Source organism: Cornus florida, unplaced genomic scaffold (genome assembly GCF_030987335.1).
Source record: "Cornus florida cultivar Cherokee Brave unplaced genomic scaffold, ASM3098733v1 CherokeeBrave_3.0.0_Hap2_Chr11, whole genome shotgun sequence".
NCBI classification, from domain to species: domain Eukaryota; kingdom Viridiplantae; phylum Streptophyta; class Magnoliopsida; order Cornales; family Cornaceae; genus Cornus; species Cornus florida.
In genome coordinates, this window is record NW_026775581.1 from 123,820,973 (window position 1) to 123,881,920 (window position 60,948).

The following is a 60,948-nucleotide window of genomic DNA, read 5'->3' on the forward strand; positions in this document are numbered from 1 at the left end:
GCAAGGATGACCCCTTCCTTCAGGTTCTTCAATGCCTCAATAAAGAGGACTTTTGACAGCAAGGGCTGGAACTTGAAGAAGGGAACAACAAAAATTGTTTAAGCGTTCTTCAATTCCAAATTTTGGAATAAACGGAGGAGACAAAACAAATTATCCAAACGTCCATCTAAACCAAGAACAACTTATAAAAACAAAATTGAGGAAACACGAGATCCAAGCATCGACTTTATTTAATAAGAAGTAGTCTTATACAAAAGTACAAAAATAAGAGTTTTATTCTAACACTACTCCTATGGAAAAAGAGAAATACAAATAAATAAAGGCTGAATGAAATTGCAGAGAAATAAAATTACGCAAGTAAAAAAGTTGTTGAATGATCTTTGGATTCCTTACAAGGCTTCCTTCTTCTGCTATTTATAGTTGAGGCTCATCAGTTTATTTTGGCAGTTTCTTTTTAAATTCAAAAATTATATTTGAATTATAAAAACTTCTTTTTGCCTTTATCCACATGTATTAAAGCTTGCCTTTATCCACATGTCTTAAAGCTTTATCCAAACACTTGTGTTTTGAAACACAAAGTGACGTGACTTTAGATTCCAAAATAAGAGTCATATACATTACCACATTATATTTCAATTGCACCAACAATCTTTTAACACTATGCCATGTGACAAAATTCTGATTTTGGGGCAAACAATCCGCACATCCCATGTGGCTGATTCTAAATTTTAATTTGTGGTGCAAACAATAATACACATTTTCTAAACAATGATTTTTTTTATTTTCTTTTTCTTTTTCTTTTTTTTTTTAGCAATAAAAAAAATAGCCATACACCATCTACAGAATACATCCATAAATGGCCGTACAGAGGCAACAAAGTCAAGCCAGAAAAAGACAAACAAATCATGAAGCAAAAAAAAAAAAAAAAAAAAATGAAGAACAGGCTCCAGATTTGTTGAGAAAGAGCCACCGCTCAACAACGGAAATCACCAAGGGAGAAGAACAGTAACGGGAGTGACCCAAAGGTAAAGACATTATTAAGGCAACAGTTTTAAGGTTATATCCACAAGACGCCTTCGACATGGGAAAAAATCACCCAAACCCCACATAAGATAAAATCAAGTCGAGAACAACAAAAACGGATATAGATCAGAGATCTAGTCAGAGAGAAAACAACATATCCACCCAGTCGAGGCAGAAACAATCCAAACAGGAGCAAATCTAGCAAAATAAAAATAAAAACAAAGTAAAAATCACTCACAAAACAAACTTATTGTTATACGTTGAGTTTATTTATTAGGTGGGAGGTTTCTGAACAATGATTAAACAACATTATTATTATTATTATTATTATTATGGATAGTTTCAACCTCTTCATTCTTATTCTTCTTTCCTTTCATCTCGTAGTACTCAAAATGCACAGAATGCGATGGAGCTATATGTGTGGGAAAAAGAGCAGCGTTTATAGGCAGAGATTAAAATAAACATTAGACATTACTTAGATTCATAATTCCACCATTCTTATCATTATATTTTTACTTTAATTCTCATTATTATATATATATATATATATATATATATATATATAGATAGATAGATAGATAGATAGATAGATAGATGTGGTCCTGGCCCATGATTTTATCAAAAGACAACAGAGAAAGGTTTAATTTGTTAAGAAAATGCAAGTCATCACTGTTCAATACAATACTCTTGATCCAATGAACCGCGAAGAAAAAAGGGAAATTGAATTTGTCTTGTCTCTTGGCTATTTCATCTACAGTAAAAATAAAATAAGTAAAATAAAACTAAGAATAAGTTATTTCTGTTAAATAAATTATTTTTTTTTTGATAGGACTAAAAAATTAATTAAAAAATCAAAGCAAATATTTATTTTTTGTTGAATAAATTATTTCGCTTTACATAATTAAAAAAAAGTTATATTTGTTTAAATTAAATTAATTATCTCTTTTGATAGGAAATAAAAAAAGATATACTATCATTATTTGTATAGAATTCAATATATTTATATATTTATTTATTTTTATTGAATAAATTATCTCTTTTGATTTTAGTTACTTGTTAGCAAGAATGTGGGTGTAAGTCAACAGGATCGATTGAGTTCAAATAAGAAATCAGAACGTGATTTTAAGATTATCACAACCAAACTTGATAAAGTGAATACTTGAATAAGTTTGAATAAAAGTTGGTGTATTATTATTATTTTTATTTAGTATGGTAGATTGTTTTGCTCATAATTAGAATTTTGTGGATCGTATTTGTTTAATAAATATTAACTGCACTTAAAAATTTAATCAAATCATAAAAATAAAAAATAAAAAATACAAAGTGAGCATACTCTATATATTTAACCATGCTTTAATTCGTGTAGAGGGCTACTTTCAAATGGAGAAATAACTATGCGCGTGAATATTCATACAAATTTAGTAAGATGAGTCAAATTGTGTATCATTATTCATTACTCTCCAACAAATTATCAAATTTGAAAATATATTGAATCTATAATTATTCCTGACTGGACCCAAATTTGAAATAAAGAGATTGATTGGTATAAAAAAGAATGATTGAACCACCGATTACCAAAACACATATATATATATATATATATAATTGCTATATATGTATAGTTTCAATATATATTTTCATATATTGACTCTCAATTTTGGGCATCGATCCAAGATGATGGAATTGGTTGACGATCCACTAGACACCGACAAGGCAGAATTCAGATTTCACATTGATTCGTGTTTGGAAATGATGAAAATGCAAGTTGAATGCTTTGTACCTAGCTCAGCTCAGCCCCTCGGTGACTACTGCTTGAGTAGATATCTTTATATTTTTTTTCGGATATATATGCATGCGTGTGTGTGTGTGTGTGTCTGCGCGCGCGTGTGCTTTTCATTGTTTCCTATGATTCAAATTCAAAACCATTTTATTTGCAAAAGGTGGGACCAAAACAACAGTGGGCGAGCCCGTGGCTAAGCCTTTTAGTAAACCTAAATGGACCCACTGCCCATGCTCCTGCACCTCCTTGAACCGGCAACGCGTGCTTCCAAGTCCTCTCTCTCTCTCTAGGTTTTTTCTACGTTGTCGTATTAGATTTCAAACAAATATAATATTGTATTTGTAAATAGATAGGATATATAGGTTGATTAACAATAATGGAGAAAATTAATCATGAGGATGCTCTTACGTGCGTGCAATCAAAGTCAGAAATTTGCTTTTAACGGGACCAATTTTGAACCATAATAAGAGATCAAAAATTAAACCTAAACAATAACTACATAAAACTATAAGAACTGTAGCAGTTAATAATTTTTTTAATTATTATTCAAATACAATTACAATTTTTCTTTACAAAATTTCATGATTAACCTCACTGCTTGAAGAGAGAGTGCACTTTGGGAAAAATGAGAAAAAAAACGAGAGAAGATAATTAAGAAACATATTATGTACATGTGAGTGATATTAAAAATGCATTATATATATATATATATACACACACTCTTACATGCTCTTAGCATTATTCATATGAATTGTGAGTTGTAACATCCTTTTTATGGTTAAATATATGAAGTTAATTAAATACTCCTTATATGGAAAGGAAAAATTAGAGACCTATTTTTCAAACTAAAATGAGACCTAAAATGTGGTTATTTCAAACCCATATAGATCCTCAATGACCTTGATTATTTTATTTTAAGAAATATACCTAATAAAGAAATCTAAATATTATTTTCCTGATAAATATAATCCTTACAGTTAAATATTTCTAGAAACGACTTCATCTCGTTCCACTTTCTCTTTTTCTTGTATTATATTATTCTCTATGTTCCAATATTTTTTAATTATATTGAAACAAATATATACAGCTCTATGCCATATTTATGGTCGTCTTAGATCTTCTTTTTTCGTATCTGTCTGTACAGCTAGATGATAAACAAAGACAAAACAAACTCAACTCTTCCCCAAAACAAATGGAGATCTATAACCCATATGCAACATATATATATACACACATTCGGTGCCCATATTCAAGTACATGCATACATCCTATATGAATTCAGTGTCATACTCTGGTTACTAGGTCTAATGATCTGGATCGTTCATATGTATTAAGAACGGTATCTACACACTATCAAGAATCAACTCACATGGTCAATTAATTAATGGCCATGATGTTTTCGTTGGGTATTTTTCAAATGGTTGGCAATTAAATCCAACCTATCAAGTGTCAACAAATTAACAAGACAATGTATCTATATTGTATACGGAACATATAAGAGGTACCACACATTGTTGTATATTAAGAATTTAAGACTGTATATTCCAATCCAAGATGTACCCGCGTAAACGTACGGTCAAGATTGATTTGTCGGCGGGGGCCACGATATGCCACCGTTTCACTCCTCCTCGATCATATTAATCTGTAAATTGTATTTTTTAGTGTACATACTATAAAGACAACTGTTGTGGGCTATATAGAATTCTGGGGTGCATGTGATTCACGACAAGCTGTAATTTTGATGATTATCTAGAGTATTGTAATGTCTTATTATCCACGACATAAGACACACACATTATATATATATATATATATATATATATATATATATATATATATGGAATTAATTTAATATAATGTGTACTGCTGGACTTGTCTTGGGGGCATCTCGATCTTTCACAAAACTTGAATGTGATTGGTTGAGGCAGTGGGATTTGTTTGGCATGCCTCAAAACCCAAAATGCAACCAACACTAGTTTGGTTTGTGTGTGGAAAGAGAATCTTAAATTCTTCTACACAATTATTATATTATATTTTATCTCTTTACGAGTGGGAATGATATAGTATTTGATAAGAATATGAGGATGAGGAAGGCCTCAAATTACAAAATAGATTTTTCTCTTCTTCATCTTATAGCTTCAAGAGAGAGACAATACAACAAACTTGTGTTCTCAGGTCCTCACACTCATGCAGGTTAGAAGATTCTTTTTTCTTTGTTTTTTTTTTTTTTGGATTTGTTTCTACCTTCGGTTTTATATATGATGGTGATGGACTGATGGTGATCAAGTTAGAAAAAAATAAATGAATGAAGTTCGTTCTGTTAGAATTGATTCGTTTAGTTTCGCTATGTGTGTGTGTGTGTGTAGTTGCTTTCTTGACTAACGCGCTATCCAAATCATGGTTATGAAGTTGTAGTGTGTGTTTATGTAATCTTTTGTTGATTATGATAATTAAGATGATATATATATGACAAGGAACCAAGTATATTGTTTATTTTTATGTCTCTATATATATACCAAATAGTTATTAGTATATATCATTTTAAATAACTAGTTCTTATTCTTGCATGCATACTTGTTTGAAATCGATACTAGGTTTTCTTCTACAGCCAGCAACTGAAATCTTAATCTCTATTTTTTTTTTTTTTTTTTTAATGTACTATACAACAATTTTATTATATAACTTATGCACGTCTTTCATATTTCATGTAACTATATATTTTCACCAGATCATTCAATTGATACAAAATATCCCTGACTCTCTCTCTTTCTATCTTTAGCGCATACAGAGATGCTACGAGGGGGGGAAAATGAATACGTTTGCTTTTAATTTTCCAAATATCCCCTTCTACCTTGGTCATTATTGCATTATATATAAGTCAAAAAAAAATTAAAAAAAAAAAATGGAAGAAGAGAATTAATGAGAGAAACAAAGTAGTAACCATAAAACAGTGTGAGATCAAGTTAGTTGGTACTTAAGATGTACTTGGTCAAACGTAAAGGACACATAGGTAAAATCACACATACACATACATTTAAATTACATGTGCAGAGCCATTATTGTGCCGCTGAAAATGATACCCCTGACTGGGGAGGGAGATATTTTCTAGAGAAATCTATTTGTTTGTGTGGATCAAATTAAAGGTAACGAATGAAAATGGTATCCAACAAAAACAAACCAACAAACCAACAAAATTATACCAAGAAACTGATTGACGTTATCAGTCTATCTGTAATAGTATTCAGAACTCTATTCAATATTGATTCTCTTGGTCTTAACTTTTCTCATTGTACTAGCTAATAGACAAACCATTCATCAATATATATGACTTTCTCAGTTTTTAAGTCTCTGCCACATTTCCTCACTTTTTACAGGTATAGAAGAAAAAATATACCATCAGAGCCTGCATATATATTCCATAAAGATTTGCTTTTCTTACAACTTCTTAACAAACAGACTTCATATATATATATAAATTTTGGGTTTCTGTTTGTTGAGACACAAAAAATACTTGTAGAAGAGCACACAAAGTGATTGAAGTTAATTTTCTATGGAGAAGTTTCTTAGTCCCCATGATAAGGAATGCATGAAGATGGCTATGTTAAAGCATGAAGAAACCTTCAAACACCAGGTACTTTTCTCCCTTCCCCCCTCTCTCTCAATTGTCCCTCTTAAGAATGAGGCATCTGTCCGACCATGTAACGGGGAGAGCCTCGTGCACTGGGCTAATTTTTTTTTTTTTATTGTCGTGATAGATACTTCAACCCTTAACCTCACTCTGTAATCTTGATATTTATAAACATTGCAGGTATGTGAGCTTCACCGTCTTTACAAAATTCAGAAGATTATGATGAAAGGCATAGCGAGCAGAAGGCAAAGAGAAGAGAAGCAAGAAAGATGGAAGTATTCAAAGAATGGAATTAGTTTTGATGATGATGATGATTGTCATGGTGCACAAACTGTACTTGACTTGGAACAGCTGCCTGATGATGATGTTAATGGAATGGTAGAGATTGAAGATGAGAGCGAGATCGTGTTGACACTAGGCCCAACCAGTTACAACCGGAGGGTCAAAAAAGGCGAGACGCCATTAACTTCAGAATCGGGGCCAAGTTTTTCATCATCTTCAACAGGGTCCAACTATATGATGATGAAGACTTCAGGGACCCAACGACAAAGAAGTACAGAAGATGAGTTAAGTGGACACAAATGGGGTCGAGTACTCATGGAGGTTCCAAAATCAGGTTTTCAATCCAGAATAGATGTCCAAGAACAACTAAGAGAAGATAGAATGAAACAGTCTCCTTGGCTTTTTCAGACTTTAAGTTTCAACATGACTTGAAATTAAACATATATATATATATATATATATTCAGTCTGGGTAACGAATTTTCTGGTCATTCGTGTTTGTGTGGAATTTTCTTCTTTTTCTTGTTAGGTTGTACTGTACTGGGTGATCTAGTCTTTGTGTGAAGATTTTTTACTAGCCTGTTTCCCTGGCTTTTGAAACCCATTACAGTATGAGTATGGTATGAACAAGGGACCTAATTTTTCCACTCAAGCTAAAGTCAAAATTTGTCTGCACTTAGCTTAAGAAAATATCTATAGGAATCTCTTTGATACCACGTTGTCCCACGTGAGAACTGCTTCAATCAACTATCTGTTTATATCTTGATTTCATCAAACCTTAATATAACAGTACCACTTTTATTTAACCTTAAGTATGAAATCTCAATTTTCTTCATATTTTTTTCGTGACCAACCTAAACCCACCCGAACCCAAACCCGAAATCAGCCTTATCTCAGGTCATTGCAAGTCAATCTGACCGCTTTATGGCAAAGTATTCCACGGTCCTTAGAGGTGACTTGGGTCTCTCTATGGACAAATATAAATTATTATTTTATTTTATAATTTTCATCTAGTTACTCTTTTCTCATTCTACCATTGACATTTGTCAGTAATTTCATAATTTGCCATTACAGATCAAAGTAGGTGGGAGGAACCTCAGATAGCATTAGGTTAATTTCCGTTCCAGAGATTATATATATAATCGATGTCTCAACCATATATTTTCTCTCTAATTAGTTTTCTTTCATTTTCCACTCACAATATTATAATACAAGAGCTTCCTTGTCTGCCTGTCGTTGCACGAACACTGGATTCCGTTTCAAATAAACAAGACCCCCCAGCAAAATATATATACACACAATCGGTCTAATAAATAATTTCTAATCTCCGAACTTAAAAATTATTATGGACATTCTCCGGTGACCTAATTAATAAAGAGTGGGGAGCGGGCGGATGTCTCTTCACCCAATTTATGTAACGTCTATCCATTTGAAAGCTTCCTCTTTTAGGTTATGTGATAATTGGATTTGGATATGGATAAGCACCAGTACAGTACTGCTAGGCTGTCCCCAGAGTTTTTCCTTACTTTTCTAGAAGCTATTTATCCAAAAGCAGGGATCCAATAATTCAAATACATGTGACCCTACGCACGTCTGTAGTTAGGCACTGCACTTTCGGCTTCTAAAAACCTCCCTTTCAACTTCAGTAACGACAAGGTTTGCTGCAATTTGAACCAGCAAGCTTATAATAAATTGTCACCATTACGATAATTTGAAAAAGAAGATTTCTAGGTCATCGGTTTAATAACAGCAGTCTTGGATCATTCTTTGAATAAGATCTTGCCTGTAAGATTGTTCCAATATGACTTGAAGCACGGTTTCGATTGAAATGGATACAACAGAAGTAAAACTGTATACATCTAACGCTCCGAGACCCACAGTGACGAGAGTCTCGTTCGCTTGGCTAGTCCGATCCTTTTGTTTAGTTTTGAATCATTCTTTTATCCTAAAGAGGAAAACTAATTGCAAATGAGAAATCATTACCTGCATACTCCTCAAGACATTGATTAAAAAAGCAAATGATGATCAGAGACAACTTCAACCCCCTTAGTTGTAAAGACTCTGACAATAGAACATGCGCTATACCCTTCACAAGCCTTTGATGTCTAAACACATATTTTCTATTCACCAACCTTTGAATTAACACGAAAAGTTTAATTGAAACATTATGACTATAATTTACATCAATTTCACACAAAAGAAGAGAAGAAGAGCATCAAAACACATAGCAGATAGTAGTCCTCTTCTGATCAAGCCTCAGAAACAATGAAACAAAGATAGCATACACTTAACAAAGTACAAAGAGGGATCAGAGACAAACCAATGCCTCAAGATATGGAATACCTCCTACCTTTGCTGGGCTTGGCCTGACCTTTCGCCGTACGAGGTGTTATTCCATCAGCACGCACAAAAGGATAGAGTCGGCCAAGTCTTTTCGACATTGAGCCTATAAATGATTTCCGAGGCAAAGGAGAAGTATTAGCAGGTGACGAAATATTGCTTACAGATGATTTATCTGTTGGCTTCTCGATTTCTTTCAATCTCATTTTCATTTTCACAAGCTCTAATTTGAGGTCCTGATTTTCCCTTTGTAAGCTTGTTATCCCATCTGAAGCTGGCAAGATGTCCATGGAGTAATTATTTACCTTGGAGGAGAAAACAGAGGATTCCCCGCCCGTGAGGCTGCCATTGACGACCTCCCGAAGTCGTTGTTGCTCGTAGTAAAGCACTTGAACCACAGTTTGGGTAGGAAGCCGGTCATTCTGCGCAGCATGAGCACAGGCCTCCCGGGATAGCTTCTGACAGTCCATCACGCTGCAAACTTTCTTCCTCTCCATGTCACTTATAGCAGGATGAGCCTATGAGTTACAGGATAGAGATGGATCAAACAGAGAATTTTCATGAAAAACTTTAGCTAAGACTGTATGTTAATGGTATTCATAGGGTGTGCCATTCCAATTTCATTGTTAGTTCCAATGTGGACAGTGTGGAATGAAAGCTTGACATTTTGCAATTTCTCTGACGGTTTTCATAAGTAGGACTAGATCAAGATCATCAAATTTTAGTACAATTAAACTTTTGAATTGTGTCTACATAATTATGAAATTAATGACACATTTCAAAATCCCAAGTTTAGATGTTCATTAAAATTGAAAACATTGATTGATAAATCAGCATATTAAGTGATTCATGATGAGGCCTGCAAAGTTGTTCAAGTAGATGAAGGAATTTGTCAAAAGCAATGCAAGGTGAGCAGATAACATCAATAGTTCAATCAAAGAGTATCAAAATTGATGAAAATTGGAATTCCATTCATCTCCTACAATAAGAAAAGATTTCATGAGTTTAACCATAAAGATAGTAAGAATTATAATGTGTGTGTGTGTGTATATATGAATGTAAATGTAAGCATTTATAAATTAAAACTGGAACTGAAGAGAAATGCACATAAGAAAGTGCACCTTCAAGTAAATATCTATGGCTTTGTACATTCCATCCTCTATAACCCTTGATTGTTCTGGTACAAGTTCAGCAAGACTAGTGAACCTTGAAACAGACAAGTTTCGGTCAGAGGCTATTTCAGCTAGGTAATTTTCTATTAGCCTCCCAACTTGTTCCATGTCAGTATGAGGAGGAGAAACATACTCTTCATTCACATTGTAGCCCAAACGATTCCCCCCCATTTCATATTCAAGGTAATACGTCATGATCCTCTTCACAGTGTCCACATCAAACAATGTGTCCCCAGTAAAGGAATATGAGGGAATCAGCAAATCATCCAATACAGCTTGCCCAAGTTGCAAGGCCATCCGCTTCTCCAAATCGAGCCTGCAAGAAACCGTTGTCTCAAGATATATTGTAGCTCGAAGCAGCATTGAGATAAAGCTAACTGACATGGCATTCTTCTCCCTTGGCAGAAAACTAACTATTGTTTCTAAAACCACCCTCTTCTCGTGCTCTTGTCTTGGCTCAATTTTCTTCCTCACCTTCCCTAATATTTCCTGCAATAAAAATATAAATAAGAATTTGAATATCTAATTATCTAAACCACATAATCAAAACAATTCAGTTAATTGAGGTGAGATCTCACCAAACCTCGAAGGGATTTCTGCGCATAGAGCATAAGTATTGGACCAAGTGCATATTTTTTAAACCCTCTTGCCATCATTGCAATTATAACCCGTTGGAATATATCAATTCTAAGAACAGTCAAATCTTCAGCCCACCAATCCACTATGGGTTTCAAGGGAGGCAGAGAGGAAGAATTAAAAACATCTGCCCTACCTGATGTACAAAATTGGATATCTTCACAGGCCATATATGCTATTGTGTCTATGCACCGGCTCACCAATTTAACTCTCTCTGCCATTGGAAGAAGGTTTTCTGACAGACGCAATAAGGAAATAGCTCCTGCAAGGCTTTTAAGTGCCACTTCATTTAAGTAGGCCTCAGCTCTTCCCACTAGGTTTCCAACTGCATAGTCCTCTGTCATCTCGAGATACTCAGCCACACAGCGGAGCTTTGCAATGTTTTCTGTAGTTATCTCAAAATTTATTCCATAACAGAACTTTGCTGCAAGTTCAAATGCTTCTGCCCCACCAGGAACATCAGTGATTTTAATCTCAGAAAGATCGGCATCACTACATTCTGATACCAATTTTCTTATGTATCCACACTTCGAGACTAATGGAAACTGCAATTGAAGTAAATAATGGATCAAATACATATATGTCAATATGACCTGTCACCTCATGGTTATAATCAAAAATCCAAACTTAGATTATTGTTGCTCCTTTATGTTTTTTAGGATTAAAATATACAATCAAAAGAAGGTAAGCTACAATATAACCTAGACAATAGTCTAACTATGGACAGTGGATAAGCTTTTAATAGGTCAACACTACTAACTGTTATTCCCATAGAGAAGTCACTAAGAATCAAAATGATTAACCAGAGCAGAGTCGATATTATACCTTGTGCAATGAAAAGGAAGCTTTACCGGCATGAACGGTGATATCACTTGGGATCTCTTGGGAGAAAATCCTGTTAGAACTCAAAGTAACATCTTCAGTATGTTCCATTTCTTAATGATTTCAAGTAACAGAACTTACAATATACTATAAAGAAGATTGGAATTTGTTCAAGAAAATCAAGAAACAAGAAATAGGAAGCAAACCATTCACTAGTCCTCTTCATGGCAGTGGAAAGATGCTCCTTCTTCTTGAAAGACATGTTAACAGTGGTGCGTGGTGCAGTTTCCTCCTGATCAAGGTCCACCACAGTAGTGGCAGTGGATGGAGAATCTTTGGTATGTCCATGTCTCCATCATATAATGGATGATGAGAGCAAAAGTAGACAAAAATTTACATGCAGTTTCTCTTCAAGGCAGTAGCGAAGCAAAACACCACCCCGCACATGTCACCTCATGCTCTCGTTTGTTTCTTTGTACCACATTTTTCTTTTTTTCAATAAAAACCATATTGAAACAACACTAGAGAGAGTACAGATTAAAATCATTATCCTTGGTGAATTACCCAATTAAATCTCCTCTTATGACAAAAGAGGGGTTGTCTCGGGGTGGGACTTTTGGACAGTATTTATAATGTAATGGGATAGGGAAATGGATGGCATTTTGGGTATAATAGGTTGAAACAGGGGTGAAGGGAATTGAATAAAGATGTACTAGTTGGTAGTGTGTGGCAATGAGATTTAGAATTGGACTACACGAGAGAATTATTTTCATCCACAATAATGACCATATCTGTTTCTTGAGGACTACCATTTTTGATATTTTGTTGCACTAACAAAAGACTAACATGCTAAGATACAAGTTATGATCATTGTGTTTAGACACAAGAAGGTTGGTTATTAGTACCAGTGAAGATTTTTGACAGTGAACTACATGCCCTGTGTAGTATCTAAGTCCGCCATATGATGGAATAATTATTTGGTGGGAAGTTCAGATAAAGCTGGAAGGATACAATGTCTAAAGATCCAGCCCTTATATGCAGGGAATGAATTTGTACATATAAACTTCACACATTTGTATATAAAATACACGTTTTTGTATACAAATAGACGTCATTCAGCATCATTGGGGCTCCTTTCTGGTATGTCCATTCAAATCACGGGCAACTTGAGGGTCCCTTTGGCTAATATTTTCATCGTGGGTGTCCCAATGTTGATTGATCATTAAACCAAAAAAAAATCATTTTTTAGATCCCAATCCAACTGTTTGATGATACATATCATCGATTGGTTGGGCCCCTAATTAAGTTGGTCCCGTACAATTGTCTTAACGAGCTTCCTCTGTCATATCAATCTACTTCCTGCATTGAAGCATTGGAAGGAACTTTGGTTGGCAATTAAATGCAAGTTAAAGAGAGAATTCTAAGTACGATAACTTATAACTAGTCATAATTGAAGACAATCAAATTATCTATGTATACAACATGAAACATTAAGTTTCCAAGAACGAGTTGAGGGAGAGCCAAACAAGACGGTTAAATCATATACAGAGAACAAGATTGATGGTGCAAAGCAAGAAAGAAAACTATATTCTGCAGGTGAAACATTCAAAATATATAAGAAAAAGTAGAGAGTGAAAGTTTAAAAAAATAAGAGATCAGCTGAGTTGAGCTGATCAATGAATCAAATAAAGTGAGCTACATGATTCATCTTACTATCTAGATGTGACATACATCAAAATTAAGGCCCACATGCAATTTAAGCGATAAATATTAGAGGTGGCTTAGGTTAAGATTCCTGCTAAGTTGGGATGTATACAAGATAAAAACCTCTATACGAAGGACAGGACCCTACCCCTCCAATAATCGTCCTTCGGACACCAGACTCTCCCCACTGCAGGCCAGCATGTGACTTCTTGGTTTCAAACTTTCAATAGATTCCTTTATAGATTTCAGACACAAACAACTCCCAAAAGAACCTAACATACCTACCAAGACAGCAACAAAACTCATAGTTCTTTGCAAGGGGTAACGTGTTTTTAATTTTACCATTCTTTAAGTTTGCAGAAGAGTAAACGCAGAACATTAATGAACAATTGAATAAGCAATATGACTATGGAGTGAAAAAATTAAGGTAAAATACACTAACCTCGTCTGAAGTTTAACTTGAACAAATTTGTGGCGTCCCACATTGTTTAAGGAGATTCAAAATCGTGAACAGCGAGAGCGTGCAAGGAGAAACAGTTTGGGTTTTGGTTAATGTTCTTATAAAATGTCCCTTATGCCGAAAAACATGTCAATTCAAAAATTAAAATCATATTTTATTCATTTTTTGTATCTCCCTCCACACCACTTTCCGGCTCCACCTCGTTCAATCGCCGCCACTACAACCACCTCTCTTCTCCACCCCCTACCACCGCCCTGCCACCAACTATTTTTATCTCAGCCACTATTGATAGTAAATGAAGAAATGGGAGATAGGAAGGCCGAGAGGATCTATTCTAATCCATCACCCAATTGGGAATTGGGATATTGCTACTTGAGCCTCCACAATTACCAAATCACAATCTTCTTCATCGGCAAACCCTCCATTCCATTCCTCAAATTCACACAGCGCCCAATCGATTTGGCACCCAAAGTTCCACGTCATATAAATATCATCAAAATTACCAATCACTGGTGAATATGAGACCCAAAAAAAAGTTGATTAGGTGGTCGGCTGTGATGGGGTACGCTGATGGTGGGAAGAATGATTTTAGGAGGCGGTGGTTGTCACATATACTGGCGGCCTGGAGATGGGTTGATTGATTTGGTGATAATGGTCGCCGTCGGTTTGAGACTTTGGGTTGTGACAGTTTAGGGCGCTGATCTGCGAGGTGAAAATGGTTGCTTTGAGGTTTTGGGTTGTGACAGTTTAGGGCGCTAATCTGCAATTACTTAGACATTAATAGAGATGATTTGATGGAAGAATAACATTAAGAAGATGAGATTAAACAGATATTATGTGTTCACTTTCTTCTACGGATGCAGCTTAGCGGTTCCAGTATAACTTGAGTCCAATTCACTGAATGAAATATTAAACTTAAGTCCAAGTTTAACCTTATTTTTAATCTTAACTGCTCAACTTAAGTCTGATTCATCATTCTACTTTTAAATTCGGATCTGTAACTCAAACTAAGAATCCCAATAAAAACTTCAATTTAATTCGAGTTACTCATAGACTAATCCTTACACCAAAAATTTAATATGATCTTGAATTAGTTTTAGATAAAATTAATCTTAAATAATAAACAGTTTAAAGACTTTTTATAGATTTATAATAAATTACTAACAAATTTTTAAAAAATTCATTCTTTTAAATGTTAACATACAATAAGTTAAAATTTAACAAAAGAAGTTGAAAAGAAAAAAAGTAATCATATATTAAATATTATATATAATGTATTTAAAAGTAAAAATATATATGAAAATAATATTAAAATTTGAGTTCGGATTGGCTCGAGTTGTTAACACTTCAACCCAAGCCCAAATTCAACCCTAATTAAATTCAGGTTGATATTTTTCAACCCAAATCCAACACTAATTGTAAAAATAATTGTCCAAACTGGTGAAAAATCGGATTGGGCTCGGGTTGGGTTGGGATTACCTAACCAAGTTGCACTCCTACTTCTATATTTTCCCATTATTCTTATTCTTTATAAATTTTTATCCTCAAATTATGGAGTAGAAAAGGAAAGACATAGTTATAATTCTATCTTAAATTATACTATTTTTAGAAAACAACACTCTATCAATCAAGAAAGATTGTATCCTGCAAATTAAGCTGCACAATAAAAATTTAAACACTTGCCTAAAAAAGTAAAAAAGGTTAACTTCAATTACATCCCATGTGATTTGTCCAATCTGATTACCCCTCGCATTTACAAAAATTTAGTCAAATCCCTATTTTTTCTGACACACACAGTCCCTCCTTTCGGTCAACGATCAAATTAGAAACACTTTTTGTTGACATTATACAAAAAGGTCAATAATAATGCCCAAATTGCCCTCCAATGACCATGTTTGGCTAAATTGTATATATTATATTTTATTTGGATATGAAATTGCACATCATTTGAAATAACACTATGCTTGTAACCAAACAGGGTTATCCTATATATATATACACACACACACACGCTGTCACCACCGCTTCTCCCTTGCTCGCCGTTCAATAGGGATTGGACGCCGTGGTCGGTGAAGAAGGTGGATGTATAACAATAGCGGTTATATATATTTATATTATATATATATACGGCACTTCCCCAATATATATATACAGCACTTTCCCAATATCTATATACAGAAGCATCAAATCATCACATCTGGTTCAGAATATACATACTCACATATTACATATGCAAACAAATATGTATGCGCAGAGAGACTAGAATGCAAATCAGAATGGGAAAGAGAGTGTGATGACTCTCATCACTGATATGAAGTATGAACTGTGTTTGTAATCAGGATTTCAGAGGAATTGAATTTTAAAGAGAATTTCAATTGTTTAAAGAGTCGTGGAATTTGAAAGGATTAAAAAAAAAAAAAAACAATTTATCACCGACAAATTCGAAGAAAATTGATAAGATTTTTATTCTTCTATTATAGAATTGTTTTCAGGTTTCGCATCCACTTTTACAATTAAATATACCAATTCTATTTTAATTAGCATTTAATTCCTTTTCCAGTTCTAATTTCAAATCTCAAAATAATTTGATTCGTTGAAACTTTCACTGATAAACAGACTTTGGCTACAGTGAAAGATGTACTGCGCCCGCTCGTCGGTGGTCTTCTTTGCCCAGTTTGGTTCGTCTGTCAGGAATGAGTAATAATCATTTTCCAAGATCCCTAATATCCTCAAAATCAGCTTTTCAGCAACAAGTTAAATCTTGCATGGCCTTCTCATTACACCAATTGTTAAAAGCAATGGGGATAGGGCGCCGTCGTCGGTGAAACGGCCCAGCGATGAACTATGTTCGAAGTTCAGCGATGAATTATGTTTGAAGTTACCGGCGGTGAAGAAGATGAACGCACCGGTGACACAAGGATACGGTTGTGATGGAGGTGCTCTGCGACGACGAGCTTTCCGGCGAGCCGAACCCAATTTTTTCGACAAGTTTCATTGACCCAAAACGGAATAGAGCTACATCAACCTAGACCCAACAGCGGGCTCAAAGAAACCACCCACGTTCGGAAAATCCCAACTTAGATCCGCAAGATCCGAACAACCACCCAAATCAGAAGATTGTTTCAATGGTGCAAGATCGCGAAACGGATCTCATTCTCACCGACCAACTACAGCTCGGCCACTCCCTCGCGCTTGCGGCGTTTGCCCAATTGCCGGATTCCTTGCTCACATTATCATAGTGTCGTCGTCATTTGGTCCGCCGGTAAGTTCAGTCCGGCCTTAGGCAACTGGGTACGCTTTCATACAGTATTGGAATTAGGGAAAAGAACAATTTCACTGTTTGGTTCAAGAGATAAGGGTAAATTTTGGTGGGAGTTTGGTGTTTGGTTAAGCTTATTGGGATAAGGACAGAAAGGGCAAATTAGTCATGCCACTCATTTATTTGGCTTTGTCACCCGACAATGTCTGACGATCTGATTGAATTTTTGCAAAGGTGCGGGTCACCTAAAAAATTGGACACTCCTTATGGGTGTAACTGAAGTTAACCCAAGTAAAAAATGAATTAAACCACTTTAAACGGGTTAACCCGGTCTTAATCTCTCTAAGTTTTTACACAGTTACGCTTCCAAAATCAAGAAACTCCATTTCAACCACAGTTCTCCACCTCTCCGTGATCCTCCATCACCCTTTCTATACTCTCTTCCTCTGCCATTCATCACCGCAACACCCACCAAACCATCTCACAGAAGTGAACAAACAATTAATCAACCCACAACGAAAATCCACCACAATGCATCTCTGCACTCCATAATCACCACCAAAAATCACTACGATTCTCTCTAGCTCCTACTCATGTCTTTCTCTCTCTACACCTCTGTCCTCTCTCTCTACTTCTTATCTCCTTTGTCTCATCCTCTTGTCGCCGTCGAATCGTCCCCAAAGGAGATGATAACGCTCGATGGCTACGATTCCAAGCACTGCCTGTTGTTACGGAGAAGATGGGAGTGAGAGAGAAAACTGATCTCTCAACTGGTGGTTGTGTAGATTTTTGGAATCTTTGTTTACGGAGGGGGTGGTGGAGTGAGGGTGGGACTGTTGGTGGTGGCAGCGGGAGATTTGGGCGTGCCGGCGGTTAGGGATTTGGAATGGAGATTTCAGAGAAGGGGATTTCTTTTACATGGGTATACCCAGATAAACTTCTTAAACGGGTCTAATTTATTTTTATAATTTTTAATATTATATTACTTCTTATCACACATATCAAATTTTTATTCAACCACTCAAGTAATGTTCATTTTTAAATTATAATATTTTATTTTATAAATAATAATATTTTACATAATGAGTATAATAATAAATATATATATTTTTTATTTTTTTTAATAAATTATGAATTTATTCTCTTATTTTTTATCAAGCAAAAAATGTATATGACATAATTTTTTTTCAGATATATCTCATTTACTTCTTTTTTTTCTTTCTTTCATTCAAAATTTTCTTTCCTACATAATGAAGCATGAGTTGAAACAGAATTGATCTCATTATTTTAGGTTTGTTTTGTGAATTTAGTGCTGGGAAAATGAGACTGCAAGGAAATCTCTCTATTTTTTTTTTTTCCCAAGATAGAAGAGAAAAATACAACTCAGTCAATCGATTGGACTACCACTTAGAATGAAATCCACTGTAAGGTAATGCTAAATTGGGTTGGGCAAAATATTTGATTGGGCTCTGGTTGTTCTACAACTCAACCCAACTCGCCGACCCAAACCAAAACATTGCCAATCCAAACCCAAAATTGTTTACTTCAAATCTAATCCAATATATGAAAAAAAAATTAAAAATAAATCCCATCTAATATGAGAAGATAATTAAGTGAATCTTGTTGACTTGGATAAGATTTAGTGTGAAATTAGAGAACTAGAAATGGGTCAAAATTATATTATATCTTATACTAAAAATAGAATTATAGAACTATTATTTGTTTAAGTGTGACCATGATGACAATTAAAAATGTCATGTTGGTAGAGATTGATTTTGAAGTTGGCTTGTCAACGGATCGGATCGATCAAATCCATATCCGATTTGTTAAGCAAACGGATTATCAAATTCGGATCACTAACGGATTCTAAGACTGAATGTTCAAATCCATATCCTATTTAGCTTGGACTCAGATCGGATCGAATTTGAATTCGGATTAAAATTATATTTACTAACATATATAATTATAAAGTTAGATGAAGCGGATAATTGCTAATATACATAATGATACATAACATAACTATGCAACCAAATGAATATAATGATAAATAATTGATATATATAAATTTAGTAATATATAACTAATATATATATATAACATTGATATATAGTGACGAGGAAATTTGATATAGAAGCTGAACAAGTTGATTATGGATAGGACAAGATAAGATAAGGTGATTAATATTGTTCGCGTTACAAATTCAAAAAGTAGTTTTGACGTGATAAGGTGAAATTGTGATTCTCGGCAAAGGGTCTCCTCAGAAATTACAACAAACTCCACGTCGGCAAATTACAAAAAAGAGGCGACCCACCAACCAGGGGGGTACGGGCAATATTGAACTCCACTTTATTAATTGCTTACTTTATTTCTTCAGGAAACTGACTTTGCCATCGGAGGTTGTTCGGCAGGCACCCCACCGGTGTCAAGATAAAACGTTGTCCTTCCGAATCATTACAGACCATTCATCATTAGTTAGCGCCGTCTGTGGGAACTTAGAATAGTTCTCTTTAAAAAGGATTATGGTCTTATACGATCCGGATTTGAGCGCGGTAAGGGAACATCGTTGCAGGCCTCTGGTGAGAAGGAAGTGCAGGGGGAACCCCCTCACATCCCCAATGACCTAGAGCGCGTCACAGCGTTGGAACAACAAATTCAAACCCTGAATCAGGGAATGAATGAGCTGATCCGGCAAAATGCGATGATCCTACAATGTTTTGTTCCCCTAGACCCACCTCAAGGGTAAGGTCATCACCATAACAAAATCCCACCTCAAGATCAGCCCAACCTAAATGTCGAGGAGGGAAATATTGAGGTACAAGGCAACGAGCCTTCCCATGAGGAAGTTCTTGCAGAGCATAACCAAATTGCTGATCTGCATAAGGTGGCAGGTCACCCATCTCCCCCACATAGCTCTAGGCCATTGACCTCAACCTACGTTAATGAACGGACTGAAGAGGTTACCCACATCGACCAACAGATCCAGAAGCTCAATGCCAAGATGGAAGATGTGATGCAAGCTATGAAGGGAAAAGGCTTCGCTACCACCATAGACGACCTTGTTCAAAAAACAAATTTGCCATTTAGCCCGACTATCATGAGATGTCCACTGCCTAGCAAGTTCAAGATGCCAACACTTGAAAGCTTTGATGAGACTCGTGATCCTCTTGATCACCAGGAGACTTTCCAGGCACTTATGCATCTCCAAGCTGTATCAGACCAGATAATGTGTCGGGCCTTTCCTACTACTCTCAAAAGGTCGACACGGGTCTGGTTTAATAAATTAAAATCAGGCTCGATCGAGACCTTTGCAGAGTTGAGCAAGGGATTTGTAAGTCATTTCATTGCAGGTTAAAGGCACAGGAGGCTGGCCACTCACCGTGAAATAACAGAAGAGAGAACCATTACGGGAGCATGTCAATCGGTTCAACACTGAAATGCTGCAGGTGGATGAAGCTAATGACAAGGTAGCACTTATCGCATTCATGGGAGGGCTGCATACATCTAGATTCCTTTTTTTCTTGTCAAAAGAACCTCCAACCAGTATGGCAGAATTACTGGTCAGAGCCAGGAAACACATGAATGCGGAGGATGCGATGAGTGCGTGAAAGGGGAAAGAATGAGAAGATAAAAAGGCAGATAAAAATAGACCACAGCCTGGTGCCAAGGACGAGAAGGAGACCAAATTCAAAAAGTCTTCAATCAATCAAAGTGAAAGGACATCTCGTTACAGGAGCTCAGATAAGTACTCCAACTACACCCCGCTCACTATGTATATAGATCAAGTTTTAATGCAGATTCAGGATGATCCCTCCCTGAAGTGGCCATCCAAGCTGAAATCTGATCCTTAAAGAAGGCCTCGAGACAAATATTGCAGGTTCCATAGAGATCATGGGCATATCACGGAGGATTGTATCGACTTAAAAGATCAGATTGAGAATTTGATTCAAAGGGGTCACCTGTGAAGGTTCATGGCGGGAGATGATAGACGAGGTACTAATCCCGTACAAGGGAGGCGGGACAATCATCCACCAGAACAACAAATAGTAGGTGAGATCAGAGTCATATCTGGAGGGTATGCAGGAGGAGGTGAAACAGCCACGGCCCGAAAAACTTACGCAAGAAGAACAAGAGCAGAGGTGAATGAGGTGGGAATGTTCAACTCTCTATCAAAAACACTAAGGTATGCTAATATTACCATTATGTTTTCCGAGGCTGATGCCAAAGGGATCCAGCAACCCCATGATGATCCTCTGGTTGTTTCCATGGTCATAGCTAACTACACCATAAGGCGTATACTTATTGATAATGTGAGATACCCCTCGGATCCGAGACACGGGTTGATCAGGCCCAGGCCCAAACCCGAGGGAATATCAAACAATTAATATTTTATAATGAACACGGAATACAAAATAAATTAAGAAATGAAATAAAAGTTGGAAGGAACTAAAAATAGAATCCGCAAAATATTATAATTATTAAAATCCATCAAACCCAAACTCCAAAACTCCATCAGTTTACAACTTGGGAATCCATCTCTAGTGGACCCCTATTAAACATCCAAACGGAAGATAGAACAACTGTAATAAACGTCCAGAAATAAAACTATAGAGAAAACCCTACATCGTCGGAAGAGTGAATAAAGACCTCTGCTCAGCACGAATACATCTAAGCCTGGAACTGTCGTGTACCTGAAAAATAGAAATGGGTCAGGCCCACGCGCAAGTTCTATACTACTACGATCCAAACAGAGGCCCGATACGTATGTACATCCTAAACAATTCAACAATAGCTAATAGTCCGTAAATATATATATATAGTCACACTAAAGGACTCTCACTGGACTACAGGCCGGTCTCAACCTGAATAGAGGTAAAATGCTAAAACGCACACGAAGTGGGCATATGTACCTATACCTAAACAGGGTACACCTCCAACCATCGTAGCCAGCTACACATCCCGATGCATATACGCTCTCTAGCCATCGGTCCTGAGGCTCAAGCTCATACCGAGGCACCATAACAGTACATATATAAAATCCATCCAAAATCCCTAGTATTGCCGCTCAACAAGTAGTTGCCATGACAATACAAATCCACGGGACTTAACTTTTAGTTAATCCCATCCTTATTCCAAGTAAATGGGTAATGGTATTGTTTTAAAAACCAAACCCATCCTTAGTATGCCACCGTCCCATACCGGTGCCTACTTTCCAATCCTCCAGTAGTTAATAATACCAATAAATCAAGTATATATCAACTAAATTCCAACATCCAACATTCAATGTTAGCAGTGATAAAATAAGCATTAATAAATAGGGTCACAACAACAACATATACATGCCCAATTTAAGTTGTTCCCTTTAATCTGATATAAAGACAGAATTAATTAAAACTTCCATTTAACACCTTACAAATGACATACAGATATGTAGGGTATGTATCACAAAATTCTAACCTCCACAGTTGATACTAACTGTGATAATGTAAGCATCAAAACAATATTCACAGTATGTATGTAGACATGCTTAAATTATAGTGTTCCATAAAACCGATCTAGTGTTAAACTCAAATCCTCCTAGTATTTAAGTTCCAACAGTTGCTATTACAGAAGTTAAGATAGCTATCATCTAGACCCATCCTTCCAATAATTTATACTAGCAGTGGTAAGGAAAAACGTGAACCACAAAACCACAATGCATCCACAAACATGCTTAGTCTAGGTTGAACAAGCATACAACACTACTGTAACTACCAGTTTCATAGCAAAATAGATATCATTTTAGTTTGGTTTAATCTTCATTAATCCTGAAATCATTTAAGAGTGCAAAGAGTATGAAGCCTAAGGGAAAGAGTAAGGATAGAATCTTGCCTCTGAAACTTTTGTTCAAAGTTTCAACGTCGTCTTCTTAAAAAATCCCGGCGAGTTCCAAAACTCAGTTATTGTTCACGGGTACGAAACACTATTCCCAAACTCAAAATCTGATCTCCACCGTTCAGATTGTGCAACACTGAGTCATGAACCTATCCTCCAAATTTCAGCTCGATCGGACCACGGACGAAGCGGGATCGGATGTTTGATGAAATCTGGGCAGAATGGAAGAAAAACCTGTGCCACCCGGTTACTGTTCACGAGTACGAATCACTGTTTCCGAGGTCAAACTCTAATCTCCACCGTTCAGATTGTGCGTCACTGAGTCATGAACCTCTCCTCCAAATTTCAGCTTGATCGGACCACGGACGAAGCGGGATCGGATGTTTGATGAAATCTGGGCAGAATGTGAAAAACTGCGTTTTTCCTTCTCCACTTCCACAAAACGTGTGCTTTGTTTAAAAAAACCCTACACAGACGTCTACCTTATACTTATAGAGTTTTCCTAAACCCTAGGTTCATTTAAGTCCTACTCACAATCCTAACCGGCCCATCCAATTAACATAAAAACCTACGACGGCTATAATATAAAACCCTAATTTATACTATAATTAAAACCCTAGTTAGATGTATTTACCTAATTACCCTACTTAACAAATAATCTAATTGAACAAAATAACAATTAGTAAACCCAATTAAACCAAATAAGAAAAAAAAAAAAAAACACACATAGAATAATTAAACCAATTACACTTAAACCATTAATGCCAATTAAATAATTAAAATACTAACAAGTAATTCCAATCAAATAACTAAACCAATTACACTTAAACCATTAATGCCAATTAAATAATTAAAACACTAACAAGTAATGTCAATCAAATAACTAAAAATAAATATCATTTAAATAAATTAAATCACCACAAAATAAAACAATTAAGCACCTAATAAAAAAAATAATGACACATAATCAAATAAAATGCACTTAAATAATAAATTAAATACCATTAAATACCAGGAATATCCTTTTTAAAATTAGGGGTATTACATAATGGGAGTTCAGCTGATATAATATTTTCCCATGTATTCGACCAAATAATGAAAGGTTACGACCCATGAATTCTCCTCTCGTGGGGTTTTCGGGAGATAAGGTGTATCCATTGAGAGCAGTTACCTTTCTAGTGACTGTAGGAACCAGCCCAAAGCAGGTCACTTTTATAGTTGATTTTGTAGTGGTGGATTGCCCTTCAACGTATAATGTTATTCTTGGGAGGACAGCCCTAAACTCTATTAGAGTCATTACTTCGACTTACCACCTCCTCACGCGTTTCCCGACAGAGCATGGGGTGGGTGAGTTGAGGGGTGACCAAGCCACCGCTCGTGAATGCTATCTCACTTCTCTTAGAGAAAAGATGTCACAGGAAACTATGATAATTAAAAGGTTAGAGGTAAGAGACCAGGAGGAGGTAGAAAAGCAGAAAGTTCGACGAGCCGAACCAATGGAAGACCTACTGGAGGTGAGCTTGGATGATGAGGCTAAGAAGAAAGTGAGCATAGAATCCTTGCTTCAATCTGGCATAAAGGGTGAACTCGTTCAATTTCTCAAGCAAAACCAGAATGTGTTCGCTTGGACTCTCGAGGACATGCTCGGCATAAGTCCGACCATAATACAACATTATTTGAATGTTCATCCCGGCTTTAAACCCATCAGACAGAAAAGAAGGACATTCGCCTCTGAACGAAACCAAGCTATATCGGAAGAGGTAGAGAAACTCTTGAGAGCTCACTTTATTCAAGTGGTACATTATCCTAACTGGTTGTCAAATGTGGTCCTCGTAAAGAAAGCCAATGGGAAGTGGAGATTATGCGTAGACTTTACAGACTTGAACAAGGCCTGCCCAAAAGATAGCTTTCTTATCCCACGTATTGATATGCTGGTGGAGGGAACTGCGAGACATGAACTGCTGAGCTTCATGGATGCATACTCCGGATATAACCAGATTCCAATGTACCAACCGGACATAGAAAAAACCTCATTTATTACTGATCGGGGTTTGTATTGTTACAGGGTCATGCCATTTGGGCTAAAAAATGCAGGGGCAACATACCAAAGGCTAGTCAACATGATGTTCAAACACCAAATCGGACGAAACATAGAAGTCTACGTAGATGACATGTTGGTGAAAATTTAGAAAGTTGAAGATCACCTGGCAGACCTCACCTGGATTAGGGGTGCAAACCCTCTCGTCGGGAAAAGGAAGTCGCAGGCGAACATTGTCTAGAATTAAGTATGATAGTTTAAAGCGTTCTAAACCGCGAAGAGAAAGTGAGCATTTTATGTCATGCACTCTTTGCGCAGGTTTTTTACGCAAAGGAAGCAAACCATACTTAGATTTAGAGCTTTGGTGGCTAGACTCACTATCCGTGTTGTCTTCATGAAAGGACATGGCAAAGTTGAGAGGATATGCTAGAGGGCTAAACAAATCAGCAACACCACTCACAATGCCGTATAAATGTCTGGCCTCACTGCTACCAATAAAGTTTTCGAATAAAGCCTCTGATGGACCAAAACAAGCAAAATAATAACAACGCTTGAAAAGAAAGGCAGAAAGGAAATTTGAAGAATCCAGTATAAAAGACAGAGATAGAGGAATATTATTCAATATAGAAAATAAGAAACTTAACGACTTTGTGCCAGTTGCTTTGAAGATGATGATTAATTTCTTCCTCCAAGTTGATTTATAAAGAAGCAATAACGTACGAAATTGAATCCTCATGATATGCTAAAAGTGGTTAAAACTCGAGGACAAGTAGAATTCAAATCGTGTAAGAATTCTAAAGGTACAAAAAATATATATAAAAAGATATAAAACTTTGTTCGTACACTTTATCTAGAAAGCACTGTTTTTATATAAAAATATATTGTTATATAAATATATAAAGCTCTGTTTGTGTGTCTTGTTGTACACTTTATCCAGAAAGGTAAGGTGTAGGGTAGGCGGGCAGGCGAGCAAAGCTTATCTAGAGAGCTGTGGTGATAGAAGGGCGAGAAAGCAGGTCAGTAATTTATTGTGCAACAGTTTTTTAAAGAAAAAGATGACTTGGATGATTGACTGTCAAATATTTGATGTCAAGAAACGTGTGGCGCTAGAAGAAGGGTAAAATAATACTATTGACAGATCGGCTCGCCCTTTAAGGGAAAATTTCAACTTCTTAAAATGCAATAAAAGTGTTGTTGGGAGACAATCATGTATAGCATTGTTATATGGATAATGACAGATCTATATTTAAAATGAAAATTAAATGCATGAAAGTCAAACTTATGACTTCAGGAAACAAGGTTGGCTCGTTGTACTATGAAAAGTAATCACTTTTTATATGGAAGTGCAGCAAGCTTTAAAAGTCTTAGTAGGAAACAATTACTTTTTATGTGGATAAAGACTTATCTATATATAAAGTAAAAAATTAAATACATTCATCTATAGTAATTGTATTCAAATAAAATTCTTTTTGATGTAGACTGATCTATATATATATAATTAAAATTAAATAGACGACTTGTAATGAATTGTGTATCATTCCCAATTCTCAACACTTAAGAATTCGAGAACGGGGGGCAACTGATGAGGAAATTTGATATAGAAGCTAAACAGGTTGATTATGGATAGGATAAGATAAGATAGGATAAGGTGATTAATATTGTTCGCGTTACAAATTCAAAAAGTAGTTTTGATATGATAAGATGAAATTGTGATTCTCGGCAAAGGGTCTCCTTAGAAATTGCAACAAACTCCACGTCGGCAAATTATAAAAAGGAGGCGACCCACCAACCAGGGGGGTACGGGCAATATTGAACTCCACTTCATTAATTGCTTCCTTTATTTCTTCAGGAAACTGACTTTGCCATCGGAGGTTGTTTGGCAGGCACCCCACCGGTGTCAAGATAAAACGTTGTCGTTCCGAATCATTACAGACCATTCATCATCATATAGTATATTGTAAATTATTTACTTTTTATTAATGAATAAAAAGTATGATATTATTAGTATGTATATTAAGAGATTTATTAGCATGTTGATGAAAACACCACACTATTGTATATATAACATTATGATTTTATTTATTTATTTATTTATTTTTTAATTTTTGGGTTACCTCTAATACAATTTTAATAGGAGTATTGATATATATATAATTTTAATTGGATCAGCTCAGATTATTAACGGATCTGATCAGCATAATCCATATCCAATTTGTTAAGCTAACGGATTATCGGATTCGAATCATAATCGGATTATCTGATTTTTTATTCAATCCATATCCGACTAATCGGATCGGATTCGAATGGGATCCAGATCAAGATCCGCTCCATTGACAGATCTACTTTGAAGCATGCGGTGTTGATAATAATGATAATGCTTTTAATGGAAGTAAAGTTATAAATGTATACACAAATTTCGTATCTGCAAATTAAATAACGAAATATTGAGTAAATAATAATTTATTAATTTATGAAAATTCGAGTACAATCCTCCGAGATATTTTTTACAAAATAAATAAAGTATTTTCTAATTCGATCTCCTTTGTAGTTGGATGTAATGATTGTTGGAGCTTGATCTTGAATCGGGTTGTTGATAATCCTCTTCAAATATTTGTAGTTGAGGAAGACCGCCAGTGATTTGACGAAGCTTGATATTGAATAGTGTTGTCTGGTGATTTTTCAAACTTGTTTAATTTGAGGAAGAACGAAGCTTGATATTGAATAGTGTTGTTTGGTGATTTTTCAAACTTGTTGAATTTAAGGAAGAACGACACGACTTTGGATGTGCCTGTTGTTCTCCGTCAATGATTTCTGATCTAAGGCTGACGAAGCTTAATCTCGAACAATGTTGTTTGATGATTCTTTGAACTTATTGAATTACATGAAAAGAACAGCATGGTTTTGATGTGTTTGTTGTTATTTGTTAAATATGAGGAATGTGTTTGTTGTTCTTTGTTGAATTTAAGGAGAACGTAATGACTTTGGATGTGCTTGTTGTTCTTCGTTTTCGGATAATTTGTGAAGAACAACACGACTTTGGTTATACTTGTTCTTTGTCTTCAAATAATTTTTGAAGAAAAGCAAGCAACCATTATCATAAATAATGAGCACCTCGCCATTGGGGGTTAAAGAAATAATCTTTCCTTTACCGCTGTGCTGGGAAGACCTTAAAAATGAGGGAGCTTCTCATGCCAATTGAAATGTGGTGAGTGTCTTTCATTTTTTTGCTTAATGTTCTCTTCTTTGCTGGACTTTGGATGTACTTGTTGTTCTTCTTTTTCAAGGTTTGGGTTTTAGGAATGAATGTCGGCGGAGCTTTTATATTTGGACCCTTTGAATTTATGGATTTTTGAATTTAGGGACCCTTTTTTTTTTTTTTTTTTTTTTTTTTCAGGGCCTTCCTATTTCATCTATGCCTTTATTTATAGACTTCCTGGATGAATAGGATGATGACACGTGTCATTTATTGATAAACACACAATTACAACTGGGGCGGGTAGGTTATATTGTGATAATTATCCATAAAAATAATTATTCTAAATATATTTTATTAAAAATAATTATTTTTTATTTAATCACCTGAGTTGAGCTAATTAAGACTGCATTTAGTAACGAGAAATGTTTCTTATTTTCTGTTGTCCACCCCTAAAAAGGCAAAATAAAAACAAAAATCGTGTTCAATAAAAAGTTTTTGTTTTTCTATAACAGAAAATGTTTTTAATTTTTGTGAAGAAAATAAGAAACATAAAAAAAAATATTTCTTATGTTTTCGGCACTATAGCGCATAAACGTTTTAACTATTATTACTTCACATGCACTATTCATTTAAAATAAAATTCATATTATTTGTGTTATATACTAAGTTGCATTTTAAATGTTAATAAAAAAAATATTTTTAATATAGAATATATTAAATATTTTTTATTATGTTTTATTTGATAAAAACATATTTTAATATATAATATATTAAATAAGAATGTAAATTAATTTTTGTGACAGAATAATTTTTTATATAGAATATAATGTTATTAAATTATTATGCAGTAGATATTTTATATTATTATATACTATATCCATATTATATCATACATAAATATTAAATTATAATTAATTTACAATATTATAACACATTTTATATTTGATTACATATAAGATATATTATTTAATATATATTTTTTCATAGTAAATTATCATATGCTTAATATATTATATATCACATAATAAATGTATACGTCATGCATGTATATGTATTTAAATATATAATTGGTGAGAGTGTTTTTGTCTTGGTATATCTAATTTGTACTTATGATGTATTGGGTATTATTAAGATTTGTAATTTTAAATTGGATTTTGTAGATTTATGACTTTTTCATACCAATGGAAGCAAGTATCGTGCTTGAGTGGTTAGGTTGCTCCTTATGTCCGAGAGTTAGTGTTCAAGTCATCTACCCTCCCCTTCCTTCTAATCACTAACTTATAAAATTCTTGCCATTAAAACAAATAAATAAAAATGAAAAAATGAAAAAATAAAATATTTAAAAATATTTAAAAATATTATATACATTTTGTAACAAATATGTATTACTAAACATTATTATTGTTTTATGTTTTTCAAATTTGTGGTGGCAACAAGTGTTAATAAATATCATTTTTGGTTTCTATTTTTACTTAAGAAAGTAACATTATATTTCTACTTTCTTAAGATTGCAAAAATAGAAAACAAAAACGTTATTAAATGCACCTTAAGGCCCCGTTTGGCATGGATTTTGTTTATGTTTTTTTTTTTTTTTTTTTTTTTTTTTTTTGACTGCTATAGTGTCGATTTTGGCAACAAAAACATGTTTGCTGCGGGCTTATTTTATTTTACACAGTACTAAAACATGTCGTGAATAGTGGTCCAAAACCAAAACACCAAAAAGTTATTTTTTCTTATTTTGACAACTGTTTATGGCCCAAAACTATAACAGTAGCGCAACACGAGTTCGACATTTCTACAGCCAAATATCGTTCTCAAACGTACTTCTGATTTTTTTCCAAAACACTACTACAGCGAAAACACTATTTTTGTTTTAACAAAAAACAAAATGCCTAAAACAAAGCACATATCAAAGGAGCCCTAAATAATTTAAGTTGACCAAGTTTGGGTCAATTAAATAATTTAATTAAACGTGAAACCCATATTTGATGGGTCAATTTGTCGAAACAAAAGCCTATAAAATTTTAGTGTCTACAACAACCTGGGAGGTAGTCATGGCATAGTTTTACACACTAATTAAATATGTACACATAAGTATTAAATATATACATATAATTATTAAATAAAAATACATTTATTTTAGTGAGTTTTATCATTGTGTTTGTATTTAATTAGTACGTGATATTATGTAAGAAACATTTAAATTTAATCAATGAACTCTTACTCTAATGGTATCACCTCTTTTCTTCCAAAGGGAAGTCCGAGGTTGAAAACACTCAATAATGAACTATGAAATTAAAAATATGTGTGGGAGTACTACTTATTTATAATTAACTTACCTAAAAAATATGTGTTGTATGCCTTTTAATTTATCATTATTATTATTTTATTTTTATCAAAAGTATAAAACACTCAATATTGTAGTCACTTGTATGGGTGGCTTTTGGAATATTTATTTTATTTTTGTTTTGTGTTTTTTGGTTTGGTTTCTAGTTTTTACTAAAATTAATATACACACATACTTATAAATGTCCACCTTAGTTTTTGGTGGTATAATTATATTCAATAGATTCAATAATTATGTAATTATTAAATAAGAAAGAGTTGTTTATTTAGAAAGTAAGCTACAAAGATGTTGATCGAAGCTTTACATAAAGTAGCAAAATATAAATAAAAAACCCGTGGCGGACTCCATTTATATAAATATAGACATTAATCACAATTATGATAGATGTTAAAGGATTGATTTGGTGAACAATACATTTCGTAAGTATTACTAATTTTTTTAAATTTTAAAAGAGCTATTCACTCCTCTCTAGGTTTAGGTGATCAGGCGAGATTTTATTCTTACCGTAATGTCTAAATCAAATTCCATCACTTTTGTAGATTTTTTTAAATAATAAATATGGCAAAATTATCTTTTAAAGTGTAGTGCAATTGTATTATTATAGTATGAACAGATTTTGAAAGAATAATTGTTTATTTTTTCTTTAAAAAAGTAAGCGGATCAGGGTATGCTGAAAAAAAAAATAAAAATGGAAATATAAACTCCGCGTCGCTCTCTCTCTCTCTCTCTCTCCATATATATATATTCGAACGGCAATGAAATCGAAACAAATTGTCCAATAATCGATTTTCACGAGTCACTCACTCACCACCGACCCGTGTCCCACCTGTTAAGATACACATAGTCAGACGATTCAGGCCCATTCCCATACCTCACGACCAATAACCAAATATACATTCGTCCCATCCTCGATCTTAATCCACTACAAACTCAAAACACAGTGTTGAGAGAGAGACGATCAAAACAGCTTTTATTTCATCGTTGCATATATGTATATTATATATTTGTATAAAGGTTAGTGCTTTGTTGGTGGCAGCACATGAAAGATGCGCACAATCCTGTATTGTTACTTCTTCGCATCATCTCGGTAGTGTACGCCCTATTGGCCTCGTGTGCGCCGTTTGCGGAGGCTCCTAAGCTGCGCCCTCCTTTCTCCTCCAACGACACAATCGCCACCACAACAGCAATCGACAACGGTGATAAAACCATCAATCTCTCAGAGATCGGCGGCTCGAGCCTCGGGACCATGTCCAAAGCTCGAGTCTACGCGGACGTCAATGTCCTTCGCCCTAGAGAGTACTGGGATTACGAGTCGCTCACCGTTCAGTGGGGGTAATCAAAAGCCCTAATATTTATTTTCTGTTCTTGTTCTCCGATTCTCGATTAGATTATTAAGATTGTTACTGATTTTTATGGTTTGATTGGCCTGATCCTGGTAAGAAATTGCTAATATATGTTGTTATTGAGGTCATTACTGATTTTTATATTGAATTAGCTTGATCGAAGTGAGAAATTGCTGTGTGTTGAAATAGGAAATCATTTTAAATGATCACAGTGTGATCTTGGTTTAATCGATTATTTATCAGTGTTAAACTCTACAAATCAGCTCCATAGCAGTTATGATGTCAACATACTAATGTAACACTCACCAATCTAATACAATTGATGAATGCTTAAAGGAAAATATATGAATGCTCTCAAGATGTGGTAATTTATCTCTATGTATGTTTTATATCTCTTTTTGTACTATGATAAAGTATTTATTCCTCGATTGGTCGAGCCATTCTGAAAATCACTAGTTAGTATTTGATTGATCTGTCGATTTGTTGAAGTTATCAAGAATCCTAGACTTAGAAATCTTAATTTTAAGTAAAGAAGTGTCCAAAAACACTTTTGTTGCATATCACTTGGGATTTTCGAAAACAAGTCATGAATTCTCAAAACCCTAATGCATATATTCATGAACCCTAATTCTTGGTGAGTGCCTAGTAGTGTCAATTTACCTTTACACCTTTGATGTTGAAGATCGCCCTTTTGCCCTTAATTATAGCTTGAGTTCCATCTCTGACCGTGACCAAGAGGGGACTAACTGGACATTAACTAACTTTCAAAATTCTAACTAAACTAAAAACAAGAACAAAGTTATGGACTCTAGTTTTGATCCACAAACTTGTCTAACACCCTCTATGTAAAATCACATTTCAAAACGGCTAGGAAGCTTTATCCTTTAAAATAAGTGATTGTAGACAACATTGTGCTAATCAAACTTTGTGGATGATGTTCTTTTCAAGCTGAGGGAAACAATCAAACTAGCCTCCACAAGTGATTCTCACTATTATCTGTTCATTCCTTAAATTTCTATTTTCGTTTCAGAGATCAAGATGATTATGAGGTTGTTCGAAAGGTTGGAAGGGGAAAATACAGTGAAGTTTTTGAAGGTATAAATGTCAACAGCAACGAGCGGTGCATAATTAAAATCCTGAAACCTGTTAAGAAGAAAAAGGTAATCTTTTATTGTTTCTGCTTGTTGGCGCTAGTAGTGTATGAACGAAGGTCATTGCTTTTTGAGAAGTTACTTGTTTATGATGTTTGGATTTCAATTGTTCTGTTTTGGTGGTTACATAATTGAAGGATTAAATTCTATGCCCTGTGCATCGTTTCATAAACGAAGCATTAAATTTTGTGCTCGATGTAGCATGGACTACATGGCAAATGCAATATGTCAACACAACAAATTTTATGGTGGTGGTTTTGGACACGACAAGTACACAACTGTAAATATATATATATATATATATATATGCTCATAGTACATAGAACATATATTTAATTCTAATTAATTTATAACTTGTTACTTTAATAATTGCATTACTTGGAAGACTAATCTCAATAAATGCATTATTCATAATTATGTCATGCATATGACCATTCATACCGGGAAGATCAACAATGAATGCTATATGTTTACTTAGAGAATTCGTTTGAGATTGTAGGAGTAAGCAAAAAGATTTACATATGATTTTTATAAATTCTAAAAAAGCGCAAGAGATATAATTTGGTGGGCTCTACAAAGAAAACAAACTCCCATGCAAATAATAAAGAGTATTGAAGATATATATATGAACACAAAACGAGAGTTCGTATTATGTGTGGTGAAACTAGTGAGTTCTCTATAAATATAGGATTGCACCAAGGATCGATGTTAAGCCCACGCTTATATGCCATAATTTTAGATGAAATAATAAAAGACTTCCAAGAAGACATTACAAGCTGCATGATGTTTGCTAATGATATTGTGTTATTAGATACTTCTAAAGAAAACTTAGCTATAAAATTAGAAATGTCGAGAAATGCTTTAGAATCAAAAGGACTGAGAATTAGTTGAACTAAACTCTAATATATTGAATGTAAATTAATTCTTTCTAATATAATGATAACACTTGAAAACCGAAAGATTATTCAAAATAATCACTTATAATATTTAGGATCAATAATACAAAAGGATGGAGAGATGGGTTGTGATATAACTAGTAGAATTGGATCAAAATAGGGACTAACTACATCTTATGTGATAAGAAAATAGCACAGAGGTTAAAACTTAGCAATAAAATTAGAAATGTGGAGAAATGCTTTGGAATCAAAAGGATTGAGAATTAGTTGAACTAAAATATAATATATTGAATGTAAATTAAATAGAGACTCGATTCTTTCTAATATAATGATAACACTTGAAAACCGAAAGATTATTCAAAATAATCACTTATGCTATTTAAGATTATTCAAAATAATCACTCGATTCTTTCTCTTATGGGTTGTGATATAACTAGTAGAATTGGATCAAAATAGAGACTAACTACATCTTATGTAATAAGAAAATAGCACATAGGTTAAGAGGAAAATTCTATAGGACCGTTATTGGCCAACTATGCTCTATGGAGCAGATATTGGACTTTAAAAAAGAAACAAGAACAACGTCTTTATGTAGTAGAAATGAAAATGTTAAGATGGATGATTGGAGTGACTAGAAATGATAGAATCACTAATGAAAGTGTAGGAGAAAAAATTAGGCTCGTCACCCATCAACAAGAAATTAAGAAATAGCAGAGTTAGACGGTTTGGACAAATACACCAAAGACTTATAGATGTGCCGGTAAGAAGAGGAAGTTCAATTTTCATGGAAGGTAAGAGATGGAGAGGGCCACCAAAATAAGGTGGAATAAAGTTATTAGAAATGACTTTAAAAGTTTAACATAGTGCGTGATATAGCGGGTAATTGAAAAGAATGGAGATAGAGAATTAATGCAGCCGACTCCATTCGTATGGGAATAAGGCAAGGATGATGTACTACCATTAAATATTATCATTATTATTTTTTTATTGTTGTTGATGTTATATTTATTATTGTTATCTTGTTGATTGGTACCATACATATTTTATAACAACTATATTTTCTTTTTCATTTTCAAAGCTATCCATTGATGAATGATTTGTATCGGTCATGCATATGATTTTCTTTCTTTTTCAAAATGTGTAGGATAATCATAATTTTCCGTATTTTTATTTTATTTTTTCTAAATTCACCACAGTCGGTGTTTGTCACTTTCCTATATGTTTCTAGGGTGAGGCGTTGTGCCCAATGGGCCTTTTTTCTTTTCAATGCATGGGTTGCAGTAGATAGTTTATATGTAGAGTAGCTGAGCCACCAATTCAAGTACAATGAGAAGCACTGCATTCACTCACCATTTGGTTGCTTTCAATGTTTGTGTATTAGTTTTATTTTTAGTCATTCGTGTGGATATGATCAACTTAACTTACTGGGTATGATATTAAAATATTTTTCATGGTTTTCGTGCAGATAAAGAGAGAGATAAAGATACTTCAGAACCTCTGTGGGGGCCCAAATATTGTCAAACTTCTTGACATTGTCAGAGATCAGCACTCAAAAACTCCTAGCTTGATATTTGAGTATGTAAACAGTACAGATTTCAAAATTCTGTATCCCACATTGACAGACTATGACATACGTTACTACATATATGAGCTTCTCAAGGTAAATGATGCATCTGATTTGTTAGAGTACATATTTCTCCATCCTCACCTTCACCCGTTCTTTTTTCCCCTCACTCAATTTTAAAAACCATGCTTAATCATGAAATTTTGCTGTATATTTCTTTAGTAAAGGTGCGAGAGTTGTATATGATAACATTTAAGTTACAATAGAAGGATATTAAGTGCAAGATGGGGTGATCCTAGAAAACAAAGAAACAGAAGTGTTGTTGGATTGGACCCTTGATAAATAGTTAGCTGATTAAATGTCCTTATTCAGCAGATAAGGTGCGAGAGTTGTATTTGATAACATTTGAGTCACAATAGAAGGATATTAAGTGCAAGATGGGGTGAGACTAGAAAACAAATAAACAAAAGTGTTGTTGGATTGGACTCTTGATAAATAAATAGCTGATTAAACGTCCTTATTCAGCAGATGCATAGAGAAATGTTTAGTGAACTCACATCTAAAACATTTATTCTTGCCAAATGAGCCATTTCTATTGATTATATTTCAATAAAAATTATTTGAGTTCATGCTGATGAAATCTGATAGGATTAATACATTTTGTCAACTAAAATTAAATGTCCTTATTCAAATATCGATAAATAATGGATGGGTTAGGTGGATAAGTACCTTAAACACGGTGTGTGATTTTGTAGAATAGCAATCAATTATATTGGAAATTTATATAAGATGGCTGTGAGCTTACACACTTTATGGTACAAAATGTTTGGCTACCAAGAAAAAGAAAGCTGCCAAGAAAAAGAAACTTTGACAAATAATGAGCTTACCGTACAAGGAAAAGATACAGACAGAAACAAATGCATTTGTGAGGGTTTAGGGTGACAAATTTTGAGAATGAAATGTGGTGGTGCTGGGGGTGCAGATTTTGTCAATATGCAATAAAGGTCAAAATGCACCAATAACAAGTGATTTTATTCAAGTCGAAGGTGTTGCAAGGACAAAAGGGCTGAATTTGTGAGTCAAGGTGGTGGAAAAAATGTCACTCTATGAGCTAACAAAACACCCTAGATAGAGTTGACTATTGAAAAAGGATTTGTTGACTTCAGTTGGGTGACTTGGGTCAGATATGTTGTGGCACCACCTACTGCTTGCGGTTGGAAATAATATTAATTTAATGTCACTCACAAGCTATAGTTCTGAATTTCAGAGAATAACACCTCAAGGTTGCTTTAATGGTAATTTAAATGCTCAACTGGTTCAGCTGATTTTGCATTTGCAGGCATTAGATTATTGTCACTCACAAGGTATAATGCATAGAGATGTCAAGCCTCACAATGTTATGATAGACCATGAGTTGCGAAAACTTCGCTTGATAGATTGGGGTCTCGCTGAATTCTACCATCCTGGCAAGGAATATAATGTTCGTGTTGCTTCAAGGTACGAATCCATGTCCTATGAATCAAATGAATTTTTTTCCCTAAATTGAATCAAATGAATTGTTTTGCTAATCTTTTTATATTCTCTTTTTACAGTTCTCTTTTTGAGAATTGTTCCTTTTCTTTTTACTTTATGCAAGAATGAGTTGTGAATCTGTCAGGTTCGAGAGAGTAAAATTGTGCCATCATGATATAGTGGAGATTTTAACAATGTGTTGAGGTACTAGTACTCCAAAATTTTGTATGTCAAGTGAAGAAGACATAGAGGAGCTGTGTCAATGCAGTATCTCATGTAGATTTTATGATGTAGGACAAGGGCAAATTAAAACTCACCTTTTTCTTTATCTTTCTTTCTTTCTTGTTTGTTTCTTTTTTGGTTAACTTAGTGCAAAATAACATTCATCTAATATCTCTGTTATCAAACTAATGGTAGGATAATACTAAGAAGTTAGCATAGTTCCAGCTATTATTTTATTATTTGGTGAGTTAAGGTAATGAATTACTTGTAGGTTTAAGATTCAAAATTGGAGACAGTCCTAGGCGAAGTTGGCATAGTTCCAGCTATGATTTTATTATTTGGTGAGCTAAGGTCATGAATTACTTATAGGTTTAAGGTTCAAAATTGACTTATGGAATTCTAGAGAAATGTGCTTGGAATTTTCTGGACAGCAACTATTCAAGGATTTTGGGAATTTTTTTTTTGGAAGGTTAAACAAATTCACACACTCATGCCTCCACTGAGGCTCGAACCCGACCTCCCCTTTGGTAACCATGTATTTAACGGGGCGAATTTAGGATTTCTCTGGAATATTTTGGCTTTGTGAATGTGCCTTCTTATTTACTCCCATGATTCAAATTTTAATTTCAGCGTTCAGAAATTTGAAAGTTGCTCTTGTTGTTTACTCAGATACTTCAAGGGGCCTGAACTTCTTGTTGACTTGCAAGATTATGACTATTCTTTGGATATGTGGAGCCTTGGTTGCATGTTTGCAGGAATGGTGAGAATCACAACCAATTTTGTTTTCTACTTGGGTGAAAAATCTATTAAGGGTCATGTATATCTTAAACCTAGGTTTCGCATTACTCATTATGCTTAGTGTTATTTAATGTAGATATTTCGCAAGGAACCTTTCTTTTATGGGCATGACAACCATGATCAGCTTGTTAAAATTGCGAAGGTAATGTGGTTTGAAATCTGTTGAAATGATCTTTATTTTGTAGTATTATTGGTGTTATATCACATTAATATCTGTCACTGTGCCGAAACGGAACGTATCTAAAGAATCAGCTGCAAGAACTCTGTATTCTTTGCGATTCCTTGCTATTTTTGTAAATGATGTTTATAATACTATATTTTTTTCTCCATCTAGGGTCATTCGATGTGCAACGCATTCTTTTTCATATAAATGAAATTCTTTGTGATGCGTTTTTCCAACAAATAGGCTAGATTTTTGAATGCTAGTAGATTATATGTTTTGCATCACTGTAGTTATGAATTACATAACAAAGATGACTTCTTCTTAGTTGGTAAACTCACACACTCATGCCTCCATGGAGGCTCGAACCCCTGACCTCCCTTTGAGAAGTAGGGGACTGGTACCGCTAGGCCACTGCCTCGTTGGTGAAGAACTTCTTCTATGTTCATCTTAGTTCAATTTCTCAAGACAGAAATTGATTATTGGAAAACCATGAATATAAAATAAGACTCCTTAAATGCAGTTTACTCTTAGTAACTCCTCACCAGTAGTATAATGCACTTTGGTCAAATTTGCCCCTGGTAACAGAGTTTTTGAATCTGGACAATTTTTACTTCTTTATTTATTTATTTATTTATTTTGTTTATAATTTGAATCTGGTCATTCATCAACCTGTAATGGGAGTTCAGATGGGCTCCTTATTGCATTGTAGAGTCCCAACATAAATACATAGAAGAGAAACATAAATAATTAAGAAAATGAGGAATTGCACAATTTCATTTATGGTTTGATTGTTTTAAAGATATATGCTCTTAAAATGACTACCTCCTGAAAAGCAATGGGCCATTAGTCCAATGGTATAACCTCTCCTCCCTCAAAGGGGAGGTGAGGGGTTTGAGCCCCGTAGTGGGCAATTTATGAAATGTGTGCGAGCACTTACCTAACCAAAAAAAGAAAAAAGAAAAAATGACTACCTTCTGAAAGTAGCAAATGCTTCGTGTCAGATCTCTAAATATTCCTTCTCTAAAGCCCAATTTCTATGGTTCACCAGCCCTGCTGTAATTTCTTATTATGCTCCACACATATCTGCTGGAACTGACAAGGTTGATATGTTTGTCGGCTAGAGTACCCATTGTCTTGCAATTTCTTTGTTGCAGACTTCTTTATTGTGTTTTGCAGTTTGAGGGCCCAAGCCACTTTTATTTGTACAAATTTGAAATTTAGACCTTATATTCTTCTAGATATTATTGGAATTCACTAATTCAGTGATAGGTATTATACAAGAGTTGTTTCTTGTGTATTGACAAAATCACGTGGCAATAGTACATGAATTGTTCGTGTATCAGTCTCTTATTGTGCTGGTGTGATAAGTACTACCAAATCATGCTCCTTGTTACTTGCATAGTGACTGCTGGAGAACCTGCAGCGTGCTGAGTTGTTGAGTGTGCGTGTGATATCCACCATTCCAACGTTCTTGAATGCAGGAGTACTGTGGCTTTGGGAGGGGGGAAAAAAGGAAAGGAAAAAAAAAGGAGGAAAAAAAAAAGAAAGCAAAGAAGAGAATAGAACAATAGGTTTCTTTCCTGCTACACAAGAATGGTCTGGTTGATCGACACTCAGGCATATGAAGTTTGCTAATACATTTGTGTTATTTAATAATATTTAGTTTTTTTTTTTTTAAATGAAATTTTAAATAAGTTCACACCACAGCTTACATCAAATCTAATTCCAGGTACTTGGGACAGATGAGTTGACTGCATATTTGAGTAAATATCATTTAGAGCTTGATCCTCAACTTGATTCTCTTGTTGGGAGGTACGTTTGAAAGTAAATATCTTTACGTCGCAATGTGGTTACATAAAATTATTACTTAATGTTGGAGTATCTTGTGGAGCGACCGTTTCCATCTGTCCAAGTGGTTTTGCTAGCTAGGTATATTAATAAATAAAAATAAATAAAAAAATAAAATAAAATCTATTGCTTAAACTATGTTGCTTTATTGGTTTATTCATATGCAGGCACAGCAGGAAGCCCTGGTCCAAATTTATTAATGCTGATAATCAACATCTAGTATCTCCAGAGGTTACTCTCTCTTTCTCTCGTTTTGTTTTGTCTGTGTGTATGTCCGTTAGTAGCCCGTGCAAGATTGATATTTGGTTTATTCCAAAATGGACCTGCAGTCCTGTTACTGGTTCTGATTCTTTCTATGCATCTGACATGCAGGCCATTGATTTCCTTGATAAGCTTCTTCGTTACGATCATCAGGACAGGCTTACAGCAAAAGAAGCAATGGTAATCCTATTTGGGCTGAATTAACTCCTACTTTTTCCTTCATTTATAAGTTTCCTTGTTACTGGCCTTTTCATTCTTCTCAATTTCTTCTGCTCTTTTGTTTTCTATTACAGTCCGTACAATTTTCCATTTATTTTATGGAGCTTCCCTATGTCAAAATGTTCTTTATCTGATTTGCCTACGTCAAACTGTCAGTTGCTTGCCTCTCATGACCATTCCTCAACAAAGAAGTCTCAAATTTATTTCAGGGGGCACATTGAACTAGATAAAAGGAAAATTTTCTTTGTTACTAACATGACAAATATAGGTACTTAAATATCTATCGATAATATTTTCATTGAACATAATTACAATTGTCCTCGATGGGTTCTCATATTTAGAAAGCTTGCATGATAACCTTATTATCTATGCTACTAAAAATCTCTCTCTCTATTTATACAAGGCTCACAAATTTTAAAGCAAAAAATACAAGTAAAATACTAACATTGTATTAATATAAGCCATCAAATTTTCCCTAGCTATTAACATTAAACTGTGTATCAAATTATAGTTATAATTATAAAAAAAATCAACTAAATTTTGTATATTATGAATATAGATTAAATGCATCACATATGAAATGCAATAAGAAATTGAAAAGTGTTTCAACTTGCATCCTTTTTCAAATCAATTAAGTTGTTAGAAGATATTGAAATAACTATAGAATTTCGACTGTTCTGTGTTGCAAAATGGCTTTTGTCACGCACTCATTTGGCCTGATAGCTGTGTGTGTGTGTGTGTGTGGAAGCATGTCTTGGACTTGTTAAAACAATATAGAAAAGTAATAAGTGGCTCGCTGCCCAGGATCCTTGATAATTTTTGTGGAGAGCGTGATCTCTAATTAATAAGAAGGAAATAAACTAAGCAAAGTAATCAAAATTGTCTTGTTCAATTAATAGAGTTGAGTGGAACAAAGAATAGAGAAAAACATGTGGAAATTGCATCAAGTTTTTAGCAATTAGTATTATCTTTAAGGAAACGAGGGTCATTGTACTTCAGTATTTCACATGTTATGATGGTATTGGAAAGTTTTTTGCCATCTTGTGGATGTAATAGTCAAAATGGGGTTATGCCCCCTGAAAAGAATTCACATCTTTATTACTTGTTTGTTTGGCTTGTTCTTCAACCTTTTGTTACATAATGTGTAGTCTTTATTCTGCTTTGTATTGCAAGAAGAGCAAAACACATTATTATAATTATTATTTTCCGGAAGGTAAGGCATTATTATTGTGGCCATTAGTTTGTTACATTCTTGTGTATTATCGCAGGCCCATCCATATTTCTTTCAAGTGAGGGCTGCAGAGAGTAGCAGGATGAGGACACAGTAGCATCATTTAATTTGTAAAACGTACATAAAACAGAACCGATATCATATGGGAATGTAGTATGTTTATAGCTATACGACCTTCTCCCTCAGTTGTGGAGATTTAAGGTTGCACCCTCATTTTATTGTATTATGCTCATCTTCTATCTGTTTGAGATAATTCTAGATGTCGACATTTTGTCATTAATTATTACATCAAGTTATGTATTTTGTTGTTCTCATCATGATCACTTTATTTCTCTTTGCCCCCTTTATGTGTAGATATAACCATTGGTTGGTGTTTCTTTCCTTGCTGTTAAAATGTCTCTCTTAGTTCTCTAGCTATGTTATTACGCCACCTTCCATTCTTGTATATGTTGCTGATAAGTTCTATAGCATTCAAAATCCTCCTATCACTGTGTTTGACGAAGTTCCAGATCTCAAGGCAACAACTACCAAGTATGAAACACAATCAGAAAGAGGATCTTTTGAGTCGTAATGACTTGAATGCAACTTCTAGCCCTCGAAAAACCCTAGTTTCTCCAATGATGCCTTGAGATTGACGATGCTACATTCTTCAGTTGTTTGAACAATGTTGGGGTGAGCAGATGGCACATCTGAAAGAGTGCAGGTTCTGTTTGTATGGAGTTGATCGCTTGCATTGCTACAAATTCTGTTCTAGGTGGTCATCAGTGACGAGGAACAGACTTGGACATCTCTCTGGCCGGAAAGATGGGTGATAGAGGAGAACAAATATAGTGGACGTTGTGAGTGGAGTTCGCAGTAAGTAGTCTTCAGTGACGGAGAAAATCGATGACCCGGAAAGATGGATGATAGAGGCTTGTGGTCGGCTGAGGGTGTGAGAGCAGGAGGAGGGAGGGAGAGTTGGAATAAATACGAGTTATCAGTGTTTTGCGGTTTTTCGGACCAGTTCTCGTCTCGAACCGTAAACCGAACGAAAATTCACGGCTTTTAAGTTTTCAAAACATGATGCTTCTATATCCTTACGGCCTGTTTATAACATAGTGATTTTTTTGATGAGCTATCATTTTGAAAATTGTTGTACTGTCACGTTTAGTAATGTATGTTGAATTACCTTCCCAAAAAAAAAAGTATGTTGTTGAATTTTTGAAAGTATAAAAGCGAAATTTTTTTGGTGATCTATATATATATATGTGTGTGTGACTGGAAAACTTTCCTTAGGCCAATTTATTTTGATGACCATACAACAATGAATGGATGATGAATGGTAATTAAAAAATTTGGTAATTAAAAAATTTGGTTTAAGAATTTGGTTGCAATTGATGTCTCGAGTTTATGTCCATTAAAATCTTCACAATAATGGTGAGAGTGACTTCCTATCTGATTCAGGGATGCCAATTGCAAGACTGCCTATTTTTCTCTTTGGCTGTTAGTTTTATGCTTCTCATGCTATGCCATTTCTAATGAAATTGAAAAGAATAAATCCACCCCTCCACTTCTCAAAAATAGTTAAAAGAACATGTGTGAATATAAAAATCCCACAAAAATTCAATTTGCTTTAACAAAAATTGTGTGGGGTATTATTATTATTTTTAAAAAATTGGTTTTCTTTTTTTAAATTGGTACACCTTAAATTATAGAGGAAAACATCTCACGCAGATAGAGAGGGGCAACATAGAAGAAACAAGCCAACCATCAACTAAACTCCATCGATTTCATTATCAAGAAATGTAAAATCCTATAACGCAACTAGTTATCCCAAACAAGAATAAGTAATCTATGTAAAACCCTAAAGTGCACTTGTGGAGAGGTGATTATAGACTTGCCACTTCTGTGCACTTGTGAAGACTTGCGACTTCTGAATTTTTATTTTTGTTTTTTTTGTAAGATGTTAAAAATAAAACTTAGTTACAAATAACAACCGAAAACTAAAATTCAGTGACCAGAGAGGGCCTTAAACTTTTGTTATCAAAATCATTGCATGAGTTGTGTTTCCTTGTCCTTCACTTTTTCAAATGGGACATTAAAGTCTCACCAAAATCTTGTAGACTAACTCCATTGGTATAGCACACCTCACACACAAATATATTTACTTATATATCCATGTAATCCAATAATTATGTTATTCACCTAAACTTCTTATTCGTTTTCAAATATTAGAAGTGAGGTATAACTTGAATAAATTAAATGGGGTGAGGTTTAGGGTTTAACATATAAAAATACCCTTACTCCATTTTGATTTGGAGCTGAGAGAATTTGAAATAGGAAACAGTTTATACGGCAAAGGTCTTGTAGTGAGCTAGGCGTCATTAAAGTTCGAATGCGTACACCGTGTTACAGATCGATTTAGCTATGATATCGTAAACCCTGCGTGTCTCTCTGCGATCTCTCCCTCTTTCTGTTGCACTACACTTCGTGACTCCCGATCTAGGGTTTTGAGATCTGACGAATTTTCTCGCATTTCTTTGCTCCCAAACAATGGGAGTGGTCATCGAGAGCGAAGTATGGGAGCCGAACCAGGCGCTGTATATTTTCATATTCGTATCATGTTTCCTCTCAATCACTTGTCTACCTCACTTTTCGATGAGCTCCAACAAAACTCCCACTCTCTTCGATCACTCTCTTTCATCTCCCCGATTTCGGAGAATTTTTCTTCTCATCTACTGTCTCTCTTCAGGTCAGCCTTCTCTGCCTGCATTTTTATATAAAATGTTCTTAAATCTTTGTTTGGTTACTGAAAATGAACGATAAGGAAAAAAGAAAACATGATAGGGAGTGTGTTATTATTCCCTGTTGTTTTTGCGTCTAAACTAAGTAGTTTAACATAATTATTTGTTTTGTTGGTTCATAGATGTCAAACAATGTAGGTTCAAAATTTTGATCAGCCAAACAGAGGCCAATTTTTGACTAAAATGTTAATTTAATGTGTTCTTTACTTTCTCTCAGTTATGGAAGGTTTATGGTCAGTGTCTGGAGAGTATGAATTGGCATATTACGGCGTTAGTAAGGAGCAAATGGTGTGGTATCTCTGCGTTGGATATGCTACTGCTCTCATCCTTGGTAGTTCCTTGGGCTTGCTTTCTGATTTAATGTAAGTGCACTTATATGCTTGCTTTCATTTTTGTATATGTAGGCATGTTCTGTGATGGTGCTTCTGTGTTTCATATTGCAAATATTGATGTATAAATGGAATGAAAGTTTATTAGATATAGAATTTAGCACTTATATCAAGCATAATTGCAAAGATCAAAACATCCAAATAACTTGGTAGCAATAAATGAAGTCAGTGATAATGAAAGAAATGTCTTGGAGGATATTTAGGGCTGATTTTGGAGGTGGGGATGCAACATGTTAATTGAGGAAAGAACATGTCAGCATTCGATCTAAATTTTAACATCTTTGGGGTTTTGAATAAACTGGGAACTATCAAATCATATGGGTCATATTTGTCAGGTTCTTGTGCACTCAAGAATAAGTTGGATGTGTCATGAATTTGACAACAATATGTAATTGCTTCACAATTATCTTAAAATGCATGATACTTTGCTCAAAGCAAATTGTTTTCTTTCTGAAACTGTGTCGTCAGTTTCTAATTTTGCACGGGTTCTTTTGGGATGATAGTTTAAAATCAAAGCCTTCGCACCAGCACATCTGTCTTTAGCTTTTACACATAATGTGTAACACTTTTAGGTAGAAATGGTAGGTGTACTACATAAGAATGTTCTTTGGCACTGTGACTCCTGTTCTTGCATAAACAAGAATGAGCATTGAAATTTGATGTCTTATTGCAGAGGTCACAAGAAAGCTTGTCTGATATTTTGCTTCCTGCACCTTTTTGTTGCCACGTGGAAGAGGATTTTTGCACATCCGACAGTTTGGATAGCTAGTAGTTGTCTCTCTCTTGCCAGTTCTATATTTTCATTCAGTTTCGAGACATGGATGGTAGCAGAACATAACAAGGTTTGTGTTAAAGAGAACAATTTTTAACTTTTGCATTACACATATAGAGTGTCGGGTGTAGGACCTTTCGACTCTTTTCCATGAAAATGACTGATTATAAGGTCGATATCTGTCCTCTTTTGTTCTCTAGCATTTAGATCGACATGGTTCTCGATCAGTATCATAAACATATGTTGAAATTGCTGCGGATAGCTTAACAATGACATGATCCTTATTCTTTTGCAGCTTGGACACAGGCAAGACATATTGAATGACATGTTTTGGTTAATGACTTTCTCTGAGTCTGCATCTTCCATCATTAGCCAAGTTCTCGCAAATTTGCTGGTTGGTCATAATGTGGTGAAACATATAAATGCTCCTGCCAATGCAGCTCTTCTGCTGGCTACTGTCACTATAATTTTTGTCACTCGAGGATGTAAAGAAGTTCCACAAACAGCATCATTTCAGAATTACAGAATATCCTTCTATGAATATATCTTTGGTACTACGAAATGCATTTTCCTTTTTGAAACTTTCTCTCTCTCTCTCTCTCTCTCTCTGCCCTGCCATTATTATAAGAATGTTAGTTTTCCCTGTTTCATGACTGCTCTTATTCTTTTCCATACTCATTTTTATTAGATGAAAGAAGTACCGGTATAACTGGTGCTCCAAGTCTCCAATGAGTGTAGATGAATACTTAAATGGCATTTTTATAGTTGCTTGAAACTGTTGTATTGTATGTTGACTATGCTGACATGAATATAATTTTTCCAGTTCAAAGGAGTAAATATAGTGCAAGTGGAATCAGTGAAGTTGACTGAAAGTTCAATCCTGTTATGAATATCAAAATGCTATTTTAAATTTGATAATTAGGTTGCTAACTCACATTTTTACTTTCTCAATTGCAGTGCGAATTAGTATGTGTGAGTTTAAGCATTAATTTCTGAAATCTTGTAAAGTATAAATGCATACTTAGCAATGTTTCCTTGATATAGACCTACTTTATAGGAAAGTCATTAACTTCTCCACGTATAGTGCAAACTGTAGTCCTTCTATCCCTATACATATTCCTATAAAAACAACAACATATTCCTTTCTAACTTTAATAAAAAAGTTATATCTTTATGCAACTCTTAGTTGACATAAACGTTTATGATTTACTGATGGACAAATCTGTATGCAGTTCCTTTTTATTCAAAGTAGCATCAAATAAAAGTGTTTTGTCCAATAAGGATGTAAAAATTACATCATGTAGCAACTTTTCGAGGCACATACAGGAAAGATTAAAAGGAAAATGCGGAAGTGAAATTTAGGAATTATAATTTATTTATTTAAAAAAAAACTTTATGAGAAATTGTTTGTTAATGATTAATTGTTTTTTTTTTTTTTTTTTGGTAGATAAACGGATATGGCTGTTGGCATGGGCACAAACTTGCGTCCAATTCTCCATTTCAGTTTTCTGGATGTTATGGGCTCCGACTATAGTGGTAGGACCCATCTTTTGGTTTTTGATGGATCATTTTCTTCCTTATGATTTGGGATCTGAATGTAGGCATTTTGGCTGCTTTCCTGTAGTGTATTATATCAATGTTTTTAAAACCCTGAGATTTTTAAATAGAAATTGTAACATATGTTGATATTGATAATTTGATGAAAAAGTGATTATGTAGGATAACTTTAGGCAATACTGTAAACTTCAATGATTTTTTTGGATATAATTTCCAAGTTGATGCATATTAAACCTCTAATTGCACAAAATCTACAAATGGTAGCAACTAAGACATATATGGGTCACAAATCTGCTCCTTAACTTTCAGAGCGAATAAATTTTCTAGATGCAAAAGAAAAAAAAAAACACCTAAATAGACTTCTGAAATTCTCGAGGGCCCCAACAAATTTCCAGTAAAGCTTTAAACTTTAAATTGAGGGAGGGAGGGAGGGGATCCATTTCGACCAAAGTGCAAGCTCCTCTGAGCGAATGAGGTGATACATGTGTAATGAGGTGATGGCGTGGCATTTTGGAGAGAGAGAATAGTGGCAGTGGTGAAGTCCAAGGATGCGTGTTCCAATCCAAAGGTCTTGTGATAGGTATATAATAATTTGCACAATGAAGATGCAGTCATAGTCAAAAACTTAAGTACTGCCAACTTATTTAATTAGGGAGCTCGTCTTCTGCTAGACTAAGTGTCAAAACTCATCCTAGCATTGCATTAAAGAGCATCCGGATGGCACTTATTGCCCGCCGCGGGGGGTGGGTGGGTGGTTTGGGGAAAGAAAAAAAAAGGAACTGTTCTATTTTCTGTTCCAAGTGAATTATTATGTGGTATATGAATGAAATTAACTTCAAGAACAAAAGATATGGTTTTAACTTCTTGTAGTAAAATTGTATAGCTGTATTAATATCAAGGGTAAATTACTGTGACATCTGACCTATGTTGTTGTGGTTCTAGGCTGATGGGCGAGAAGTGCATCTGGGGCTGATATATCCTTGTTTTCTGGGTGCTAGAATGCTAGGAAGCACAGTGTTTCCATGGTTTTTTAGTGGGCCATTATCGATTCGGACTGAAGATTGCCTAGAATATTTGTTTGTCATAACGGGGTTTGTTTTGTCCATCGTAGCTTATGATTATCAGGTATGGATATCTCGACTCATTGTTCATTAAGAGAAGTATTATTCTTATTAATATTTTTCCATTCAGATTCCGAAGCTTAGTATTCAACTTTACAGTTGGTAATTATGTACAGGAAATTGGAGTTCTTGTGATGCTATTCTGCTTATTTCATGCTTGCATTGGCATAATGTTACCTTCACTTGCCAGATTGAGGACCATGTTAGTTCGATTTGTCTTCCTATCTATTTTTCTTCCTCTGTTTTTTTGGGTCTCGCGTTTCTCTGTTTCTGATTTTGTTTGTTTCTTTGTTTCATTTATTTGTTTCTTTTTGGAGGAACTTTTCATGCATCTCCTGTTCCTTATGAACAGGTACGTGCCAAATGAGTTGCGTGGAGGAATGATAAGCCTTTCTCTAGCCCCTGCAAATGCAGCAATTCTGTTTTTCCTAATGCAAGTATGTGTCTTTAACTTATTACACTTGAAGGATGGGTGTATAGAAATAAAAAGTTCTTTCTTCCAAAACATGCTGCTGTACACAAGATGATGTGTTCCAGCATAATTAAAATTTCGATTTTACTGGTGGTTACACTTGAGATCACTGAGACCTTTCTTGATCCTTCTTCTGTGGTGGGAGGGTTTTCTTATGGAATTTTGGTTAATTAGAAGTATTAATTAACTTTTTGTTTTTGTTAATTAGAGGGGTATCCCCATCCATGTGGTTGAACTAGTCCATTCTCGACATGTGGTAGGCCCCAAAGCCACGCACCCATTTTAATACAGGAAGAACCTGTGAGGCTGGCAGCTGGCCTCACGGGGGGGGGGGGGGGGGGGAGATAAAACCTAGTAGGCCCACTTTGCATGCTTGGTCCTTGGCCAACGATTTCATCTGCTTGGGGGCTTATTAATTAACTAACACTGTATTATGCATTAAGAACTCCGTTTTTGGAAGAATATGGTTTCGACTAAAAGGGGTTGGTGAGATGGAATCTTTTTTGAATGACTGTTGCAAAAAAGTTAACAACAACCCAGAAAAATGTATAGCATTTGATCCTTAGATTGTTATGATATTCCAGGAGAACTTTTAAGGGAGGACACTTCTCTCCGGCTAGCCCTGATTCTTCCAGCTTCCCCCTCTGGTGGCCACATGGAAGGGGATGGACTGGCCAACCCAATTAAAAAAGAGGAAAAACAAATAGTAAAAATATAAAATATATGAAGGTTTCTAACCTTTTAATAGATGGAATATGTATGGCCGATAGGTGCATCTGTTGAAGGCGTTCCCACGGAGTCCTGCTGGGTCAATATTTGAACCCAATTCTTGCCTTTTCCAGTACTCTTTCCATAACATAATACTACCAACGTTATATTCAACAAATATAAAATGTATACCATATGAAATTTAGATTACCCTGATATATTCTTTTTCGCTTTACTTCTATTGATTCATTTATATTTCACATTGAAATATGTAAATTTATTCTAATACTTATGACTTATCCTTTATAAAGAATGTCATCCTTCCATATAGTGACTCAAGTTTGCAACCTTTTTTATATCTCAGCGGATTTGGCTTTGATGGCCATTTTCCATTGGTGTTCATTCCAACCTGGCAGTAGTTATTTTTAGCTTCTTTTGCTAGTTCTTAACGCATATTGGGATTTATTCCTACCTTGATAATGTCACAGAGAGGCTACTATTTCAACATCGGGAATTCAACAATCATGGTATTTGCTGCCCTTGGTCTATTCTCTGCAGCTGGTTGCATGCATCTATTGAAGCGATGGGGAAAGCAACTCCGCCAAAACTGGCACAAATTGTGATCTTCTGCCCCTTTCCAATATCAACGTCCAAGTAGATGGAGTGTAGGCATCATACATTGCTGATCTATGGAAAATGAGGTGGTGAAAAGACGGTAGAAGAAATTGCATGCCTTCGAAGCTCAACAATTCTAGGAGAATTTCAAATAGGTGACTGATAACCGAGCCCAGTTCAATTTTGTCCTTGTGTTTTCTCCAGAGTCCAGCCCCACATTCTTTCTTGTGTTGCACCATGAGGGATGTAAACTAGAAAGGAGAAGAGACTTGTGCCTAACTGCTGTTCAACCGCGAAAGCTTCTGTAATGAAGCATTTTTTTTTTTCCCCTATTCTACATTTGAGCTCCAGTGAAAGAGGTAGGCGAAGACATTGGATTCAAGTTCATTTACTAATTCATACAACTGTCAAGAAATCGAATTGTAGAGATCATAATCAATTTTATGGTACATATTGTGATATATTCCTCTGCTTTTGCTGTAGTGGTGGCATTTTGAGGAGAGAAATTGGTATATAGACATTTGTAAATTTTAACCACAAATTCCTTTGATTTCAGATCCAATCATCCGAATGCAATATAATCTCCTGCCGTGATTTTTAGAACTTTGTTTGTTTGAATATTAGTTTATCTATATGGTGGATCATATGAGAAATGCAACTGCTTCTTTTGTATCCTTGAGTTACGACCTATCCACTGTTAGTTTCGGGTCTAATACCGACGCGAAGATCTAGTAAGTCCCGGTGTACTGACTTTTCTGAAAGGGTGTTCAGATTTATTGATCGAACGAGCTCAATCTCTTTCCTCTCGTTAAACTTTGGATTTTAATTTTGGATTTCGTTCAAGTGTAACTGTGCTACTGATAAAATCCCTTCAATGTTGAATTGTTTTGCTAAACGTTGTGCAAACAGAATAACTCAATAACGAAATTTTAAAAAATATTACGTTTCAACTATAGTCGTCTTTAGAGTAATTTGTTGAGAACCTTTGGCTCCTTCTTCAAGCAGCCTCAGCTATGGAGTAATATATACTTTTTGTTAGACTTGTAGATCTCACATCATCTCTATAAAGCATAAATATATATATATACTATGTTCGATTACTTGATACTTTTGAAATCAGAATTGACAAAAAAAAAAAAAAAAAAATTATTTAAATTTGAACTATATTTTTTTCAATTTTAATTTCAAGATAGATGTATAAATAATATACATTTGTAATACTAATATTATATTTATATAAATTATTAGGTAACATTTTGAAGTTTTGATAAGAAACATTACCTTGTAGAAATTTGTGTTTAGTTTCATAAAACTAAATTTATTTCTCAAAATTCTGCCTGATAGGAGTATTTTTTTTCAGACCGGATTTCCAATTGATTCAGATTTGAATTACTATTTAATCCCCATAGAATCAAATCATATTGGACTATAGTACTTTTTGATTGGACCCATGAATAGAGTCAAATCAACCCAAACCAAATAAAAAAAAAAAAAAAAAAAAATTGATTCCGACCTGCCGGATTCGAACCAGCGACCTAAGGATGGCCGAGAGAGATTCCCACTACAGTCCTCCGCTCTACCAACTGAGCTAAGGTCGGCGCATGTACAAATGGTTTATCCAAAATTTATGTTATTGAACTGTGAAGTGGTTAACACAGTTAACACCGTGTAATTAATGTCACACGTGATGAAAACTTTTTCATGATGCAATTTGCAAGTAATTACATTTTCATGATGCAAATTGTAATTGCAAGTAATTGCAAGTAATTACATTTTCTGTCCTAACGAATCTTATGATATGAAATCAAATCGACTTTGTAATTGACAAATAATACATATTAGGGTCCTATAAAGTTGTTGTACTTTTTATGTATTTTAGGTCTATTCTTGTTCAACAAATTGAAGTTGAGACCATCTTTGGTTATTAATTTCAGCTCAACAGGAAGTTTTTCCTTCTACACAAATGATTTGATTTGAAAATGTTTTCTAACAATAAAATAAAACTATAAGATAGGGTATAAATTATAATCAAGAAGATCAGAACTATGTCATTTTCCTATAAATAAATAAATACAAGAAAAAGATAAGCAGATGAGAACTATGAATATTTTATGTAGCATACCCAAGATAATTTATAGAACAAATTTCATATAGTTCTAATGACCATCTCAATGTTATATAGATTTTAACCTTCCAATAAGAAGAAGACGCATAGTTTTCTAATTAGTCTTTGAAATTTTGATGGAGCAATAGATGGACAATTGATAAGAGATAATGTTTTCCTTGATTATATTGATTTGAAGTAATGGTCAATTTCACTTACCCGTTGAACAAAAAAAACTTATAAAAAATATATAAATACGTAATTAAAAAGGAAATCAAATTACATTTTGTAAGTAACCAAATACAATTGAATGCGTTAATTACTTGTAAAAGAAGTTTTGTTATAAATAAATGAACCAAAATGATATAATAGATTATATTTTATTAAGAAAAATGGCAGACATAAGAAAGAAAAAAAATGCGTTAATGAGAAAATGATTTCAGACTTACCACACCCATTGCAGCCAACCATTTAAATCAAGTGATTTATTGGACGCAACATCATCCTCAGTAGCCAATAGAATAGCTTGCTTTTTAAGCATTATATCTTACACTAATACAATATTACATTCCACAGAGGATAAGGTTATCCGTAAAGTATATGTACGGAGAGCTTGCTTTTTAAGCATTGGATATTACAGTAATAAAATATTATTAATAATCTGGCTTTAATTAGATTCTGGTTTTTAGACTTTGTATTTGAAAGTTGAAAGAGAAATGATTTTTTGTTTGATTAGGAGAGAGTTTGTGTTACAGTGGTTCACACATAATGAATATTGTTTGCTTTATATATATATATATATATATATATATATTGGGCGGTCACAATTTTTGTTTATAGACATTATTCGCTTTTCATATTTTACTTTTTGTTCACACAAAATGCCCGCACATATATAAGTATAGTCAAATCTCTCTTATATTTGGGCATTGTGAACATCAAAATTATCTTTTTTGGACTTAGCATATTTTATTAAAATTAACTTTAATATCATTAGTCAAACTTACGCTAATTTTTATTTTCACAAAACATATTCAATAGTTATTTACACGTATATGTGTCAACATGACAATTAATCACCACTCTATTAGTTTTATATTAAAAATTGGTAACGTACTAGTTTATATAGTAGTATTACAGGGGACGTGCTTGTATTTTGTATTTGTTGAAGCGGGTCATGATTCATTCATGAAGCAAGATGAGATTTAAGGTGAGATGTGGCACATGGCTTTTGTGCCCTGTCATTTCTACTGTATAATCTATATAGACACAACAGTCGATTAGTACATTCGATACTTATCTATTTTAGTCACATAAAGCACGTGCTTTTGTCCTGTGGACACACATTGCTGATAGTAGACGCTCACTCTACATATAACATATGATGCTGGTTTCTGAGAACAAAACACATTCATTTCTTCTATATGGTCGATCTCTATTTCCGGGTATGAGAACAGGTGTCTCTATCTTTCTCTCTCTATACCTATATATATATATATATAATCATGTGTGTGCCCTTTACTGTCTTTACAATCTACTTAGAGTCTGTCATTGGAAAATAACTTTATTTTTTCAATTGTTTTTAAGCTATAATGAATACAAATTCTTTAATTTAATAATGCCAATTTCGATTGATCCATGTTGGTCGGTAAAAACTCGGGTATTTTTTCAATACAGAGGATTTTTGATTGACGAATTGAAACAGTAATTCGAATCCTTTTTCTTTTTCTTGTGGCTCAATAAAGGTGAATTAAATTGAAACGGTAATAATGAAATTTTCTGATCATGTTGTCTGACACTATTGCTAACCCTTCTTTTATTTTTTATTTATTTATTTTATGTGTGGCCTGGTTTACCTTTATTGAAATTTGTTTAATGCTTTTTCTTTGAAAATTGTTACTTTTTTTTTTTTTTTGGGTTTGATGTTTTATCTGTTTTGTGTTTAATGAATGAGAATTGTTACTTCAATGCTAATTATCCCTCCTAATGCAATTATTTTGATTTGGGTGCTAAGTATCTTGATAATTGAAGGACGCGTGAGGTGTCCTCCAATGCCGCAGAATTATTGTGGTTATACAAGGTTATCCTATTCCTTACTATAACCTATAATGATTGCAACATGATTCATGATATGAATGATTGCTGTTGCTTTGGATTCTTCTTTTTCTTTTATTTTTCTGCAATTGATAATTGAGATTTTAAATGACATTATCTAGTGTGGTATTTGTTAATCAAGAGGGGTGGGAGAGATGATTTAGGTATAGACCTAATCTTTGGCATTATTTGTATTAAGTGGTTGGTCTCATACTCAAACATGTACTCTCATGCTTGGCAGCCCTTTTTTTTTTTTTCGATTCATTGAATAGTAATAATTGAGATTGAGATAATCAATCTTCAGGGACAAATATATTATTCAGATGAAAATTTTCCAAGTATAGGGTTGGAATTGGGAAAGAAGCAAATTTTAGAAGAACAGGAGAAGCTCCGAGAAATTATTTGGATGGTCTGGCGTTTGTGCTAAAAATAGGACATGGATCCGTTTAGTGACATTTGAATGGGTATAGGGCGATGTGTATATAAAATGGTGGTTGTGACAGGAATTAGGTGGAGTTAGTGGTGATATATGTGCTGATGTAGTGTAATGGAGTTTTTTCAAATAATGGTAGTAGGGAGAGGAGAGGCATGGGGCTATTGTGGCATTGGTGTGGCCTGGGGGTAGTTGATGATGCTGATGTCGATAAGGAAATATCAATTAAGTAATGGAAGATGAGATGTAATTAAAATTACTTTTAAGGATACACACCAATTTATTTTTTGGAGTTCCTATTTCGGCCACTAAATTTATTTCTATCGGATAAGTTCTTTTGAGAATTGAAGTTAATTTTGGAATATGACTTCTTTATCAAGTTTAGATCAACTTGATCACTGTTTCTCTTAAATGGAAGCTTGCTTTAAAAAACTATGACATAATTAGAAGACGTGGCCTTAAATAGAATGAATGGATGAACTAGGAGAAGCATATCAAACATTAGTGTATTAAGACTTAAACTCATTGCCAGGAAGATCCTTGAATATGCTAATCCATTTCTCATCTTCTTCTTCATTTTATTTTTTTATTTCTTCAGTTAATTAATGACCGCGCCCTATTTTGTTTCTCACAAATTCAGAAAGAGGGACTTTAAGCGATACAATAATAAAACAATCAAAATCTTAAAAAGAACACAGTTACTTGATGCTATTCAACGATTAATGAGAACTAACCAAATAAATACTCTAAATTTGTGTGGATGTAGAAGCTCTGATATAAGCATTAGAAGCTCAAGTAGATTATGGATCCCTTGATCCCTTGTTTTACTTTTAAGTGGGGTGATCATTGACCAGTCACACTCTCATCTCAACCTTTCTTCAGTCTGTATGACTGGACCGTCGGTTTTTCAGAAAAGAAGAAAAAGACTAGCTATAAAGAAGGCTTGTATATTAGAAAGTACAAAGGGGCTATCTTATTCTTATGTAATATTTTCGTTGGATTGCTTATTCTTATGTAAAAATTTCTATGGAATGACTACCCTTTTCATGCAAATACTGAAAATTTTCTTGAATCCTTTAATGGATGTTTTTTGCTAGTTCATTTTTGTTTAATGCCTATAGTTTGGGTGATTACTTTCAAAATCATTGCTTTAGATTATAATCTTCTTGAAAATGGAAAACCAATCTCCTCTTATTATGTGCTGCAAATTAAGCTTATAAAATATTTTTTATACTACGTGTCACATCATTGTGATTACACCAATCTAATCTTCTTGAAAATGGAAAACCAATCTCCTCTTATTATATGCTGCAAATGAAGCTTATAAAATATTTGTTATTCTTGTGTCATATCGATGTGATCCCATCTTGGTGTATAACTACTGATTTCGACTTGGTTTAAGCTTGCATCATTTTTCTGTGGAGGGTAGTGAGGTTTATAATGATGGCTTATTATTTTTCTTTTCTTATTTTTCAGGCTAAGATTCTGAAATCCATCCACCAGATATATGCCAAGGGGTTTACTGGACCACCTAAAGGATGCTAAATTTTCCCTGCTTATTGATGTCTTCCTGAAAATCGACTTTTCTGATATTGACACACTTGAAATACTTTATGAAACATCTTCTGTCTTGAGAAGAATATTATTATGTCTTTGCTGCGTGCAATCAATTTGAAGCTCAGAATCGTTGACCTCCAGGATATGTCATTGAAGGACATATTGCGGTCTGTACTGGACATTATCCTGAATATGATCTAGTTTTTCCTATGCAATAGTCATTAATAGAATCTAAATTTATGAAGCTTTCAATTTTACAATCATATTATTTCTCCCAACTCATTACAATCTAGTTTTTCCTATGCATTTGTCATGAATAGAATCTAAATTTATAAATCTTTCAATTTTACAATCATATTGTTTCCCCCAACTCCTCCCTCAAAGGAACAATAAAATTCCACAATTGGGGCAAGGGAGTTTTCTGTTTTTGACCATGATTTTTAGCAATCACATAGAGCATTAAGCATTATGAACTATCTGTCCAGGATAATTAACAATAGTTGACAAGCAAGGTTTTGAGGACAACTTTTTTTCTCCTCTCATTAACACCTTTATCAGTTTGAATCTCTCCAGGGATCTTTCAGAGGGTGGCTTGGTTTGCCAAGTTTTGAACTTAAGGTCTTCCAAGATTCAAGAGCTCAATGTGATTGAAAGTTTCACGCAATTACGCACCCTTAATCTGGATTTTTGTACTTCACTTGCTACTTTGCAGAAAAATTGTTTTGGTTGCATGCCAAATCTGATGTGTCTCTCCATGTGTGAAACAAGAGTTGCTAATCTATGGACAACTAGTGCTGCCTTGTCAAAACTTCCTTCTTTGGTGGAACTCCGGTTTCAAAAGTGCTTATGTTGTGAGGACACTGGGCCATGTCCTGCTTTATCTAGTGACATAGCAGATCTTGTCTGTGACAAGACTGGTTCAGGTCGTTTGAGCAAGTGTTCTTACGCCGAGGCACCATCCATTACTAGTGGAGATGTTACATTTCAAGATTCTAGTAGAAATGAGGCAACTGGGAACTTGGTTTCTAATGGGGATTCATATATGTTTCATGAATTTCAATGCATGCCTGAGGATCCATTGGGTGATAGTGTGGTTGAATTTTTATGTCAGCTTCAAAGAATTGGTGTACTGGATATCTCATGTGATGCTCATCCTGTATTGAATGGACTGACGAATTTGCAAATTGAGGTTAGAACACAATTTTGCTTCTAATTCTGGTACACTTAATGATTAAACCAAGAAGGTTTAAATTCTTGATTATCTGATGATGGTATTTCAGTTTGTGTAGCAGGTTTCTTCTGGCAAATTGCACGTTCAAGACAAAGATGGGTCTCCTGTCAGTGCAATTTACTGGGATTTAGCAGATGCTTCTGTTGCATTGAAGAAGTATGTTTCACATCATCCTTCACCCATCTGCTTTGAGAAATATTATAGGGAATACATGATTGCTTCATTGCCTTGTTTGGAAGTCTTGGATAATTTGCCCATCAGAAAATTGGACAGGGAAATGGCCCGGACTATTGTTTCAGAATCTTACGAGTACTTACCGTATAGACGAAAGCAAAAGGAGAGTGTTGTAAGTGTTTTGCATATGCGTGAAACAGGAACTAGTATTCACTACCAAAATTCTTCCAGGTTAAAGCAGCCATCTCGCCACTTAAAAAGTCAATGTTTCTACACAAGGTCCCTTTGTGCTGCCAATCTTGCTGCATGGCCACTCTCACATCCAGTGTCCAATATCAGCCATTTTGGCAAAGATGAAGGTGTAAATTTTCGGCCAAGGCAGTTTGAGTATCATCCATCTAACTCTACTCTAATGGTTTTTGGAACTCTGGATGGGGAAGTAGTTATTATCAACCATGAGAATGGGAACGTTGTTCAGCATATTCCATCCATGGGAGCGACAGGCAGTGTTCTGGGACTCTGTTGGCTTAAGAAGTATCCATCCAAGGTATGCGATTACCTTAGGAACTATTTAAAAGAGAACTCAGGTTTGTTTTAAAATCATCCCATCTAAAAGATATTCTGAATATAAAGCCCAACTATGGTGAAATCATGCTTTTAAACAGAATCAATTTCAAAGGCATTTTAATAATCATTTTAGTTTCAAATGTCATGATACTGAATGCACATAAAATGGGCTTTGGATTTACCATAAGACGTGTCTGTAAGATCTCTGACTCAACATCCAATTTGAATTACCGTGGTAGCCATTTTACATTCACTAATAATCCATAGCCCATACGCTTGAATGTTCTGACAATTTTTCAACAGATATCAACTTTGCCACTACATTTTAATCTTGTTTGTGAGGGCAATTGCTGATATTTATTTCTTGTGTTGAACAAACAGCTGCTTGCTGGTTCCGATAATGGTTCCTTGAGATTGTATGACATTAACCATATGCTGCCGAAAGTTGCAGACGGCCTTTTCAGTTCCAGTATTGTTACCTTTGATGACTTTGAGCAGTTGACTTCTGTTCATGTCAATTCAACTGATGATCAATTTCTTGCAAGCGGTTATTCAAAACATGTTGCTCTGTATGACATTGGGAGTGGGAGACGGCTACAGTTATTCACTGATATGCATCAAGAACCCATTAATGTTGCTAAATTTGCTCACCATTCCCCGTCCATATTTGTCACTTCATCATTTGACCGTGATGTCAAGATGTGGGACTTGAGACAGAAACCAGTACAGCCTTGCTATAAAGCTTCAAGCTCAAGAGGAAATGTAATGGTTTGCTTCTCTCCTGATGACCTCTATCTGCTTGTGTCAGCTGTTGACAATGAGGTATTGCAATTAAAATTAGATATGACTTACAGTTTGTCAATATAGAATATTAACTCCCCATATAAATGTATCACGATGAACTGTACACACTACACATATGGGTTTTGGGTTCCTCACTAAACGAGTCTTATCTGGTTATAATAACTATCTAATTGATTGTGCAAGTTTAATCCGTCCAAAGTGTCACTTAGAAGACGTTAGAGGATTTACCATCTTTAACCGGCAATAATTATAATAGTGTTTATTGATGCGTACAAGATTTGAGGCTAACATCCCAGGGGTGCCAGGTTAAGCAGTTTTTGGCAGTTGATGGGAGGCTCCACACAGATTTTGAGATAGCTTCAACAGGAAGTGCTCATAACTATACCCGTTCATATTACATTAACGGAAGGGACTATATTATTAGTGGGAGTTGTGAAGAGCCTGTCATTCGCATTTGCTGTGCTCAAACTGGAAGGCGGCTCAGGGATGTTTACTTGGAGGTAAATTTATTTTTCGAAGTTGGCTTTATAACTTCAGGAGCATGTATATTTAATCACAATTGCTCTTTCTTACCCTGCAAATGATTGCCGTTTTAAAGAATAGGGGCTTGGGGAGCTCAATGCTTGTGCAGTCCTTGAGGGGTGATCCTTTTCGAGTAAGTTCTCTTTGCTGCTAGTGAGATGCATAATAACATGGCAGGCATGGTGCATAATCATTATAATTTTTATAAATTAGAAAAAAAACAGTTTGGAACTTAATAATAAGTGCTTGTAACCGTAGAATACTCTCTTCTTTTTGTTTTAATGTTGAACACTTTTGTGTTACGAAAATTATGTTCCTTGTTGAGGTTGTGAATATGTATATTTGTGTTCTTCAATACAGCATTTTCACATGGCTATCCTAGCAGCCTATATGCATTCTAGCTCAAAAAAGTGGGAGATAATCAAGGTACTTGTCATGCTCACTTATATTTTTTTTTTTATGTTGACGACTGTGTGAAAGCTCATTTTGTCTTTTAACTATATGCAGGTCAATTTGCTTGCATCCAATCAGTGTACCCAAAAAAATTCTTATGGCCAACATTGTCGTCCTTCCTACAGTCTGGGAGGTTGATTTTTGTAATTTTTACAATATACTTGTGTATATATATGTACCTGTACCTGTATTTTGTATTTGTATATGTAAATTCTTATGATACCACACGTGAAGTGTAATTTGTGGTGTGAATAAATATGTAATGAGGATTTGTCTTTATGGTTCTTACGTGGTTAAAGAAATGGTAAGCAGTCATTCTGTGGATCTGTGTCTGGCCATGCTCCCTCAACTGTTACAAACTGCTTAAGTTGTATGTACCCATTGATTGATATTACCTGTATAGCTCTCTAAAGAGTGGAGATTAGACATTGTTGCGGAAATTTTAACTAGGAACTTTTGGCTTTAGCGAGGTTTAGAAGTTTGCAAGTAAAACCTCGTTAGTTTGTAACCTAATTAAAGTCAACAAGACCAGAGATGAGACATTTTTTTTTAATTTTTTTTTGATGATCATGTATGCTATGTTTGGTTGGAGGGATGGATTGAGGAGGGATGGATGAGTGGAGGGAAGGGAAGAGAGGGAGGAAGCAAGGAGGGATCCCTCCTTTCTTCATGTTTTTCTATCCGCCCAATTTTGGGGGGAAGGGAGGAGAGAGAAAATGAATAATTACCAACAATATGTAATTTTCAATTTTAACCTTTTCAAAAAAATTCAAATGGATATCTACTTTTTATTATTTTATACAGTGATGATATATTGGTAAAAAAAA

The 60,948-nt window shown here is 34.6% G+C and overlaps 4 protein-coding genes, 1 non-coding gene and 1 pseudogene across 7 annotated transcripts; 4 read left to right on the forward strand and 2 right to left on the reverse strand.

Moving 5' to 3' along the window:
* Positions 1 to 6,058: 6,058 nt before the first annotated feature.
* Positions 6,059 to 7,359, forward strand: LOC132284882 (uncharacterized). Its single transcript, XM_059787018.1, has 2 exons — positions 6,059 to 6,434; positions 6,612 to 7,359. The coding sequence occupies exons 1-2, from the start codon at positions 6,354 to 6,356 to the stop codon at positions 7,143 to 7,145; spliced, it is 615 nt and encodes a 204-aa protein (XP_059643001.1). The 5' UTR covers positions 6,059 to 6,353; the 3' UTR covers positions 7,146 to 7,359.
* A 1,492-nt stretch (positions 7,360 to 8,851) lies between these two features.
* Positions 8,852 to 12,430, reverse strand: LOC132284881 (BTB/POZ domain-containing protein SR1IP1-like). 3 transcript variants are annotated; one of them, XM_059787017.1, is made up of 6 exons: positions 11,889 to 12,430; positions 11,686 to 11,755; positions 10,803 to 11,405; positions 10,174 to 10,713; positions 9,358 to 9,570; positions 8,852 to 9,158 (listed from the first exon to the last, which is right to left on the reverse strand). In XM_059787017.1, the coding sequence occupies exons 1-6, from the start codon at positions 11,942 to 11,944 to the stop codon at positions 9,102 to 9,104; spliced, it is 1,539 nt and encodes a 512-aa protein (XP_059643000.1). In that variant the 5' UTR covers positions 11,945 to 12,430; the 3' UTR covers positions 8,852 to 9,101. The 3 variants fall into 3 exon arrangements, with proteins under 3 accessions (XP_059643000.1, XP_059642999.1, XP_059642998.1); XM_059787016.1 differs by having other exon boundaries at positions 8,852 to 9,570; positions 10,174 to 10,258; positions 10,358 to 10,713; positions 11,889 to 12,428; XM_059787015.1 differs by having other exon boundaries at positions 8,852 to 9,570; positions 11,889 to 12,421.
* An 18,893-nt stretch (positions 12,431 to 31,323) lies between these two features.
* On the forward strand, positions 31,324 to 42,082 carry LOC132280828 (casein kinase II subunit alpha-2). The gene is made up of 10 exons (XM_059782583.1): positions 31,324 to 31,889; positions 32,931 to 33,060; positions 35,413 to 35,607; positions 36,851 to 37,008; positions 37,915 to 38,005; positions 38,120 to 38,185; positions 39,936 to 40,018; positions 40,222 to 40,285; positions 40,427 to 40,495; positions 41,803 to 42,082. The coding sequence occupies exons 1-10, from the start codon at positions 31,597 to 31,599 to the stop codon at positions 41,860 to 41,862; spliced, it is 1,209 nt and encodes a 402-aa protein (XP_059638566.1). The 5' UTR covers positions 31,324 to 31,596; the 3' UTR covers positions 41,863 to 42,082.
* A 1,884-nt stretch (positions 42,083 to 43,966) lies between these two features.
* Positions 43,967 to 50,744, forward strand: LOC132284746 (uncharacterized). Its single transcript, XM_059786878.1, has 9 exons — positions 43,967 to 44,496; positions 44,766 to 44,910; positions 45,611 to 45,779; positions 46,005 to 46,260; positions 47,157 to 47,245; positions 48,209 to 48,391; positions 48,504 to 48,589; positions 48,740 to 48,824; positions 50,056 to 50,744. Exons 1-9 carry the CDS (start codon positions 44,298 to 44,300, stop codon positions 50,188 to 50,190), a joined length of 1,347 nt encoding a protein of 448 aa, XP_059642861.1. The 5' UTR covers positions 43,967 to 44,297; the 3' UTR covers positions 50,191 to 50,744.
* A 945-nt stretch (positions 50,745 to 51,689) lies between these two features.
* Positions 51,690 to 51,780, reverse strand: TRNAY-GUA (transfer RNA tyrosine (anticodon GUA)). The gene is given in 2 exon segments: positions 51,690 to 51,725; positions 51,744 to 51,780. It is a non-coding gene; the product is annotated as a tRNA-Tyr (tRNA).
* Positions 51,781 to 53,637: 1,857 nt separating this feature from the next.
* LOC132285055 (protein DWD HYPERSENSITIVE TO UV-B 1-like) lies at positions 53,638 to 60,447 on the forward strand (annotated as a pseudogene).
* The last annotated feature ends 501 nt before the right edge of the window (positions 60,448 to 60,948 follow it).

Coding starts and splice junctions, on each gene's coding strand:
- LOC132284882 (XM_059787018.1), top strand. CDS start 6,354: ATGGAGAAGTTTCTTAGTCCCCATGATAAGGAATGCATGAAGATGGCT. Junction 6,435..6,611: donor AAGAAACCTTCAAACACCAG/GTACTTTTCTCC, acceptor TAAACATTGCAG/GTATGTGAGCTTCACCGTCT.
- LOC132284881 (XM_059787015.1), bottom strand. CDS start 11,944: ATGTCTTTCAAGAAGAAGGAGCATCTTTCCACTGCCATGAAGAGGACT. Junction 11,406..11,685: donor CTTCCTTTTCATTGCACAAG/GTATAATATCGA, acceptor CTTCAATTGCAG/TTTCCATTAGTCTCGAAGTG. Junction 10,714..10,802: donor AGAAATCCCTTCGAGGTTTG/GTGAGATCTCAC, acceptor TTTTTATTGCAG/GAAATATTAGGGAAGGTGAG.
- LOC132280828 (XM_059782583.1), top strand. CDS start 31,597: ATGAAAGATGCGCACAATCCTGTATTGTTACTTCTTCGCATCATCTCG. Junction 38,006..38,119: donor GTTGCATGTTTGCAGGAATG/GTGAGAATCACA, acceptor TATTTAATGTAG/ATATTTCGCAAGGAACCTTT. Junction 40,286..40,426: donor AACATCTAGTATCTCCAGAG/GTTACTCTCTCT, acceptor TCTGACATGCAG/GCCATTGATTTCCTTGATAA.
- LOC132284746 (XM_059786878.1), top strand. CDS start 44,298: ATGGGAGTGGTCATCGAGAGCGAAGTATGGGAGCCGAACCAGGCGCTG. Junction 47,246..48,208: donor TATGGGCTCCGACTATAGTG/GTAGGACCCATC, acceptor TTGTGGTTCTAG/GCTGATGGGCGAGAAGTGCA. Junction 48,590..48,739: donor CTTGCCAGATTGAGGACCAT/GTTAGTTCGATT, acceptor CCTTATGAACAG/GTACGTGCCAAATGAGTTGC.